Below are 60,948 nucleotides of genomic sequence, written 5' to 3'. Positions count from 1 at the left end.
TTTTTAAGTTCCTTCTACGCCCAGCACGGGTCTCAAACCCAACCCCACGTCGCCGAGCGGCGTGCTCCACGGACCGAGCCCGCCAGGCTCGTGTTCAGTGACAGAAATTCTAGAGAAATGAAGATAACCCTTGGTGAACACACAGGAGAGGGCCCCGCGGGGCAGGGTCCGCAACAGCGGCGTCCTCGCCTTCAGACGTCCTCCCGGGGACCGTTTTCCTTCTATCACGAAACCTCCGCGGGGACACGCGCCACCCTGGGCGTGTCCCGGAGCCCGAACCTGGAAACCACAAGGGAGATAAGAAGAACCTTTTGCCGGCTGGAGATAAGCCTCCGGGTCATCTGTCCCCTCGGGGGCTTGGGTCCCTGTGTTTGCCAAGGGCTCCCTGGGCCACCAGCGTGCGGCGCTTCAGGGCCAGACTGCGGCCGGCAATGCCCTCCCCGGGCCCGGAGCCCCCCGGGCTGGCCGCCACCGGTCAGAACCCTCGCGTGTTTTCCGGCGGATCGGGCCGGGGCCCCAGGCCTGATGCGTCTGCGTTCCCAGCAGCGGAGGTCGCCGAAGGGCCAGGCTGGACGTGGTGAGAAGAGCTGCGACCTCCTTCCAGTTTTACTCTCGGGCATTTTATTACGAGAGATTCCACACACGCCCACCCGCACCCCTCCCACCGCATCCCACGCGAACGCCCGCCGAGCTCGCTCTGCTGGTTCCGGCCACGCGGCCACGGCTGCTGCCGTCTTGCTCTGCCTTTTTTTTTTTGAGATTTTATTGATTTATTTGACAGACAGAGATCACAAGTAGGCAGAGAGGCAGAGAGAGAGAGAGGGAAGCAGGCTCCCCGCTGAGCAGAGAGCCCAATGAGGGGCTTGATGCCAGGACCCCAGGATCATGACCTGAGCCCAAGGCTCAATGCACTGAGCCACCCAGGCGCCCCTATTCTGCGTTTTGTTTTAGCATCACATGCAGGTACGGACCCGCTTCAGCGGGAACTAGAGCCGCCGCGTGTGGCTGAAGTTCACACGCCGCCGGCTGCTGCGGACCCAGACACAGAAGGTGGGCTTCCCTCCATGTGGGAGCTCCCCAGGGCCCCTGGGACGAGTGCCCCAATTTAGTGGCTTAAAACCACAGGGATTGATTCTCGACAGTTCCGGGCTCGGAAGTCCTAAAACCCCGGCGCGGGCAGGGCTGGTGTCCCGGGAGCCCCAGGGAGCCCCAGGTCCTGCCCTTTCCTGGCCCGCGGTCCCCTCCGTCCTCCCCACCAGCAGTGCGGGGTCTGCCCGTCTCTGAAACCCCTGCCCTCTGCCTCCCTCTCATGAGGGAGAGCTGGGCCCCCCGGGAACCCAGGGGCACCCCCAGCTTGGGTCCTGACCTGCCCCCACCTCAAAGTCCCTTTAACCATGTGACGTGATTCACCCACACACTCTGGACCTAGAACATGGACGTTTTGGGGGGCTGTTAGACAACTATACTCTGCAAATCCTTTTTCAAAAATCAGAGTGAGACCCCCCCCCAGCCTCCCTGGCACCCCCAGATACCTAATGTGGCCATAGTGATTCACCAGGACACGAGACATGGGCTCTTTCCCTCCTTGACCTGTTCCCACCACATCTCCTCTGTCCCATCCCTGCAGTTCAGCTCTCACCGCTTCCAAGAAGTCCTCCCTGATACCCCTCTTTCCTATCCTGCAGTCTAGGGGGTCCCTCCCCTCTCACAGGCTCCTATTCCCAGCAAGGCCCATCCCGCAGGTCTGGTCTCTCTCTCTCTGTCCCCAGCAAGCCCAGCCAGCGCAGGCTGCCTTGAGCACCTGACCCGGAAACTTCCCTCCACCCCGCAGTCCTCCGAGAGTGGAGGTGACCTTCCTCACAGACCCAGCATTTACGGGGGCACCCAGAATAGACAGAGAAAGGAGGACATGACATTGGTGGGACACAGGGCAATGACTTGGGACGTCCGTGGTTGCCATGACGGGGGGAGTTCCTGGCACCGAGGAGTGGGGGCCAGAGATGTGCTTACCCCCACCCCCGTGTCCAGGAGGGCCCCCAGATGTGACCGGCCTGACCGTGCATCGTGGGAGTCCATTGCCACCAGAGAACCTGAACGTTGTGTTCAGTCCCTGAGATCCAACTGCGAGCAAACCTTTTGATGCCAGATGACACCTGGAAAGACGCTTAGACCCGGCCTTGGGGTTTCCCATCCTGGTGGGGGCGGGCGCCTGGGTCCCCTCCCTGCCCCCACAGCCACCAAAGCCAATGAACATGTTCCTCATGCCATCTGTCCCCACCTCCCCGACAGCAGGCAGAGGGGGCCATCCCCCAGACCCATAGCCCGCCCTCCTCAAGAAGACAAGGGACACTGTTCCCACATCCCTGCCAGGTGCTGAGAGCCCTCGGATGCCCTCCCCGCCATCCCCCACCCCGCCAGCGACTCTGCCTCACCTGACCCCACAAGCGCCCCTTTTACTCTTCAACCTCTGTTTCTTTGCAGGTTGCTCAACGTGTTTGTTTTACCAGGAAGCTACACCTTGCCGCTTCCCCCCCACAGTGATCCCAAATTAAAGAGCACATTGGCCAGCAACAGCGCAAAGCCCGCCGATGAAGAGGGGGGACCCTTCCAATCCAAGTCTTGGGTCTCTCAAGGCTCCTGCTGGTTCCCTGTAGCTGAGGAGGGCTCCAGACTCCGCCCCTGCGGGGGAGGTGCTCTGGTGGACATCTCACTGTTCCAGGTGCTTCCTGGGCAGTGGACCACAGACGGTCTTGAACCCACAGGTGCTGAGGGTCAGCTGTGGTCTCTGTCACTTTCTGGCCGCAGGCATGGGGGGCAAACACCCTATGACCCAGTGACCAGTGGCCAGTCTGGATTCTGGACTCTTGGCCCAGAGTTGCTTGTCTGTGTGAAACACTGGGGAACCCACAAGAGGCATTGAACCCAAAAAAGAAACAAATGAAAAACCCAACCAGATTTCAAAGTGCAGAAGCTCTTCCAGCCTCAAGAGGACAGGGCCTGAGTCATAACAAGACACCAGTCCCACAGATAGTGACGGACACGGCCGCCCCTGCCAGTGTGGGTGGGCGGGAGGGCGCCTTTGCAACGAAAGCGTGCCCCTCTGCGCAACGACTGGAAACAATTGGAAATCGAAGCGAGAATTCACTTGTTTTCTTTTTTTTTTTTAAGATTTTATTTATTTATTTGAGAGAGAGCATGAGTGAGGAGAAGGTCAGAGAGAGAAGCAGACTCCGCATGGAGCTGGGAGCCCGATGTGGGACTCGATCCCGGGACTCCAGGATCATGACCTAAGCTGAAGGCAGTCGTCCAACCAACTGAGCCACCCAGGCGTCCCAAGAATCCACTTGTTTTTAAATTTCACCACAGGCTGCAACGCTACACAAAGTCACGGATTAAATATTCTTTCCCAGAACAATTCCTTGGCGCTGGCCCAACACACGCAATTCTTAGAGTTTTGGTGGCATTCTCGTAATGCGTGTTCGGAAGCTGCAAATAAGACATTTCTACGTGGAATTACTGTATGAATATAAATACTGCATTTCCTCCTGGCAAGGAATTAATAAGACACACGGATTCAGCAGACCTGCTTTGCAGACTAAGCTCCTGTGGGTTTTGCAATCATTCAAGGTCTCTTTGGGGAAAGCTTGTGTCTCTAACCCAAATGGACAGAGCAGATTGAAATAAAAATGAGATAAAAACGAGAGGCATGAATTGTGAAGACAAAGAAACATACAAGGGTTGCTTCGGTTCCGCCTAACTCTCCAGACCCCCCCTTTGTGCCTGAAAAGCAAAATCAGGAAAGGAAGCAGGACCTGCAAGCTCTGTGCTCCACTGGGACCACCGGGAACCGCTCCCACCTCTGGTTCTGGACTCTTTCTTGCCTGGGCTGGTGGTGCTCACCCAGGAGGGGGTGTCTGTGGACCAGGGAGGGGTCTGCGCTGACCTGGGAGAGGTCTGTGTTGACTGGGGAGGGGTCTACCGCTGAGCCAGGAGGGGTCTGCGCTGACGGGAAGGGGTCCTTGTTCACTGGCCGGGGGTCTGCACTGACCGGGGAGAGATCTGCGTTCACCCAGGAGGAGCCTACATTGACCAGGGAGGGCTCTGCGTTCACCGGGGAAAGGTCTGCACTAACCCAGGAGGGGTCTGCGTTGGGTTCCGCATTCACCGGGGAGAAGTCTGCGTCCACCAGGAAGGGGTCTGCGTTGACCGGGGAGGAGTCCGCGCTGACCGGCGAGGGGTCTACACTGACCCGGGAGAGGTCTGCGTTCACCGGGAGGGGTCCGTGTTGACCCGGGGGGGTCTGCGTTGACCCGGGAGGGGTCCGCACTGACTGAGGAGGGGTCCGCGTTGACCGGGGAGGGGTCCGCGTTGACCGGGGAGGGGTCCGCGTTGACGGGGGAGGGGTCCGCGTTGACGGGGGAGGGGTCCGCGTTGACGGGGGAGGGGTCCGCGTTGACCGGGGAGGGGTCCGCGTTGACGGGGGAGGGGTCCGCGTTGACCGGGGAGGGGTCCGCGTTGACGGGGGAAGGGTCCGCGTTGACCGGGGAGGGGTCCGCGTTGACGGGGGAGGGGTCCGCGTTGACCGGGGAGGGGTCCGCGTTGACGGGGGAGGGGTCCGCGTTGACCGGGGAGGGGTCCGCGTTGACGGGGGAGGGGTCCGCGTTGACCGGGGAGGGGTCCGCGTTGACGGGGGAGGGGTCCGCGTTGACCGGGGAGGGGTCCGCGTTGACGGGGGAGGGGTCCGCGTTGACCGGGGAGGGGTCCGCGTTGACGGGGGAGGGGTCTGCGTTTCTCTGGGAGCAGGTCTGTTGGCTGAGCTCGGAAGCGACACGCTCCATTTCATTAAACACTTGTGTCTTGAGCATGAAGGTTCTCTTCAGCCGCGGCGGTCCGGAACCGAGCAAGACCGAACCCAGAAACCCACCGCGGGACCGACCCTTCCGAGGTTACCACTGAAAGGCATTTCACCCCGTGGGGTGGGGGCTCTGGGACCCCCGCCCGCGAATACGAGGGCCTCTGTCACCCCGAGCCTCCCGGGAGAGGGGGCCCCGCTTGGGGCAGGGACACTAGCGAGGGCGACAAGGGCCACGGCGGAGACGTCGCCACTGCCAGCACCCGAAGACCCGTAAGGCGGCGCCCCCCGACCTCAGCCCCCGCTGATGGGGGCGGGGCACGTACGCGGCGCTGTGGACGCCACGGCGCCCCGCCTCCCGCGCCCGCAGAGAGTCTTCATTGGTGGAGGGGGCGGTCCCCGCGGCGGTCCCGCCCCCACCCCGGCCGTCCGCCAGTCAGACGCCGAGGGGGGCGGGCACGTCCGGAGCTGTTGGGGGCTCCGCGGCCCCGCCCCCTCGCGCGTCCGCGTTCCAGGCGGCGTGGAGGCGTGGCCCGGGCGCGGCGCCTATAAAGGCGGGCGGCGGCGGCGGCGCCATTTTGCGAACGGCGAGCAGCGGCGGCGGCGCGGAGACGCGCAGCGGAGGTTTCTGGTTTCGGACCCCAGCGGCCGGATGGTGAAATCCTCCCTGCAGCGGATCCTCAACAGCCACTGCTTCGCCAGAGAGAAGGAGGGGGACAAAGCCAGCACCGCCGTCCACGCCGCCCGCGCCATGCCGCTCCTCAGCCTGCACAGCCGCGGAGGCCGCAGCAGCGAGAGGTGAGCGCCCCGCCCCCGCCCGAAGCTTCCAGAAGCGCCGCCGCGCAGGCCCGCGGGGAGCCGGCCGCGGGGCGCCCGGAGCGCGGGGTCCGTCCCTGTGTCGGGGCCACATCGCAGCGGGGGTGGGCGCTCCGGGGTTCGGGGCCCGACGGGGCGGGGGGTGGGCGGGCGCGGCCTGACGTCGTGGCCCGCGGGGGGGTGGGGGACGCGCGGGGCGCCCCGTAGCCGCGCCTCCGCCGGGGTCCGGCCGGCCGCCCCCTCCCCTCGGCGGCGCGCCCGCGGCAGGTGCGGGTCCCCCCGGCGGGCGGCGGAGCGCCGAGGCCGCCGGGCCGCGGACGGGGCCGGGCTCCGAGCCGTGCAAAATGGAGGCGGCGTTGGGGCCTGTGGGCCCCGCGCGGCAAATGGCTGCTGGCGCCGCCGGGCGCGCGATTGTGAAAACCTCCCTCGGGGCCGCGGCCGCGTCCGCCGCCATGACGCAAGCCGGGCCCGCGGGAGCGTGCGGGAGGGGCGCCGGCGTCCGGGCCCGCGGGGGCGAGGAGGGGGCGCGGAGGGGGGAGCGCGCGCTCGCGGCGGGCACGGGCCGGGGGCAGACGGGCGCGGCCGCGGGGCTCCCGCGCGGGGCTGAGCGCCGCGTCCTGCCGTGGCAGGGCCTCCCCCGACTGCTGTAGTCACCTGGGTCCGGGGCCTCGGTGGTGCTCCTGATGTCCCTCACCCACCCCTGAAGATCCCAGGTGGGCGAGGGAATAGTCAGAGGGATCACAGTCTTCCGGCCGCCGCCGTCTCCTACTCCGTGAGTACCGCTCGGGGCGGGCCGGGCCGGGGCGGGGCGGGGCCGGCCTGCGCAGTGCCCGCGGCGGCGGTGCGGACCGGCGCTCCCTCCCGCAGGACGAGCGGCTGCGCGTGACGGAGGAGCTCGCGTCCCACGGCAAGACGAGGATTCTGAACGTGCAGACGCGGCTCTCGGGCTCCCGGCGCGTGGACTGGAGGGCGGTGCTGCGCGGCGGCTGCCTCTACGTGGAGATCCCGGGCGGCGCCCTGCCCGAGGGCAGCAAGGACAGGTGGGCCGCGGGGCGGGGCGGGGCGGGGGGACTCCCGGGCCCCCGGGTGGGGCGGCCCCGCTGACGCCGGCCCTTCAGCCTCGCAGTTCTCCTGGAGTTCGCGGAGGAGCAGCTGCGCGCCGCCCACGTCTTCATCTGCTTCCACAGGAACCGCGACGACAGAGGTGCGCGCTGGGGGTCGGGGCGCGGGCCGGGGCTCCGGGCGCGGGCCGCCCCGCCTGCGGCGCTGACTCGGTTTCCCCCGCAGCCGCCTTGCTCCGGACCTTCAGCTTTCTGGGCTTTGAGATTGTGAGACCGGGGCATCCCCTTGTCCCCAAGAGACCCGACGCTTGCTTCATGGCCTACACGTTCGAGCGAGAGTCTTCGGGCGAGGACGAGTAGCCGCACCCCGGCGCCCCTCGCGCGTCGCCCCTGCTTCGCGGTCCCTTTGCGTGTCGCGCTTCCGGGGCGCCGGAGCGGCCCGCCCCGTGCGCTGGGTTTGTGCGCATGTTGTGATTGTGCAAATAAACGCTCACTCCACATTCGCGGTGTACTTCTCGAGGTTGGATGTTGTGTTTGTGATCCTGAAGTATTTGCTTTAATTCTAAATAAAAGTTTATATTTTACTTTTCTACTGCTGGTCGGAGATGATTCCGGTTGTCTGTAGGAGCCTCTCGCTGGAAGGCGCTGGAGGTCCGAGGTCTCGATCCGGAGCAGCCGTGCCGCTCTGCCCCTCTGGCGCTCTGAAAACCTGAATAAAAGTGATGACGCCTCCCACACCTGTGTTGGCTCCGTGCTGTTCCCGCGGGCGCTGACCCCGCCCCGGTGCCCCGGGACCCGAGGGCTTGGGACGGGGTGTGGGGACAGGTGTACCGGTTCGGAACTGCGTGACCCCCTCGCGTGGAGAACCACCGCACCCCTCTGGGCGCAGCCCGGTTCCTGTGGGGTCTGATGCGTGGCCGGCCCGGGACCGGCTGCCTCGCCTCCCGTTTTCAGTCCTGCCAGCCCCAGGAGGCCCTGGGTGGCCACCGCCCCACCCCAGCTGGGTCTGCTGCTCCCCGGCCCTTATCTGGGACGGCCACTGCTCCCCGCTGGCAGAGTTCCTGCGGGCCCGGAACAGCCTCCCCTCGGGTTCTGTGGGTCTGTGTGGTGTGTGGCGGAGGTGCAGGCCTGCGCCTGGACTTGGGCGTCCACGTCCTCGCCTGGGTGGGCTCCGGGGACGCCGGCAGCCCCTGGGGAGGGCCTTGCAGGGCTGCTACTGTGGGGGGGTGGTCAGAGCGGGGATGTGGGGTCTGGGACCGTCCGAGGGTCAGCGGGGCGGAGGGGGTGCCTGAAGGCTTACGACGGGCAGGCCTGCTGCGCCACCTCCTGGCCGCATCTGAGCACGGCCCAGAGATGGACGCCCGAGCCTGGGCCGCGGCGGGAAGAGGGGGCATCTTTCATGGAGCAGGACAGGTTCCTGCAGGGATGGGAGTGTGTCTGGGGTTGGGGGGATGTTCAGCGACTGAAGATGGGGCCGGCCCTCAAAGGTCCGAAGGGACAGAGCCGGGCAGCACACCAGTCTGGGGGCCTTGCAAAGGGCTTTGGAGTTGGGGTGTTGAAGGGTACAGAGGAGTGTGAAGCAGATGAGTAGAGACGGGCGGAGTGATCCAGGGGAAGAAACCACGTGGGCAAGTCCTGGAGGTCGGGCGGACAGGCAGTGAGGCTGGAGGGACGGGCCAGAGGGAACATGGGGAGCCTTGGAAGGAGCCCCACTCTATTCTGAGGGTACTGAGGAGCCCTGGTTGTCCCTGGGAGTTAGCCGTGAGGGGGCCTGACTGGAGGCCCCAGAGGCAAGGGTGGTGGGACCCCTCAGGGGCCTTTTTCAGAGGCATAGACGGAGACCCTCTTCTCTCCCTTAGGTTCCCAGTCGAGACTTCCTTGCGGGTGTTCCGTGGTCCTGGGCGTTTAAACAGCTACTGCGGGTTAAGCCTGGCTCTGGGGAAGCTCCTGGGGGAGCTCAGAGCCTGGGGGGTGACACGGTCAGGTGGCAGGCCGTGAGATAAACCCTTCCAGGTGGTGGTCGGTGCTCTGGGGGCAGGCACGGGGAGGAGCGACTTGATTTGCTTAGAGAAGGTGGGATTCGGAGTCGGGCGGAGGGAACAGCCCAGCAGAAGCTTGGCAGCTGGACAGAATTTAATTTCACGGAGGAAGAGCGCGGAGGCCATGGTGGGTGGAGAGAGTGGGGGAGGCAGCAGGCATGGGACCCCGTGGGGACGCTTGGGCAGGTGAGTTCAGACTCCTCTGAGGCGGGCTGTGCTGGGGGGCTGGGCGTCTCGGGTTCTAGGAGCTTCCCCTCCCCCTGGAGACGCCAACCAGGTCTAGAGTCACAGTCACTGGCCATCCTCGGCACGAGGGGTGCTCCAGGGCGGGAGATGGAGGACAGCGTCCCCTCCTCACCGTCTCGGTGACCCTCAGACTCCAGCACTAGAGAGACAGCCTCGCCTCTGCTGGAAGCTGGGGGGAGGGGTCCCATACTCACACAGACCTTGGTGGACAGGGAGTGGCCACAGCCAGTAGAGGTGGGGGTTGTCCTGGCGTCAGAAAGCCTCTGGAGGCACTGGTCATTAGCCCCAGCCCCCGGCTTCCAGGGGAGGACTTGGGCCCAAGTCCCCGGCGTAGAAAGGGGGCTGTGTGTCCACGGTCCTGCACCCTTCTGGCTGTTTCTGGAAAGGGCGTCCCGCCTATCATGGAGGCGGTCCCCACTGGCCTTCTGGCGCCAGGCCTGGGAAGGGTGCCTACCTCTGGGGGAGGCCCTTGGGAGGCGTCAGTCCCACAGCAGCGCCAGGGCGTGGCCCAGGGAGGCCTCCGTGGCCTCAGCCAGGTATGCGCAGCACAGCGAGTCCTCCAGGCCGGGCGCCTCCCCCGCCGCGGCCCGCTCGGCCAGGTGCAGGGCCAGCAGCGCCCGGCGCACCTGCAGCCAGGGCCCGAGCGGGGCTCCTCGGCCGCGCAGCGCAGGCCCCGGGCCCCAGAGCAGTGCCTGCAGCGCAGCCCGCGCCTGGGCCGCCGAGGGCCGCGAGTGGGCCAGCCGCGCCGCCAGAGTCTCCAGGCCGGCTGCCAAGGGCGTGGCTGAGGGCGCCGCGGGGCCCAGGAGGGCACGGAGCAGGTGGCTCAGCTGCTGCGCGTGGGGGCCCGGGGGGCCCGGGGGCTGCGGGCGGACGCGGCCGAAGTCGGCCAGCAGCAGGCGAGGGGGCCCGGCCGCGGCACAGCCCCGGGGCGTCGCCAGCAGCAGGTTCTCGGGCCGCAGCTCGGCCAGGGCCGCGCCCCGAGCCTCCAGGTGCTCCAGCGCGGACGTGAGCTGCAGCAGCAGCAGGGCCGCGACCCAGGGGAGCTCCGCGGGCCGCAGCCGCCTGCCCACCTCGGACAGCCACTGGGTCAGCGTGCGCTCTGGCACCTCCGCCGCCAGCGCCACGGGGCCGCTCCAGGGTGCTCCGGGCAGTGCGTCCTCGGGTACCAGGCCGCACAGCCCCTGCAGGTTGAAGTGTGGGCCCAGCGAGGCCTGCAGCTCCAGGCCCCACGGGTGGGGCTCCGCGGCTCCCGGCTTGGGCACCTGAGGGGCAAAGGTGGGGGCGGCCGTCAGGGGCCTGGGCGCGGAGACCCCCGCCGGTGCTTCCCGCCGCCCCTGCTGCGTGTGCTCGGCCTCCAGAGGCGGGAGTTGGAACGTGTTAATTCGCTGTCTGTCGCCAGCATGGTTTTAGGGAAAGCTCCGCTAAGGACGATGGGGTCGAGGGGTCGGACTGCAGCCCCTCAGAGGTGTGAGGAGGCGGGCAGTGCGGGGGCCCAGGGCGGGCCGTCCCAGAGAAACACGACCCAGGCCGCGGTGTCATTGGACGTTCCAGTAGCCACATTCTACACCTGCTAACAACCGTGGACACGACAACCCCCATACTCGGTTTAGTCGGAGCCCAGATGTCCAGAAGGTTAGCAAGCAGCCGCCGTGAGCGTCCAGGCTACGGCAGAGCAGGTGTCTCGCTCGGCGGCTCTGTCCCATCCTGAGATCCATCTCGGGGGGGGGGGGGCGGGACTGGCTCAAGGCCTCCGAAGCCCCAGCGGCCAGAAGCCCTAGTGCAGGACAGCAAGGCTCTTTCTAGAAGGTCAGAGGAGCACCAGCTCTGGGAATTACATTAGACTCGCCGGGAGGGGTGGGGGCTTCCACGCAGGAGTCAGGGTCCAGCGGCCGTCCCTGACCCGCGCGGCCAGCCGCGCTGCCCTCCCTCGCGCTCAGGGTGTGAGGGGGACGGGCCCCCCCAGCACAGCCTCACTGCTGAGCATCCTCTGAAAGTCTGCGTCTGACACGAGTGGCTTCACGGGGATCTAGGTTTTTTCCTCCCTGAATGGCCCGTATAAACGGAAGATCTTATGACAAGGGCGGTGACAGTCACGTAGCAAAGCGTGTGTGGGGATTCGGTGGGTAAGGGCGCCTTGGGCTCCGTAGGACGGCTCAGGGCGCGCAGAGGGGCTCGACATGCTGATGGTGGCAGAGACTAGGACTTATTATACGGTCCCAGACGACACCCAACGTGGGCGACCAGGGACGGCTCCGAGGAGCAGGGGCACGGGCGGGGCTCACCTTGGCAGCCAGCATGTGCCACGCCTCGTCGCCCACCCGCACCAGGCGGTAGTAGAGGGCGTCCCCGCTGTCCACACATGGCGAGCTGTCCAGGAGGCGGAAGCCGTGGCCGGGGTGACAGGGGCCCGGGCGGCCCCCCAGCAGCCGAGCCCGGAGCTGGGCGTGCACGGTACGGAGGCCTTCCAGCTGCCGGGCCTCCAGGAAGGCGCGCACAGCCTCGGGGCGATGCAGGTCGGGCCAGCCGAGGCCCAGCGGGCTGTGGAGCGAGCGAATGTGTGGCTGCGTAGGGGGACCAGGGGCCCATGCTTGGTCGTTGCCGGCCTGGCTCTCGTCCACACTGTGGGACCCCAGATAGGGCCTCCGAGGCTGCCCTGCGGGAGTGGGGCCGGAGCTGGGGACCCTGTGGGTGGGCAGGGACTGGGTCCTGGCCAAGGTCTTCTTGGGCAGAGGTGGGGGCAGGGGCTGTGGGTCAGTCAAGGGGGGCCTGGATGTCCGGGGGCGGCAGGCCTTGGATGGCAGCAGCTGGGCACGGGCCTCGCCTGATGGTGGGGAGCAAGGAAGGGGTGAGGACACATGGGCTTGGGCCCCTCAGCCCCCACTGCCCCGTCTGCAGGATGGGAAGAGTGGCCCCGTGGGGTACGGGTGCCCCCGCAGTTCACAGAGGAGCGACGTGTCCGTGGCCAAGACACGTCCAGCCCACACCAGGCGACCCTGTGTCCCTGTGGGGCTCCGGCCGGGTGACCCCACCTCTGGGAGCTTCCTCATGTGGATGAGAGGGGCTCCCAGCTGCTTCCTCCCTCAGCAGAGTTTTGTGGGGACCGCGAGTGAGCTAAGCCGCCCTCGGGCAGGGGCCTCCCTAAGCCCTTGGCTCGGCCGCCCGCCCTGCCGCCCGGTCCTCCAGCCAGGCCCCCCGGGGGCTCACCAAGGTTGCTGTAGGTGGGCGGAGTCGGCCAGGTCGGGGCGTCAGGCCCAGGGGTCTCGGTGGGTGACTCAGGGTCGCTCATGCTGCAGTGGGGGGGTCAGAGTTGGGGACCCGCGGGGGTGGGCCGGTGCGGGGTGCTGATGGTGTGCGTGGGGGAGCAGGGAGCTAGGCGCGGGGGCAGCCTCGGTCGTCTTGTCCGGACTGGCCTGCCGGTGGCCCTGGGGTGGTGTGTCGCCCTCCCTGGGCTCCTTTCCTCATGGGCAGGGCAGGACCATCCCCTCTCAACCGTGCAGGGCCGTGAGAAGGACCCTGTGCTTTTGGACATGGCCTGAATAGAAGGTCCAACTGTGGGGGCCGGGCCAGGGATGGGGGTCAGCTGGGGGCCTACGCAACACCAGGTCTCCTTCCCAGAGCTCAGCAGCCCGGCACGCCCCACCCAGACCCCTGTCACCCCGACCTCCACGAGGTGCTGCTTCTGCCCACCCCCCACCCCAGCACCCCTCCGGGAGCCCCTACCTGCAGGACCCGAGGGACGGGGGGCGGGGGCAGCCTTGGGGTCAAACTCCAGGGCGGGCGCTCGGCCCCGTCCAGGCTGACTGGTGGCCCGCAGCGCCCGGAAGCCCCGTGCAACTGTAGACCGCAGGGAGGGGCGCCCTCTGCTTAACTTCCCCAGGCCGTGCTCCCCGGCTGCCCGCAGGGGACGCCTCCCTCCAAGGTGGGAAGGATCCTCTAGGCAGAGGACGTGGCCTGGGCCACGCGTGGGGGGCCGGGGAGGGGGCGACACGGGGACGGTCCCTGCGCTGAGGCTCAGACGACGTAGGACGGCAGTGGGGAGCCAGACACGCTGGGGAACCCGGGCAACGCTGGGGCAGCAAGAAACGCCCCCAGGCCGGCTCTTTCCTCCCTGGTTTTCACTTCCCCTTCTGCGGGGTCATCGTCACTGGAGCTGCCCCGCCCCCCCCTCCCCCGCCCTCTGCCCGCCCAGCCCGGGACGGGGGCAGGGCTGGCGGGAGCAAGCGTCCGTCTGAGCTCTGGACGGTTCGTCTACGACGGCCACACAGAAAAGCACGGTCGGTGGAAACCCGGGGGTCCAGATGCTGGAACTCAGCCATGTTTGGGCTGGAGGTTTGCCGCCGGGCCGCGGCGTGAAGGGCGCCCAGCTCCCCGCGGCCTCCCCACCCCCTCCGTGAAGGGAAAGCAGAGCCATACACTGCGGGCAGAGTTGCGATGGCACAGTCCGAGCTGGGCTTCTGTCCCCGCCCCTGTGGTTTGGCTCAGGGGCCGTGAGCGCAGAGAGGGTAGAGGGTAGGGAATTCTCGTGGGGCTCCACGGCCGGGCCGGGCACAGTGATGGGTCCTCAGGGCAGTGCTGGGTGCCCAGGGCCCTGTTTGCGGGGGAAGCAGGTGCAGCCACGTGTGACCAGGTTCCACACGGGTCCCCAGCCCCGTTTTGGGCAACAGCAACAGACTGAGCTCAAGGCCTTTTCAGCGTGAGGTTCCCTGACTCGATCCTGTGTTCTCCCTTCTCCCCACGCTCAGCTGCCTGAGCTGACAGATTGACCGTCTCCATCTGTCACCGGTGGGCGCCCCGTGACCCCGAGCCCCTTGGGAACCTCACGACAAGAGGAGGGGGGAGGGACGGATTTCGCAACTCCGGGGTGGTCAGTGTGGGACCAGAGGTGCCCGCGCTGCCCACACCCTTCTGAGGTCCTTTCCCAACAGGACACCCGTGGGCACCTCAGCCAGCTGCTGGCTGTGACCTGCCCCTGGGGGAGCGCGTGCCGGGCACCCACCCGAGCACGGAATGTACGGTGAGGCCGTCCAGATACGAGCATCCCACGTGAGACTGAAGAGGCGCAGTGGGCTGTCCGGCCCGGGGCCCCCAGCGCCGCGGGTAAGTGACCGGTCTGTCCCTAGAACCCGGCCTGGCGGGGTCCTGCGGGGCAGGGGGGCTGTTTTATTTGAGACGGATTCTTGCTCGTGGCGGAGTGGGGCCGGGAGTTCATTTACTTGGCGGAATGCTGATCTGGAAGACCGAGTGCCCGGCTTGCCCTTCCGTTTTGTGCCCGAGGGCAGGGCCTCGCTCCCCCCAGCCTGGTCCCCGCCCTGCGTGGTGGCGTGGCCAAGCTGGGTCTGGGGTGGGGGCAGTGAGTGGGCGGCGGGCTGGGACCAGGGTGACCTCTCCGGGGACTTCTGCTCCCAGGACGGGGCAGGGTGGCGGGCTTGCCTGGGGGCCGGCTGCCTGCCTCGGGCGGGCCTCTCCTCCGAGGGCTCCCGGGGGGGGGGGAGGGGGGGGGCTTCTCAGGCGGGGAGGGCAGACCGCCCAGCACCCCGCCGTGCCCCGCTGGGTGAGCATCCCCTGAGGCTCAGGACTGGGGACCTTTGGCCTTGGCTCAGCACCGTCAGCGAGGGAGACGCCCCGGGGCTGCCCCGCCTGGGGGACCAGCCCTGCTGACCCATTCCACACGTCTGATCTCCAGACGGTCGACTCAGAGACCCCAGCTGTTGTAAGCCTCTCGGTTCCGTTCCCTGTGCTCGGCTCGGGGACTCCTGGGGAGCTGGAGGGGCCTGGAAGAGAGGGGAGCCACGCGGAAAGTGGGTCTGCGCCGGGCAGATGGCCTTAGAGATGTGCGGTGTGTGGGCGCGGCCGGAGAAACTCGCTCACCGTTCCAGCTCCGTCTGGGAGGGGAAACCGAGGCAGGGAAGGTCAGCGCCCCCCTCCCGGGCCCAGGCATGCTGACTGGACCCCTGTCCTGTATTTTGGGGGGGACCCACAGAGACCCTGTGAGTGGCCCGTCCTCTGTTTGGGTTCCTTTCCGCTGGGCCTTGGAAGGAGGACCCCTCCGCCCCACCCCAAGAACGAGACGGACTCAGGACCGTCTTGGGTCTTGGACCTGGTTTGAACCAGGGAGCTGGGCTTCGCTGCGGAGGGGTGGTTTGTCCTGCCGCTGCTGTGGGAGGAGACGGAAGGGGGGCTCCGGGACTCCAGGGCCAGCGTCCTCGCCCAGCAGCTTCCTGGAAGTCAGGCGTGGAGCGCCGCCTACAGCCTGATGTGTCCCCGTCCTGCAGTGCGAGAAAGGACACCTCTTCCCAGCGTCAGATGGGAACCCGGAGGCCTGGAGAGAGGCCCTGAGCGGCTCGTGAGAGGCCGCCCGTGGGCATCTCACCCGGGTCAGAGTCTGCTGACTGGTCTGACCCGGCGTACCTCCTTCCAGAAAGGGTCAATAAAGTGCTTGGTTTAAAAGCCTGCTCTGGGGGCGCCTGGGTGGCTCAGTGGGTTGAGCCTCTGTCTTCAGCTCAGGTCATGAGCCAGGGTCCTGGGATCGAGCCCCGCATCGGGCTCTCTGCTCGGCGGGGAGCCTGCTTCCTCCTCTCTCTCCGTCTGCCTCTCTGCCTACTTGTGATGTCTCTCTCTGTGCCTATTTGTGATCTCTGTCTGTCAAATAAATAAATAAAATCTTAAAAATAAAGCACCTGCTCTATAAAAAAAAAAAACACACAAAAAACCCCCTATTTTTATTTGAGAGAGTGAGTGCATGTCCCTGCGTGAGGGGGCAGGAGGCTCCGGCAGAGAGAGCGTCCCAAGCCAGCTTGCGCTGAGCAGGGAACCTGACGTGGGGTGCGATCCCAGGACCCCGGGATCACGGCCTGAGCCGAAACCAAGAGCAGACACCTGACCCGTCCAGGCGCCCCTAAAAGCTGCGGGCTCAGTCAGAAGAGTACGTGACTCTTGATCTCTGGGTGTGAGTTTGAGCCCCACGTTGGGGGGCGAGCAGAGTTAAATAATAAACAAATAAACAGACGAGTCTTTTTTTTTAAGCTGCCTGCTTTTTCTCCCAGCCCCCCAAAGCAGGGAGACTGCTAGGACCCCCCCAAGCCTGGAGGGAGGAAGCACAGCAGGGAGCGCCCCACCTTCCCTCAGCCGGGGACTCTGGGCAAATTCTCTCCATCCTTGACCCTGCCTTTGCCCACTGGAAAAGTTGGATCCTAAGAGGACGCAGCCCTCAGGGCTCTGACCTGCCAGAAGGAGTCAACATGGGCTCTGGGGAGCGGCCCCCGGAGCAGCATGGGCGCTCCCGAAGCAAGACCCGAAGCCATCACTGTGAGCCGTTCTGTCTCCCAAGCGCGCCGTGACACAGGCCCGGCTTTGGAGCTGGAACCAGACGGTTCCCCCCGAGGACCCCGGCAGCCACGCCTTCCTGCCCCCACTCCTCCCGTGAGCGTTGAAAGAAAAAAAAAAAAAACCCAAAGTCTGTTATTAAATCAGCTTCATTTTTATTGGGTTCCAACCAAACACAGCAAGAGGGGGCTGGGGGCTTGGGGGGTTCCGGGTTCATGTTGGGGTGGGAGGTGGGGGATCCCAGGGCACCGCCGGTGTGCGTGTCCTGACGCTGCTGAGAACACACCCGCCCATCGCTGATGATGCTAAAGGCACTTGGATGTCATTTTGAGGGGCCCTTGGGGTTGTTATGGCAACCAAGGTCAGGAGGATGTGAAGGGAGAAAACCAGTCGGTTCTGCCCCACTCAGGCGGAGTTCGGGGGCACAGGACACCCCCTTCAGCCATCGCTGCGTCCCGCCACGAGTGGGGTTGAGGCAGGAGGGAGCAGGACCAAGGCCTACCGTGTCCAGCCACACAGCCCGGGAGGAGGGCCAGTATCCCCTCCAGGTTCTGTCTGGATCCTGTGCTCAAAACCCCCAGTCTTGGCCCAGCTTTCTCTCTGGCTCATCTCAGAAAGATCTTGAAGGATCTGGGATCCAGGACAACCATCAAGCCGGTCCGGGCACGTGGCCTCAGATATGTGCAGCCGTGGATTTGACCTCAGACCTACATTACAGACGAGGACCCCAGGGTCCAGGGGTTCTCAGCCATCAGCTATAATTGTACTCCTGGAAGGGAACAGACCTGGTTTCGAGCCTTCCTACGAGGTCCTGAAGAACACTGTCCTAACCTTGGGGGGAGGCCAAGCTCCTTACTAGTCAAGGGGTCCCACAGTGTTTTCTGTGCCCCTTCCTCAAACGGTGCCCTGTCAATCTGGCCCAGGTGGAGGGTGGGGGCAGTAATCCACCTGGCAGAGGCAGGGTCATGGATGGACCCCGTTCCTGGGGTTCCTGAAGATTTTTGTAAAACATCAGCTCCTGTTGCTTACCCCCAGTGATGGGGAACTCACTATCTGAAGAGTAACATGGCAGTAAGCTTAGGGGAGTTCTTCCTTAACCCGAGCTTCCGTCTGCCTGTGGCTCCCTTACCCTTTAGCCCTAGCTCTGCTCCAAAGTGGCAGAGACTGCACTTAACGGGGACCCTCAGAACCTCACACACTCTCTGGCCTCATTCCCCGCAGGTGCAGCCGGTCACAGCGCTGGGCCAGGCCTGGTAGGGCTGCACTGGGGCCCCTCTGAGGCTGGCTGAGGGGGGTAGTGTGGACTCAGGACTGAAGGTCACTCCAGCTGGCCTGCTGGAGGGGGACACCCCAGAAGCCATGTTCCCCAGCCAGGGGCCAGGACGGCCGCCCCTCCTGTGTGGCATGGGCAGAGGAGGCAAGTGGCCGCTGTTGTGGGTGGCAGAGGAAGCGGGGGAGATGGCTTCTCCTAGTGGGCAGCCCACCCTGCTGGGCTGGTGGGTCCCGGACCAGGGGAGAGTCTGGGGGCAGGGGCCCAGACTAGCCTGTTTCGTGCTGGGCCCCCAGCGGAAGCACTGCCTGTTCTGGAAGACCTCAGTGTAGCCCTGACACTCCCCCAGAGACAGCCAGTCGAGAGGGAGCTGAGTGTGAGCTGAGTGTGTCTCAGCTATGATCTGTGCACATCCCAGGTGTGAGCGGCCTGTCCCAGCGTGAGTCGTGCTCTCGGGAGAGCCCTGGGTCCCCATGGCGAGCTCTGCAGCCTGGGGCACGCGTTCAGCGTCAGCTGGGTCTAAGCTGGGTGTGTCTTGAGTGTGAACTGGATGTCGCGTGTGAGCCGAGCGTGGCCTGGCTGTGAGCTGTGTCCCGGGTGTGAGCCGAGTGCATTCCCAGTGTAAGCTGGGGTTGTCCCGTGCGTGAGCTGGGTGTCTCAGGTGTGGTACGCGTGTGGCCCGAGCGTGAGCTGGGTGTGTCCTGAGTGTGAGCAGGGTATGTCCCGGGTGTGAGTTGCGCTCTCACAAGAGCCCTGTGTGCTCGAGGCGAGCTCGGCAGCCTGGGGCGCCTGTTGAGGGTCGGCTGGGTTCTGTTTTGGAGCTGTGTGTCCAAGAGCGTGTCCTGGGTGTGAACACCTGTGTCTCCGTGTGCGGAGTGGAGCATCCGGGCATGCCTCCCCGGGGGGCTGGGCGGCCCCCCACGTCCGGGATGTAGGCCATCGTCCCTCGGGGTGCCAGCCGTGTCAGGGGGCCCCCAGCCAGGGGTAGGGGGGTGTGAACCATCTGCAGAGAGGGCCGTGGGGGTCTCCGAGCTCCCACCCAGCTCAGGAGGGACAGGAAGACGGGGGAAACCTTTAGAAAATGCTCGAGAAACTATGCAAAAGATGAGTCCTGATGAAAAGACAGTCCTGTGGTCGGGTCCCTACAAAAAAGGGGGTCAGTCGCGCGGGGCGCTGGCGGCGGGCGGCCTCCGGGAAATGCATAGGTGCTCGTGGGACGGGCCGGCGCGCGCGGGGCGTCAGATCATCTTCATGGTGAACTTGCGGGAGCCGCCCTGGCCCGCCGCGGCCGCCGGCCCGTCCACCTTGCGGAAGGAGTACTCCACCGAGAAGTGGTTCTTGTGCTGCCCGCGGCCGCGGCTCCACACGAAGAGCAGCAGGAAGCAGAAGAGAACGACGCCCAGGAAGGTGATGCAGCCCATGGCGGTGGACACGAGGATGGTGGTGAGGTCCAGCGGGAAGCGCGCGGCCGCCTGCGTCTCGTTGCGGCCCTCGCCCGGGGTCCGGTTGGCGGCCGGCTCGGGCTGCACGCTCAGCGTGGCGAAGTAGGTGTCGTTGCCGCCCGCGTTGCTGGCCACGCACGTGTAGGTGCCGCTGTCCTGCGGCCGCGCGCCCCGGATCTCCAGCGTGCCCCCGGGCAGCAGGCGCGCGCGGCCCGCGCTGTCGGCCGTCACGGCGCGGTGGCGCGGCGTCACCCAGGCCACGGTGGGCGCCGGCTCGCCCTCGGCGCGGCACTGGAAGCGCACGTCGTCGCCCGCCGCCGCCGTGACGCGCTGCAGCCGCCGCTCGCGGATCTTGGGCTTGCGGCACACGAAGTACTCGAAGAGCGCCGAGTCGGGCAGGCTGCGCAGCGCGTCGCCGCGGACCTCGGCCGGGGTGGCGCAGGCCGGCAGCCGCCCGTCGAAGTTGAGGGTCTTCCGGCGCTGCACGATCCAGAGCAGGCGACAGTCGCAGGCCAGCGGGTTCCCGTCCACGCGCAGCGTCTCCAGCGTGTTGACCGAGTGGAAGGTGTTCTCCTCCAGCGTGGACAGCAGGTTGTTGGAGAGGTTGAGCAGGCGGATCTGCCGCAGCCCCAGGAAGGCCTGCGGCTCCACGACGGCCAGCAGGGCGCCGGCCAGGTGCAGCTCGCGCAGGCGCACCAGGTCGCGGAAGGAGCCGCGCGGCACCGTGCTGATGGGGTTGTGCGACAGGTTGAGGCAGGTGAGGTGGGCCTGGTGGCGGAGCGCGGCGGCCGGCACGGCGGTGATGTTGGTGTGCGTGACGGACAGCGAGGTCAGGTTGAGCCCCTGCAGGCTGCCCGCGCCCACCTCCGCCAGCAGCGGCCAGTAGTCGATCTCCAGGTGCAGCAGGCCCGGGAGCCTGCGGAAGTTCTGGTCCTCCAGGGCGGCGATGGCCAGGTGCCGCAGCCGCAGGGCGCCCAGCCCCCGCAGGTGGCCCAGCGACTCTCCGGACAGCGCCGTGAGGTTGCAGCGCTCCAGGGTCAGCTCCTCGAGCGCCAGCAGCCCCGCGAAGGCGCGGCGCGAGATGAACACCAGGTGGTTGTCGCCCACCTCCAGCCGGCGGAGGCTGCGCAGGTCCTGGAAGGTGTAGTCCAGGAGGATGACCAGCTTGTTCTCGCTCAGGTCCAGCAGCGTGAGGTTGTCCAGGCGCGTGAAGACCCCGGGCGGGATGAGCTTCAGCAGGTTCCCGCGCAGGCGCAGGACGCGCAGGCGCGGCAGGTTGGCGAAGGCGCCCGGCTCCACGTGCGCGATCACGTTCTCGCTCAGGTCCAGCTCCTCCAGCAGCGGCAGCGCGGCCAGGTCGCCGGGGTTCAGGCAGCGGATGCGGTTGCGGCTGAGCCCCAGCAGGCGCGTCTCGGCCGGGATGCCGTCGGGCACGGCGGTGAGCCGGCGCCGGGGACAGGCCACCGCGCGCGTCTGCGCCGAGCACTCGCAGCGGGCCGGGCAGCCGGCGGCCGGCGGGGGCGCCGCGGGCAGGAGCAGGAGCTGCAGGCCCAGGACGCACAGCCAGCAGGTCATGGTGCGGAGCGTGGGCCTAGGGCCGCGCCAGCATCCTCGTGGGCACCTGAGGGCGGGGCAGGCATCAGCACGCGGGGCCCACCGCCCCGACCCCGCCGCGCGCGAGACGCGTCCCTCCGCGGAGGGCCCCGCACGGCGGAGAACTGGCCGCGCGGCCACGCGAAAGCCGGTCCACCCGCGATCGCGGCGGCCGCGCTCCTAATGGCCAGAAAACGGAAACTGCCCAAACGCGCATGGGCAGAGGCGCGGACACGCACAGCGGGTCCCCCACGCGCGGAGCGTCCCTCGGCCACCAGCCGGAGCGAGGCCCCCACGCGCGGCCCTGAGCCCACGGTGCGCAGGGAACCAGACACAGGAGGCCACACGGGATGTGTGAGTCCACCCGTGTGACACGGCCAGACCGGGCTCCTCCCCAGGCGGGAAGGGGGCACCTGGGGGCCGGGGGTTGGGGGACGGGATGGCTGATGGGGACGCGGCTGCTTGGAATGTTCTGGAACTAGCTCGTGCTGATGGTTACAGAACTTTGTGAATACACTGGAAGTCACCAAAATGTACCCTTTAAAAGGGCAAATTTTATGTTATGTCCATTTTATCTCAATAAAAACATTACAAGAGAAAGCACTTACTGAACTGGAGAAGAGCTTCACAACATAGTGTACAATTTTGGGGTACCCCCCCCACAGCTTACTGAGTGCCTTCTGTATACAGGCTCCTCGTCTGCTGAAGGGCCAGGCAGCTGGAGGGCCCGCCCTCCTGGGGTTTGTGGACATCTTCCCCGGTGGGGTGGCAGGTGGTCTCCTACTCTCCCTGGCTACCCCCAGGGGCCTTCCCGGGGCCCCGCCCATGCTGTGCTCCCTCTTCCCTGTATTTGTGTCTACACTGGTCCAACCACCGCAGGAAATTAGGACGTAGCTTAAAACCCGGGTCATGGCTGCGACCTCCCAGGGGACTGTAACCTCTCCAAGGCCTTTGTCTTCATCACTTGGATTTCCCGAGAGCCCAGGAGTGTGCGTGAGACCCGGCACCTGCTGGGGGAACCCCAGTGCTCCATCCACACCGACAGCAAGTCCGGGGGCCACACCCGGTCGCTCTGGAAGGAAGGGTGGGCGGTGAAAGGCGCTGCCGCCGAGGACCAGCAGAGGCGACATCTGAGCTGAGACCCGGCAGAGGGCTGGCTGGCGTCCCTCCAAGAGCCGTGTTTGAGTCTTAGCCCCTGACACCTGTGAAGGGGACCTCGTTTGGAAACGGTCCTGCAGATGTGATCAGTTATGATGTGGTTCTATTGGGATGGGGCAGCCCTACAGCCAGGGACGGGTGTCCTTGTAACCAGAGGGACAGGGACACTCACATCGATGCCAGAGGCCACATGAAGAAGAGGCAGGGGCTGATCTGGTGTGTCTGTAAGCCAGGAAGGCCAAGCGTTGTGCGGAGCCACAGAAAGCTGGAAGAGGAAGAGGGGGTCCTCCCCGGAGCCTTCGGAGGGGGCTGGGTCCTGTAACACCCCGATGTCAGACTTCGGCCTCCAGAACGGGGAGAGGGTAGGTCTCTGTTGTTTTAAGTCTCTCCGCGTGTGGCATTTTTGTCGTGATGGCCACAGGCAGCCCAGAGAGACCCAGTAAATGATCGGGAAGTGCCCTGGTGTCTGGGGAAGGGAGTGCCAGGCTGGGGGAACTGCCGGTGCAAAGGCCCTGGGGCAGGATGGGGCCGGGCCGTGGGGGAGGGAGCCCGCTGACGTGTGGCGTGGAGCCTGCTGGCCCCACCGCCCTGTGCTCCTCCCTCTACCCTGCTCGGCTGCAGCCAGACCCTGGGGGTCGAGGTGGGGCTTGGCGGGGAGGGTCCAGCCAGATGGCCGCTGGATGGGGCTGCCCACTAGCAGCTATTTTTGGCCTCGCAGCAGCTGCATCTCCCCAAGCATCCCCCACAAGGGGCTGCCTGTTTCCACACTGTTCCCACAGGACTGGCCGGGCAGGGACTCGGGCTCCAGGTCCTCCATCTGCTGGACATCTGGGAGGCCGGCTCCCGCCTGCCCAGACTCCGCGGGGAATGAACACGCCCAGAGCCCCAGTCCCCGCCGGCTGCATGCCGAGCACCAATCCCATGGAACCGGGGCTGGGCGGGGAGGGTCTGCACTTTGCAGGCATAATCCAGGTAAGACGAGGTCACCCTGGGCTCAGATGGCCCTCACCCCATGACTGGTATTCCGATACAAAGGGAAGACAAGGACACAGATGCACAGAGCAGAGGCTTCCGGACAGTGGGTCGGAGGGTATGGCTTGGAGCCACGGGACACCGAGGACCACAGGGAACCCCGGAGAGCTGGAAGATGCCAGGAAGCATCCCCGCCACCCCTAGAGACTTGCGAGGGAGCCCAGCACTGCGGACAGACCCCTTGAGTTTGCTGCAGGGTCACTGGAGATAGCGAGAAAAAGAAACTGGACCTAACCTCTGCGTCCATCACTAGGGGATTGGTCAAATTATGGTCTGTGTCTGCTGCGGCATCGAGGAGGTTCCCGCGCACCAACAGAGGAAGACAGCTGAGATCTAGCTAAACGGAGGAAACATGGAACTAACCAGTATTCATCAACAGGGGATCAAACAAGTGGCCGTCCGTGGCTACCGTGGAACCGGGGAGTCGTCAACACACCCGCCGGGGAAGACAGCCGAGAGGCACTTAGACGGGGGTTAAAAAAATCTGGGTTGTCAGCGACAGAATGCACAAATAAAATGAAAAGAAACACCAAACTGAATTCTAGGGGCCCCCCACCCATGCCTGGGATTTCACGTACGCCACGGAACAGCCCGGGAGTGGTGGGGACGGAGCTGCTCACAGCACGAGGAAACCAGGCATCGGTGCTCTCAGCTCGTGGCCTCCAGCAGGGGACCAGGAGGGAGGCCTGGGAGGCAGCGGAGCCGGCCGGCTGTGCCCTCCCACCGCGGCTGTCCTTAATTCTGACCTGGACATTGCAGGGACACAGTCTCTCCCTAAGGCAAACTTCCTGCTGAGGCTGTTTTTCTAGGTCATTCTGCCCATGTTGTTGCCCAGCACGTGGGGAGGCTGGGTCCCAGGAGAGGACAGGAGCGCCGGAACGGAGGGTCCCCCGCTCAGCTGTCCATCTCCCATGTCTGGCAACTTCCTACCTTAAACTTGCCCCGACTCTGAGCTTCCTCCAGGTCCCTGCCCCAGCCTGTGCTGCTCCCTGTGGTCGAGGGGTAACTGTCCTCGCCCTGGGAGCTAGGGGCAGGACCTCAACAGCCTGATTCAGGGGAACCTGGGGCCCCTCTGGCTTTGCCCCAAGGAGGGAATGGGTGGTATGATTCAGTGCCAAATACAGAGTCCTTGTGGGGACAGAGTTGTCTGGTCTGTTCTTTCTGCAGCAGAGAACCGCACCCCCGTCTGGCATATAACGAGGCCCCCAGGCTCGGCACAACCTGCCCCGCCCTCCCCCCGCCCTCCCCTCCTCCCTCTCTCCCCGGTGCCCACTCTGTTCCAGCCACCTGGGCCTCCTGGCCGTTCCTCCCACACACGAGGCCTGGTCCTGCCCCAGGGCCTTTGCACGTGGTGTCCCCTCTGCCTGGAACACCTTCCCTGCATGGCTCCTCCCTGACTTTATTTGGGTCTGGTCTCTTGTCACTTCCTGGTGACTCTGTACTACAGTCCTCGTCCTAGTCTTTCTCGATAAAGTAAGCTCTGTACCCTGCGTGGGTTTCGAGCCCACGACCCCAAGATCAAGACTCTCGCTCCACTGAGACCCTTGCTTGTCACTGGTCTCCCGTCTGCCGGACCGTGAACGCCGCCGCCACCACCTTCAACACGGCAAACACCGCGGAGCCTCGGCTCTGGGCCGGCCCCGGCGCGGGGTCTCTGCCGGGACCCCACCACATGGGGGCACCTCGCCGTCGCCCTCCCTTCCCAGTCGGGGACACTGAATAGCACAGCACCTCGGGGTGGCGGGAGACCATCTCGGGGGGCAGCGGGCACGCGTCCGGTCGTAATCCGGAGCAGCTGCTGCTGCCGGGCTCTTTAAAAACAATGATTTGATCGAGGGCGGCTGACAGCAGCCGTGCGTGGGTTTCAGGGGAATCTTGAAACGGTTTTTATTGTGCATGACGCTGGGCCTGCTTCTGTCACCTCAGAGACACGGCCATGCAGCTGCCCCGCGGTTCCCGCTTCTGTCCACTAGTCAGTCAACAAACAGCTCCCCGGTGCTGAGCCAGAGCTGGTGAGACGCGGAGCCTGGGGACAAAGAGCCTCGCCCGGGCTCCGGGGCCGGGGGGGAGCTTCCTGAACACCCCCGGCTCCGGTCCGGAGAAAGACGCCCGGGGAGGGACGGTGGGGCCGCGGAGGGGTTCGCAGGCTCCGGTTTACCCAGGGCGGGGGCCGCTCTACCCGAGACCCGCGGAGGGGGAGCGGCTGAGCCCGTGGTGGCAGGAAGGGCGGGGGGGTGGGGGGCGCCCGCAGACACCCTGGGGTGAGGCCCTGCGGTTCGGGCAATACGCGAACACGGACGTTGCTCGTTTCTTCAGCTGTTTCTACGTCGGAAAGAATTCTTACCCAAGAGCTGGCCCAGAACACGGATGAGGACAAAACTGGGAAGTAAGGACTCAGCGGCCGGAGAGGGGCCCGGTGGGGGCCGGCAGGACCCTGGGGGCACCTCACCCGCGTCCCTCACCTGTTACCGGGCGGCCAAGCCACGGCGAAGCCCCGGATGGGAGCACCGCTGGCCCTCGGCCGTGGGGCCCTCCAGCTGTGACCCAGTGTGTCCCTGACCGTCCCTCAGGCGTGGCCACCATTGGTCCACGGGGCTAGGGGTAAGGCGAGCCCGGGGTGTGGCGAGCCCGGGAGGGACCCTCATGGGCCTGTGTCCTGACCCTGGGCCCCGCAGTGGGGTTCCCATCCAGCTGGAGGTCTGGGCTCCCGTCCTGCTTCTGGGGGTTCTCAGGGCCCTGTGCCCACTGCTCTGCAGGGCAGAGGCGGGCGGGAAGGGCGGAGGGCACAGCATGGACAAAGGCCCTGTGGTGGGCTGTGGCCGAGAGGGAAAGGAGGGCCCTGTTCTTACCCTTTCTCTGCCCCTTGCCTTCTTCCCAGGGCTGGGGTCTTGGGGGACACGCGCTCCAGACCCTCCCTCCCTGACCTGGGGCCGGGCGCCCACCAGGGCCTCTCCTCCTGTCCCTGTCAGCTGACGACTCTCGGTTTTCTGTCTTGGGCGGCACATCTCCCCCGAGCTCCAGTCCTGGGGACCCTGCCGCATCCCCGACCTCTCCTGGGGGGGCTGCTGCAGTGCCCCCCACCCCGCCCCAGCCCCGGCAATGGGGAGCCGTCCCCACTCCACACCCCCGTCCCGCACACGCTGGAATCATGGCAACCCCCCCCCCAGCCAGTGCACTGGCAGATGCCCTCAGCTGCACCTCCAGACCCCGGCCTCTCCTGGCACCGCCAGGCCGCCGCGCAGGGCAGACCGCTCCCACCGAGAACCCCCCTCCTTCCTTCCTGTGGCCTCCGTGTCCCACCTGCAGAACGGCCCTGGGGGAGGTCAGAGGGGACCTGCACCACAGACGTAGAGGTGGGGTCGTTCTCCGGGGGGCCGTTCCAGCCAGGGCGGGGGGCCGAGCCTCATCCCCGGCCCCCACCCAGGTGAGGCCAGGAGCGCCACCCGCCACGACCACCACAGGCGTCCCCGGACGGGGAAGTGGGGCACCCCGGGGTGAGAGCTCTGTCTGGAGGTCGAACGACACACGGCAGGCACACGGCGGAGCCCCCCCGCCACCCGGAATCAGCTCACCTCGGTCTGTGGTACACACGGGGACGCAGAAGCCCAGAGAGGGAAAGGGACCTGCCCAGGGCCACACAGCGGCTGACGAGCAGATAAAACTCAAGCCCAGGACGCCGTCTCCTCGTCTCCACCGGCTCTCCCAGGGCCAGGGGACCCCATCCCCCGCGGAACCCTGAAGTCTGCGTGCTCTGCAGACCCGTGTGTCAGCCGGGCAGGGCCGCGAGGCCCCCAGCACGCCGCGCCCTCCTCCCACCCCCCAGGAAGCCTTGGGGTCGGCAGCGCGGGGAGCCGGGCATGCGCGCTGCCCCAGATGAAGGTCCCCGAGGGCACTGTGCTGGGTGCTGGACGCTCAGCCTGGGGCCACTCAGACCCCCTCACAGAACCAGGCCTCCTCCCCGCCGCCCCCCCGCGTGCCCCAGATGGACAAGCCAGCACCGGGGACTGGGTACACAGCCTCGTCTGCCTCCCGTAAGCCAAATCCCACGGGGGCGGCCCGGCCTCAGCGTCCAGGTGGGCGGATGACCTGTGTTTCCCGGACGGCGCCCCACTGCTGTGACAGGCTGTCCGCGGTGGGCGGGGCGGCAGTGGTCACCGGGGACCCGGGCCGGGGCGCGGAGGCTCCCTGCCACCCACTCACACGCCGGGTGTCCCGTTTTTCTCCTGAGACCTACCATGTGCCACGCCCCGACGGGTGCCCGGCCCCACGGGCACATTTTCCCCATTTCAAGTTTTTATTTGGTTCAGTGCCTTTTAGTGCATTCCCAGTGTTGGGCAACCATCACCTCTGATTCCAGAACATTCCATCCGTCCAAAGGAAACCTTGTCCCCGTCGGCTATCACTCCCCGGCCCCCACGAGCCCTCTTCCCGGGCGTGGAGGAGTCTGGTCTGGGCGTGTCACACGCGTGGACTCACAGCCCGTGTGGCCTCCTGTGTCTGGTTCCCTCCCCGGGCGTCGTGTTGGGTGAGAGCGGACAACGGTCACGAAAGTGAACACACGACATCGAGGGCTTGGGAAAAGTGGGGGTCTGTGGCGGTCTGACGCTTCGTCCAGCATGGCCTGGGGGGGCTCTCTGAGCCCAGATCTGCACGGGAGGCGGGGGTCGGCCAGGCGACAGTCCGGGAAATGGTGTTCTGAGTGGAGGGACCGTGGGAGCCCAGTCGCTGGCGTGGGGACAAGCCCGGTGCCTGAGGCGCAGCCCTGAGGGGCTGGCGTGTGTCTGCGTCTGGGGGCTGGGAGCCGGAGTCGGCCGGGGTGGAAGCCCACAGGGCAGGGACCCCGCCGAGGGGCTGGGAGCCCAGGCTGAGCGCAGCGGCCGTCAGGAGGGGCTCGGGGCAGGACCAGGGGGCGTCTGTGTTCGTCTGAAGGTGCGTCCGCCTGGTGTGGCCTGACCCCGTCGCCCCGGAGCCCTGCAGCCCCCGAGTCCGGACCGTCCTGCCTACCCCACAAGGCTGTGACAGCGGGCTGTACCCTGTCCCGCTCTGCCCCCGCGGCGCGCTGGGAGCTGGGAGCTGGGTTGCTCTGGGGCCCGGCCTACCCCGCAGACACAGCGAAGGACCCGCCAGCCTCTGGGGCGGGACAACCCCCCTTCCCGTCAGCGCCCGCAGGCTGCCCCGCGTCCCTCCCTGCACCCCCCTCCCCAGGCTGACCGCAGGGGGAGGGGCAGATGCTTTGTAGAGAAGGATCCTTCCAGAAGAGTCTGCCCTGGGTGCTGGCTGGGGTGGGAGCCTCGAGTCCTCGCTCGGCGGGGGCCTGCCCGCACTCTCTCACTCACTCCACGAGCGCTTCATGGGCACCTGCGGGCTACGAGCTATTCTCGCTCTCGAGGGCAAGGGCTTCGAACAAAAGAGACAAAATCCCCGCCTTTCCGTCTACAGGTGATAAACAGAAGAAAGAGGTAACAGAGAGGCCTCACGCAGACGGTGCTGTGAAGATCAACGGGGGGGCGGGGTGTGCAGGCAGCGGGTCGGCAGACGCCCCAAAGACGCGGGGAACAGGCGCCTGTCGCGCTCTGTGGCCAAGAGGAGGCAGTTTGCCAACAAAACCAAGGGTGGTGGTGAGCGGACCTCAGACGGGGAGACCGTCCTGGGATCCCGGGGTGCCCGACGTCCTCTCGAGAGGGCGGCAGAGGGCGGGGGTCCCTGAGACAGGCAGACCCTGGGCTGAGGGCGGGGAGGACAGAGGGGGGCTGCGGGGCAGGGAAGGGCAGGAGCCGGGTCTCCCTGGACCCTGGGGGGACCAGCCCTGCCCGTGCCGGGGTTTTAGGACGTCTGAGCCCAACGTGTCAGAGAATCCGAGTGAGTGGTTTTAAGCCCACGCTGGTTTGTGACGGCGACCCCAGGAGACTCCGGCAGCCTGGAGGAGGTGGGCTGGGGCCACTGCAGACCTGCGAGCCTGCTTCCTGGGGCCGGGAAGAGCGGGGGGGCCGGACTCCCCATGGAGGAGGCCATCAGCACCAGCTTAAGTGTAGGGACACACCTGGGGACGGGCCCCGGAATCTGTCCATCACGGCAGCCCCTGGGGAAAGGGCCCCCCTACTCCCCTCCACCCGAAACTGTCCAGGGCTAATCTGTCATAAACTCTCCACTCAAGGAGGAGGCAGAGTGTGGCCGGGGTCCTCAGGCCCGTCCCCTAGGGCAGACGCAGCCTGGCCAGGCCCCCCTGCACCTCCCATCCACCTGCTGTTCTGGCGAGCTTTATCCCAGGCCAGGGGATGCTGAAGATTGCCTTGGGCAAGGCCCGGTCAGGCCCCCTGGAGGCAGCAGCTGAACCCATGGGAGTGGGGTGGGGGAGGTGAGAGATGGTGGAAGCTTGACAGTGGGACCCCATCGCCCCCCGCCATAACCCGTCTCCCTGTCACAATAGGGACAGGAGGGAGCAAGGGGAACTGAGTTTCGCAGGAACTAGAAATATCCCCCATTTCCCATTCCCAGACTTGGGGGGCCCAGCTGCAGCGGCACCGGCCCTCCGAGGCCTGTGTTTGGGAACACACTGCCGACCCCCCCCCACCCCATTTGGTGCATCCTTTGTCCTAGATCCAGGCCCTCCTGGGGCTTTCATCCATGACAATTCATTAAGCCCTAATTAGCCTCCGTCTGCTGTTAGTCCCTTAACTCTTAGGGGGGCTGGGGGCCTCCCGACCCACTTTCCTTGCCAGCCTACACACGGGCGCTGCCAACTGCCCTCTCTGGGAGAAGTTTCTTGATCTAGAACCGCTCTTCAAATGCCCACCATACACTGAGGCTGCTCACCCGCTGGCCCAGCCCTGAGGGTGGGAATAATGAAGCCCATTTGGAGAAAAAGAGACTGAGGGTCCAAGAGGTCCAGCTCACCTAGCATCACGAAGCTTAAGGGTCAACATTTGAACGTGGGGCTGATGCTAGCTCCTTTCATTAAATTCCAGGGCACTACTGGAGGGCAGAGGGTGCCCTCCTGCAGCCCAGGATTGACGCGTGGTGGTGGGCGGCTCACTGGGGCCCACCCGGCACAAGCTTTCCTTGGAGAGCCCCTGGGGAGGCTGTCTACCTGGTGACTAGGTGGTGACTCAGGGGAGCCCAGGAATGACAGCACGGGGGAGAGCAATCAAGCGGCTGCCTCACGTTGCTTTCTGGGCCCACTCAGCGAGGCACCTGCAGATCCCGGGCCTCCACTGGGGCGGCGATGAGCAGCCGCCCCCATTCTGTAGAAGAGCACACTGAGGCCGAGCGGGCACAGGGCAGGGCTGCCGCCAGGGCAACAGGGGCACCGAGCACCAGACCAGGGCCCGGCGTGCATCCACGCACCGTCACATCGGCCTCGGCCCCGGAGGCCTGCGAGCGTCTCTCCAACGCCCCCCGTCACCAGTTGGGACGCAGAATGGAAGGAAAGCCAGGGTGAGATCACCGGGTTTAGCCCTTTCGAATCCCCGTCCCGGAGCTGGGCAGCCCCTTGCTGTCACCCTATGTCATCCGGGTGCAGTGCAGGAGCAGGGTCTGTGGGGGAAGCCTAAGGGGTCTGCCCGTGGGCTCTTCCCATCTGGATGCTGCCTCAGCTGGCTGCTTTGGCTGAGAGGGGCCCAGAGCCCGCCTGGGTTGAGACTCCTGACAAAGACGACCCCTCCTTGCTCACCGCCTTGTCCACACTGAGAACTCGTGTCCTCCACCTTCTGTCACTTGCATGCCACACCCTTCCCAGCCTCCACACTTCCTCCAGGGAGCCCTCCCGGATTGCTCCAGGTCTCACCGCTCTGGGGCCCAGAGGTCCCCCATCAAGTCCCAAATGGTCCCTCGGCCTGCTGCCACATCACACAAGACACCCTCCCTCCCACCCTCTGCCGGCTGCAAGAGGTTCTCAACCACCTCAGGACACACACGGGATCACAAGGGTCTGCTTGTTAATAATGCAAGGTCTGGGGCCCAAACCTCAGAACTAGGGGGCCGGGGTACCTGTGTCTTTAGTGCCCAGAGCACATGTTAAAAAAACCACTCATTAAGGCGCTCTCCAAAGTCAGCACCGGCTCTTTTCTTGGGCCCAGACCAAGGCACAAGCCGCTGTCTGCTCCCCCCCCACAACTTGTTGAATGGAGCTCAGTGGTCCCACTGACCTGCTCCAGAGGCCCAGGGGGCACTCAGGCCCAGCCTGAGGGGTTGGAGAGAAGCTTCCTATCACGTCTTTGGTGTCGCTTGGACACAGGCCCACAGTGCAGAGGGCTCAGCCCCATGTCCCCAAATACCTCCCCACCAGGCTGAGCAGTCCCCAGCCCCCAGGATGGAGCCTGTCCTGGTGCGGACCCCAAAGGCCCCCTTCTCCTTCCCGGCATTTCAGCACCTCCGGGCTGGATCAGACCCAGAGGCAGGAATGAAGTCTTTATTCTCATGGTCCCCCAACCCCCCTCCCCCAGACCCAGTCGGTGCTCCCTTCTTCCCCCATGGAAGGGGGCGCATCCTTCCCGCCGTCCCCACTGCCCCACAGAGCTGCCCAACCCGCTCCCCGCTCCCCAGTGCCCCAGGGGACGGGAGGGGGACCCCAGCGTGGGGAGTGGCCCCCAAAGTTTCCAGGGGGAGCGCTGGGGGCCTGGCGGAGAGCCATGCCCCCAGGAGGGGTGCGCGGGGCGAGCGCCCCGGGGGGAGGAGAGGGGCGCGGGTGGGGGCTGCGGGGCGCGGGCGGAGCGGGGTCGCCGGCCCCCGCGGCCACTCACCTGGGCGGCTCCGCCGCGGACACGGCGCGGGCTGCGGCGCGGGGGCCGCCCGGAGCCGACACGAGCTACCGCCGCCGCCTCCTCCCGGGCCGCCGTGCGCGCCCCCGCCGCGCGCGCCCGGCCGCCCTCCCCGGCTCTCGGGGCGGGGGCGCGCGGGGCTGCGCCGGGCCGTGCGCGCCGCCCGCTCGCGGGGTGCGCGGCGCCGGGGCCGCAGGTGTGCGGGGCGCGCGGGGCCACGTGCGCGCAGGTGCGGGGCCGCGCGCCAGGGCGGCGGGCAGGGCCCGGAGCAGGCCGGGGAGCGCGAGCCGTCTGTGCGCACCCGCCCGCGTGGGCGCCGGTCTGAGGGCCCGCGGGGCCGGGGCTCTGCGGGGCTGCGGACGCCGCGGTGCGGGAAAGGCCGGGGCGCCCTGGCTGCGCGCTCCGGGACCTGCTCCCTGCCCCTGCCTCGTCCTCAGGCCCGGCCTCCGCGCCTGGCTCTTGGACGCCTGCCCCAGCGCCTTCTGCCCCAGCCAGCTCCCCGCGGGGCCCAGAGGAAACGGGCCGCTGGGCTCCGAACCACCGTCGCTCCTCATTGCCCTCAGGGTCTTGTCTAAAGTCAGCGTGTTTCTGGCTCTGCCGCATCCCCTTCCTCCCAGCCTCCCCCGCACTGTCCCCAGGGAGGGCCCTGCTCTTCGCAAGCCCGGCTGGCCCGCCTCAGGGCTCTGCACCTGCTGTTGCCTCTGCCCGGAGTGCGTCTCCCGTCATCCTTCCTTGGCCGTTTGTCATCACTCGTGTGTGTGAGGGTCAGGGCCCGTGGCCCGCCGCGCCCAGTGAATGTTGGGTCTCCTTTTAAACACGGTGACTAGTTTGGGGGCCCGTGGCTGCCCCTCTGCCTGGGAAGCTCACGTTCGGAGAGGGCCCACCCCATCTGCTGAGAATCCCAGAATGTCCCGGCGCAGCGAGCAGGCTCCCGACCGACTTCCGAGCCCCGGGCTGGGATGCCCCGGCTCCTGCACGGAAGCAGGACCGGGCAGCAGTGGGACTCGGAGTGGGTCCCCTAACCTGCAAGACGGGCCTGCCCCGCACCGGCCAGGGGTGAGCCCGGACCCACGGAGGGGACGCACACTGTGGAGTCCGGCAGGGCAGGGGGACGTTACTACAGCTGGGGGCCCCGCGGGCGAGGATGGGGTAGGGCACCCCTCCCCCATTGTGCTAACACCACCAGTGCTCAGCTCGGTCGAAACTCCGGCCCTCCGCGGCTTGCTGTGCTCATGGGCCCCTTGCCATTTCACAGAGGAGCACACTGAGGCTGCGAGATGCCCTTGCCCCCAGGGAGGGGCCGGCAGAGCTGCCTGGCGCGTGTGTAACCTTGTACTCTCCCACCCCCGACTTCCAGGCCTGCCGCATCTTCCCGACGGCTTGGCGTCCGCTCAGCCACCTGTGACTCAAGCAGGCTCTGTTCCCAGACTGTCGCGTTGGCTGGAGGCCCAGAAACTGCATCTCAGGAAGCTGCAGGCCAGGCCCCCCACAGGCCGGGGGGTCGGGGTGGCCCCTCCCTGGCCGCAGAGAGGTCCAGAAGGAGGATGCGGGCGGCCCTCCCTCGTGGCTCCCCGCCCCTGGGCCCAGCCTAGAACGCTGTGCAGAGACGTTGTCATGAGGGACCTGCTGTGTGACCAAAGGGTGGTCACTTCCCTTCTCTGAGCTTCTGTGTCTCTCTTTTGATACCGGCCTCTGCCGATACCTGCTCCTCGGGGCCCTTGGAGGAAAGCGTCATTGAGTGCCTACTGTGTACCAGGCCAGGTGCTGGAGGGAGAAAGGAGGGGCTCCCTGCGGCTGGCGGGGGAAGCAGGCCCATGAAACAATCATGAAGCAGGCGGAAAGCTCAGCAGAGACAGGCAGGGCCCAACCCGGGCGGGGCGCAGGGAGGCTTCCCCGAGGAGGGGTGCTGAGGTGAGTCCTGCAGGCCGAGAGGCAGCCCGGAGCTGTGGCCCGGGTTCAAATCCAGATGCAGCCGCTGCTCCCTGGTCCTGGGTCCACGGGCGGCTCCCCTGCAGCTTCCGTTAGCACATTCGCGATGCAGGAGTCAGACGCGACCCATGTGCTCGGCCTGCAGACTCCGCTGCCGATGACAGAGGGGACACCGGGGGGATGGCCGCTCTGCCCAGCCTGCGGTCGAGGCTCCGAGGCCGGCGGAAGGGCAGGGGGAGGCCTCCTACCAGTGCAGCTCAGGACCCGTGCAGGGCTGTTCCCTCTGTGTACTGAGCCCTTCCCCGGTCGCCCCCTCCTCTGTCCCTCCTGACTCCTGTCTCTACTCCTCCCCGCTCCGGGTGTCTCCCCCGTTGGGACACTGTGTGATTTACTGACTTAGTCTCTTTGTCGTGTGTTCCTCCTTCTTTACTGCTGTGGCTCACAGGAGGGCACACACAGGAGGCGTCCCCTAGATAGTGTTTGCTCGCAGAGGTGACGTTTCTGAGCCGGCAAGTGGTACCCTGAAGTTCCTCTACGCATCTACCCCACCCCAAAACCACGGCTTGTCTTCTCCTTTCTGTCCTTGGCCAGCACCTTCCCACTCCCTGTCCCCAGGGAGCCCCTGGAGCACACAGTGGGTGCTCAGCAAACAGCTAGCGTGAGCCCCTTGGCCAGTGCTGCTCCGTGAGTCCAGCGGGATGAGGGAGGCCAGCCAGCGTCCCCAGCAGGATGCCGCGGGGGGGGGGGCGACGGGGGATGAGGGGACCCGGAAAGGGGGTGTGGCTGAGTTGGGTGGAGCCTGGGGGGGCGTAGTACCTGGTTGCCAAGGTTACGACCACCTGTGCTGGGGATGTTGTCACCGAGATGCAGCACCCAGGAGGAGAGCCCAGCTCCGGATGCAGAGGCCGTGGGAGGGGGTGGGGGGCAGGGAGGTGGCCGCCTGCCCCGGGGGTTTCAGAGCCCTGGTGCGCCCCATGAGGGGCTGTGCCTGGGTCTCGGGCTCTGCCGTCTTGAGCTCTTGCCCCCGAGAAAGGCAGCAGGAGCCCTTAGGGAGCAGCCGTTATCTCTAAAATTAAAAGCCCTTCTCCTCTGGCCTCTCTCTGCTGCGTGCCCGCGGAGGGAGGCCACAGGGGCAGGTGGCCGGGGACCCGCAGGTGTGGCCCCGCACAGCGGCCTCCCCGTGTGACTGGGAGGGGAGTCATCGGTTCCTGAGGGGCAGACGTACAGCGACAGAGACCGTCCCTGGGGCCCCTGCCGTGGGACTGAACCTCTCGTCGGCATCCACTTTGTCTCCCCACGTGTCCTGCGGGGCCCTTGGACCCACACTGGTCGGTCAGAGGAATGCGCCCTGGACAGCAGCGTCTGGACGCAGCCAGTGTAGGCGGGTGCTGTGACAGCCCTGCGGTCAGCAGTCTCCCTGCCTCGGGGGCCTCCCCTTAGCTGTGCCCCCAAGGAGCTGACCAACCCAGCTTGGGTCCAGGGACCCCCAAAACACTCCACGCAGGGACCCTACTAAAGGCCGGGACCCGGTCCTGCTCCCTGGGGAACTCCAGGCCTGCCTGGGCCTCCCTCCCACGGGTCCTGTGAGTAAGAAACTCCTCGGTCTCGATCCCTCTGGGGTCCCTGGTCAGGCAGGCTCGCCGTCCAGGCCCCCGGGGCTGTGTTTAAGACCCGTAGATTTAACAAAGTCACAACAAGGGGACCGTTCGATTGCAACAAAAGATGAGTGTGAAGAGGCCCTAGGGGCGCCCAGCTGGCTCAGTCGCGAGAACGTGCGGCTCTGGACGTGGGCTGTGAGTTCAATCCCCACGTTGGATGTGGTGATTCCTTAAAGAAATAAAATCCTAAAAAAAGAAAAAAAGAGGCATCCAGACTTCTTCTGAGGGGACGCTGGGAGCCATAGAAGGTTCTAGGCAGGGAACATGACGATTGGCTTTGTGTGGCCACATGGGAGGCGTCTAAGCACAGAAGCCGCAAGCTTTGACAAGTGTCCCCTGAGCAGGCAACACCTTCCACAGAGCGAGACTCAAACTCAGCCTCCACCACTAAAAACACATCTGCTCCGATTCACAGAGCAGGTAACAGTTTGTTACCGAAATTTTATGTTTTTCTTTTTTAAGCAGGCTCCGCCCCCCGTGTGGGGCTCCTGCTCGTGACCTGGAGATCAAGCCGCAGGCTCCTCGGACTGAGCCGGCCAGCGGCCCTGGAAATTTCTGAACACGAGCGAAGGCTGAGGGCGTCCTGCAGCGAGCCCCTGCGCCCCCCCTCATGGGCCGCGGCCCTTGGGCTTCGTGGAGACCCCTCAGTTCTCCCAGCAGACGTGGAGGCGGGGGTCCCGGACGTGTGTGATTCTGTCCGTATCTGAAATATAAGGACTTAAAAACACGAAACCAAATCCAACAACTCCATTATCATCCTTTAAAAAATTCACAGTCATTGTTGAATGTTCTCCAATGTCCGGCCGGCGCCCAGCTACCCTGACTGTCCTTTTTTTTTTTTTTTTTTTTAAGATTTTATTTATTTATTTGACAGAGAGAGATCACAAGTAGGCTGAGAGGCAGGCAGAGAGAGAGGGGGAAGCAGGCTCCCTGTTGAGCAGAGAGCCCGATGCATGCCTCGATCCCAGGACCATGAGATCATGACCTGAGCCGAAGGCAGCGGCTTAACCCACTGAGCCACCCAGGCGCCCTCCCCTGACTGTCTTGTGAGACGCTTTTACTTTGTCCAAGTTGGGTCCAAATTTGGTCGGTTCATTGCCGTCGGTTGATGCATCTCTATTAAGGGACAGGGTCTCTCCACGTCTGACCCTCCCTGTTTCCGTCTCCCCGCGGGCAGCCTAGTTGTTGAGGAAACCAGTTCCCCCGGAGTCTGGGGCCCATTCACCCCGCTCTTGCCGCGGCCCCCAGAGAACCTGGCATCTTACCCCCGTGTCGCAGCGTTCAGAGACAAATGCAGTCCCTGCCTCGCAGAGCCTCCGGGTGAGTGGAATCCGCTCTGTAGGTGCCCACGGTGGCTGAGCATCAAGGGGGCCGTTTTGGGAGGACGGGCAGCGTCTCCCGTGGAGCCACAGCCTGAAGGAAGTGGGGGGTGAGGTTTGTGAGCGTGTGGGAGGAAGCATGCTCAGGAGCTCAAACAGCACACGCAAAGGTCCTGAGGCAGGAGCGAGAGCAACGCACTGGAGAGTCAGCAGGGAGGCTGCGGAGACTCCAGTGCAGTGGAGGGAACGTGGCAGAGGGGACACGGGCAGTGTTCCCTATGCCTCTGTTTCCTGAGCGGTGGGGTTGGTGTTTCCGGTTCCTTAAGGAATTCAGGGGAGGTTCGGAAGGGAGGCCTCTCAATGCTTGCGATGGGATGTGTGGGGTGGGGGGGGATCAAGGGTGACCCCGAGGTGTGTGGACTGAACAAGTGGGGGGACTGTGGGGCTAGAGCCCGGGGCCAGGACGGCTGGGGAGGTGGCAGCAGGGGAGAAAGAAGGAGGAGCGCCAGCTTGGGGTGTGTGACTTTGGGAGGCCTCGCGGGTCCCCTAGTGGGTGTGGCCCTGCTGTTGGCGGGAGGGCTGGGGGCTCGGATTCTCAGCAACAGGGTGGGGGCCTCCCAGGATGCCAGGAAGGTTTCCTGCCTCTGGGTCTACTGGCCCCGGTGAGGCCTGACCCCAGCGGCCAGCGCAGAGTGGGCGGGCACTGGCAGGGGCGGATGGGGCCCCAGAGCGCCGACGGGTCCTGGCGGAGGGGGACAGGCAGGCAGAGGCCCGGCTGCACGGCCTCCCCGAGAGCCAGAGCTGGCCCCGCGAGGCAGAAAGTCAGCCTGATCCGGAAACGCTTCGCGGCAAGTGTGGGTCCCCTGCCGTGGGGGTCCCCGCAGAGCTCCCCAGCGAGGGCCCTCCTGCAACGAGAGCTTGCCCTGTGGGTTCGCCTCCGTCACCGAATGCCGCTCGGCCTGGACACGCAAGGGCTCCGGGGAAAGTGGGGGGTGGGTCTGTTCCACGTGGTCTGGGCTCCAGTAGAAGCTGGTCAGACGAGAACCACGTGACCAGTCCAGGGAACCCCGTTTCCCGGGAGGCCGCCGCTTGTCCCTAACTGACAGGTGGAGGCATCCTAGCGCGAGGGGAACGGGATATCCAGAGATCCTGGAGTCACGAGGATGTCCACCCCGGGACGGACTGGACATCGTTCCTGTGGGGTCCGCAGGAAGCCCGCGCTCCCGGGAGCCAGGAAGGGACCCGCGTCCTCAGGGCCGGCTGTGCCGGCTCCCGCCGCGATGGCTCAGTGGGGCCCCTCCCGGGACAGAGCCGGCCCTCCTGAGGGTGACAGGGACCCTCACTGGTCTGGAAGCCACTGCCTGAAGGCCGTAGGAGGCTCTGCATCCGTCCCCCAGGACTCAGCCCGGGTCGTACCTGGAAACAACCAGCTCCGTTGGGACAACTTGGAAAGGAAGAAGGGTATCCGCGTTTGTAGCCCTGCTTGGCCCCCACGGAAGCTGGAGGGCAGGGAGGTCTGGCCAGAAGAGGGAGGCCTTCCTTAGAACCCCACACTGCATACGGAGACCCCCTACGTCCTGGCCTCCATGCCCCCCGGGACAATCCCACAGATGCACGTTCCCAGAGAGGGACTCCTCTCCCGCCCCCTCGGGGGACAGCCCAAGACTGAAGGGGACTCCCCATCGCCTGCAGCCCTAGCTGGAGCCGCGAGTCCCGACCAGCCCATCTGACCACGTCCCTGAAGCCCCGTCAGAAGGAGCCCCGTGCCTGCCTCCCGACGGGGTCCTCCGGGAACAACCAGAGTACGTCCCCTCTTCTATGTCAGAGCAGCGTCCCGAGGGCCTGGGTCGTTCCGGGAGGACTTCGTGGCACTGACCCAGGTTCGATCTCACCGGCAGGGATCCCTGGGTCGTGGCTTTCACCCTCTGCTGGAACCCGGGGACTTCTGCGTCTGGACGGGGGCGCAGACCCGGGCAGGCGCCGTCCACCCCGTTCTGCGCATGTGCACCCGCTGGGGACGGCAGGAGGACCTCAGACGGGCCCCGGGTGGGCCCGCCAGCCTGGGCAGCAAGGCCTGGCCCTCGGGGACCACAGGGCATGGGGCCTCTGGGAGGACACGAAGGGGCGTGTCTTCAAGCCGGGGGGCCCCTTCCCTGACTTCCGCCCTGGCCTGCCGCATCGTCGCGGGAGGGGGAGAGCAGAACCGCATTACCTCGCCCAACCTCTGTCTCGTTGGTGGAGAAACCACCTTGCGGCCCCCAGACCCAAGGTGCTGGAACGTCCAGGCCCGGCAAAGGCCAGCACCCGTGAAGCCTGAACCCCGCCCGCAACAGACCCGTCCCTGAAGCGTGGCCTCCGGGGCTGCTCGGTCTCCCTCAGGACCCCATCCTGCCCGTTCTTGAAGCCGACGGGGAGGACCGGGGGATTCGGCACCCCTGGGGCCCCGCGGAGCTGCTGCCCCTCCACCCTGGCACTGTCAGCCCAGACACCCAGCGTCTCGGGACGTCTGCCGGCGGCTCAGGTGGCCCGTGGCAGCGTGGCTCAGCAGTGACCTCACGGTCCTGCCACAGGACCACAGGGCTCCAGGGACAGGCCCCACCCGCCAGGCCGTGCTCTCACCAGAGAACTCAGGGAGCCCCCCAGCCTGTGGGTGACCCGCTCCGCCGTCCCCCCCCCCAACAAGGACCCGCCTGGGACAACGTCCGAGCCTGGGAAGTCGGCACTTCGGGGGTTCCTCGGGCTGGGAGGCTTTTCTAGGGTCTGGACTCCGGGGTCCGGGCACTAGCCAAAGCCCCGGAGGAGGTTTTAAGAGGCCCAGACCCCGACCCGCTTGGACAAAAGGGCAGACGATGAAGTGCCTGGGGCCACAGTCCCCATGGGGGATGCCTGACCGTGAAGAACCCCTTGCCTCACTCCTATCCCAAGGGCAAGTGGTGGCCGGGGGGTAGTTGGCCGAGGACCGGGGTGGCGCGGGGCCGACCGACCGACCGCTGCGGTCTCACAGAAGCAGGACCTCCGCCAGCCTCTAGCCGTGGGCGCCCCGCACCAGCCCCTCCGCCCGGACGTCGGGCCCGTCCCTGGACCGAGCCTTGGGACCAGGGAGGCTCTGAAGAGTGGACGTACACCAGCCTCGCGGCAGGTGCCCCCTTTCCTCGGCCCCTCGCTGCCGTCCGAAAGGCAAGGGGACTTCCGTGGCCAAGAGCTCCCTCTGCGCTCCCCCCGAAAGACCGCCATCTCCTGCGAGCGGAACCAGCAGGGGTAGCGGACCCGTCATTGTCGCCGCGGCCCGTGGAGGAGGTCGAGGGAGGCCTCCAGGTCCGTGGGGAGGCCGCCGAACCCAGCCCCACCGCCTCTCCCCGGGGGCACCGTGTTGCCGGGTTCCCGGGCCTTTCTTTTTTTTTTAAAGATTTTATTTATTTATTTGACAGAGAGACATCACAAGCAGGCAGAGAGGCAGGCAGAGAGAGAGAGAGAGGGAAGCAGGCTCCCTGCCGAGCAGAGAGCCCGATGCGGGACTGGATCCCAGGACCCTGAGATCATGACCTGAGCCGAAGGCAGCGGCTCAACCCACGGAGCCACCCAGGCGCCCCTCCCGGGCCTTTCTTGCTGCACCCACCGCCTCTCCCTGGTGACCACGCACCCCGTCCTGATGTCTGCTCCCCAGAGCTCCCCAGAGCCTCAAGTCCCGCACAAAACCATCTCTTGGTGCCTGGGCCCGGTTAACCTCTAGCTGCCGGAGGATGGCAACCCCGAAGGGGACCCCCAAACACGGCGAGCCGAGATGTCGGCTGCTCCCTGCTGTCTCTCCAGGGCTCCGAAAACCTGGACAGTGCGGGGACCTCTGGGATCCCAGGCAGGTCACCGTCCTGCTCGCTCTGAGGTTGTCACAGAAGAGGGACTGTCGCCCAGCCCTTGAGGGGAACATCAGAGGCGGCGGCCAGGCAGGTTCTAAGAGGACGACTGGAGGCCAGCAAAGGGGGGACCAGAGGCTGGTCCCGGTGGCCCCCCACAAAGCCCCAGGAAGCCGGGTCAAACCAGACAGGCCCGAGACCAAGAAGGCAGAGGCCCTGACCCACGGAGAGAGGAAAGATGCAAAACCTGCCCCCGAAGTCCCCCCGTGTAACAAATGTTCCCCCCTCGTTGGGGTCTGGCCACAGATAGACCCCCACCCCCACTGTCCCTGGAGACCCCCACCCTCACGTCTGGGAGCACACGCGCTTCCATGAACCCCCCCTGCTCAGCTCAAACTCTGCGTTCGTCCTTGAACATTACGGGAGGAGACAGACTGGCAGCCTCCAGGGACACCTCTGGGATGGACCAGGTGGAGGCCCCAGGGCCGGGGTCTCCCCAGGGCGCCAGGCCACAGCTCCTGGTCTAACGGGGAGGCTGTGCGGCAGCTGCTCTTGCAGGCGGTGAGGCTCCTGGGGGGGTGCTCGTCGCCGGAAGCAGCCGTTCCGGGGGGGCCAGCCCCGAGCTCAAGCCACAACCCCGTGGATGTGAGAGCCCCTCAGACTCGTCCCGTGGGCCAAAGCCGCTTATACCCAGGCCCCCGGCTGAGCCCTGTGCGGGTTCACAGGCAGGAGGCCTGGACAGGCACAGGGACACCCGGACACCGCAGGGCCTCCGGGCTCTGCAGCAGATGGTCCCACGCCGCTCGGCTGCGTCTGGGTGCTTCCGCGGGGCCGTGGCGGTCGAAGGCAGGTCCTTCCTTGGCCGTTGGGGTCGGGAAGGCACCCACAGCGCGAGAGGGAGGAGATGGCTCCCCGCGAGCTGCTGGGGCCAGGGCGGGCCGGGCGGGGGGCTACCTCCTTTCCCTGTGCGCCCGCCCCCGACTCGCGGGTCACCCACCCTGCTTTGGGCCACGGTGACAGGCGGTCCGCCTCGGCGGCGGGTCGGGGAGAGGATGCTGGGGGCCGTCCAGCCCCAGAGCCTCAGCATCCTCATCTGGAAGCAGGGTGCTGACAGGGTCTGGGGAGGCATGTGCCAGCCCGGGGCGCGTGAGCCGTTGCACGGGGCTTCCGGGGCGCGGAGGAGCAGGGCTGACCGGCCGCAACCTCGGGATCCCGTCCACCTTCGGAAGCCGGCAGAATCTGCCGTGCGGTGGGGTCCCGGGGCTCTCCGGCTGCTCCGGCCTCCAGCTGGGGCCCGCCCCTCCCTCCGCGTGGCCGCGGGCTGCTGGCACCGCCTCCCAGAGCGGGGCCTCGGCGGACAACACCCGAGCCTCTCGGCCAGTACCCGGAACCGCGGGCCGTGGCGACCGTGTGCACGGGCGGCAGGGCCGGCCCCTGGTCCGGCGGCCGCAGGATGCTTCGGCCGGTGCGGGCGCGGCCCGGGAGCTCGAAGGGCGGGATCTGGGCAGGAGTGAGGGGGCGCCTCCCCGGGGCATGGCCACAGGCTGGCCGGCTGGCGGGGCGGCCGGGGGTTTATACCCCAGCAGGGAAGGCGGGAGGACGGGATCCGGGGTCACCTGCCGGGCTGCCTTGCCCTCATTTCTCCCCCTCCCTGCTCCGCCTGTGCTGTCTCCCCACGTCCACCCCTGCCTCTCCCCGCGTCTGGTCTTCTCCTACCCTGGCTCCTCGTGAACTATTAAGATTTCAACATGCTGTTAAACGTCCACTGTCTCGTGAGACGTCAGAACACCACCAGGAGGCCCACACGCCCTCGAGCGCCGCCTTCGCTTCCAGGTCAGCACAACCCTTCCAGATCTTCTCTAGACTTTCAAAAGCACAGAAGCACGAGGCCTTCTCAGCCACTCTCGTCCTGAGGAAACGGGGTCAGAGCAAAGGAGTCGGCGTGCCCAGCTGTGTCACACTGTCCCTGAGTCTGGGGAGCGTGTCACTAGGTCACAAACACCGCCGGGCTCAGCGGCCTCGGACTGATTTTCCCCGGGACGCTGCGGGTTGGCTGCGAATCCCTTTGCTGCTGTCGCCTGGCTTACGGTGGGGGGCCTCCCCCTGCTGCGGGGGCACCGGGGCTGGGGGTAGGAGAGCCTCTCAGGGCCGCGGGCAGCGGGCCCAGCTTCCTTCCACCGTGGCGCACGTCGCCGGGGAAGGTGGGCGCTGCAAGGCTCCTTCCGCCACGTCCTGATAGTCCAAGCAGGTGCCCGGGTTCTGGGGGTGCAGACGCCCCCTTTCGCTGGTGACAGCGGCGGAGAGCGAGAGGCTCTGTCTCATCGGCCCCCACGTGCAGAGCTTCCTCTTTGCACAGTCACTTTCCAGTTGGTCGGAGGAAGCCGAGTTTATGCCGCAGACCCCGGGTGACGGGCAGCGAGGGTATTTCCGGTCTTCCACAAACCAGGTCAGGCGGACTCTCTAGGGCAGATGCGGCCCATTTTACCCCCCTGCTGGGGACTTCTGCCCGAGCCCCCAGGGGTGAAGTCTCCCTCTTTCCAGGGCCCCAGAGCATCGTGTTCTCGTTCTCAGACTTGACACAAAGCCTCGCGCTCTTCAGCCCTCCCCACACAGCCGTGGCCGGGTACCTGGCCTCAGTCACGGCGTGATGCCTTTCCTTGAACTTGAGGACTGGGGCCTCAGAGAGGTGGGACCCATCCTCTAAACCACACGGCCACAGAGGGAGGGGACTTGAGCCCTGCGCTCTGCGGCCACAGAGGGCCGCTTCGGCTGCGGGACACGGAGGGTGGGGAGCGGTCTGGAGCACGGGGGTACAGCAACGGGACAGGAAGCCAGGCTGCCCCCGGGGCTCGAACGTCTCGCTGACCTCCAAGACCTGCACACTCCCCCCACCTCGGGGTCAAGGCTTCTGGTGACCCCAAGGACCGCTGGGCGGGCTCGGTGTGTGAGCAAGCGGACGCCCCGGTGCCTGGGGGCTCGGCCCCTCCCCCACATGGCCTCACCGACCCTGTCAAACAGGCACCAGGGAGTGGCTCCCCCGCGCTGAGCGTGGGCAGGCCGGACGCCGATTCTAGGTCACAGCCTGCCGCCCGCGCGAGCCCTGCATCTGTCCCCGTCATCCCCCCCCACCCGCCCTGCTGCGGAGAGTTTGGCTCTGGGCAGAGGCCTCCGATAAAGGAGCTGGTGGAGGCGGGGCGGCAGGGAAGCGGGTGGGGGGATGAGGAGCGAGCACGGGGCTCGGCCACGTGGCGGACAACGAATTCTCAGCAGCAGCAGCAGCGGCGGACGCGGCCCACAGCCACGGAACCCAGGTCCCCGCGATAAGCTGAAGCCGGCTTCGACGCCCCACGGTAGCTCGTGCGTCCAGCCAGGCCCCGTTCTGAGCCCGTCTGACCCCCCCATCCTGAGCCCCTCCGGCCCCCGGTCCCGACGGCCGCCAGCCTCTGGTACGTGCCTCGCCGGCCGTGAAGGGGTTATGGGGCCTCAGATCCTCCCAGCCCTCCTGGGTGACCAATCGGGCAAAGGAAGCTCGAGCAGGGACGGTGCCCTGGGGAGTCCGAACAAGTTCACGGAGTTTAGAAAACAAGGGTCAGGGAAATGAGCCCCTTGGAGGACAGGACACGAACGGGCACTCCTGAGAGCGGTCTGGAGCCGTCCGGGGAGGGCGGTGGTCTAGAGAGGCCCTCAGGGGGCTGCTGGGACGGGACCAAAGGGAAGACAGAAGCTGCGGGGCCAAGCCGAGACGAACATCTCCCTGCTTTGCTCTCGTGTGGACCTAGGAGGCCCTGGTTTCCGGGGACCCTGCTGGCCAGCGTCGGGGTGCACTGAAAGGACAAAGCAGGGATGGGCCACTGGGGCCTTCCCACGGACACGTGCGGCCCCACCCACAGGCTAGCCCTGGGGGTCCACACCTGCCACGGGGCTCGGGGGCTCCAGCCTCACACGGCCCCTCCCCCGGCGCACACAGCCTGGACCCAGCACCCAGCAAACCCGTGGGCTGTACCCAACCCCCGGAGGAAGGGCCTGCCAGAAAGCCCAGGCTGAGAGCAAGGTTCTGGGGCTCCGGGACACTTGGGGTCTGCGGTTTTATTACGAAAACAGAAACATAACCTATATAAAAAGGAGAGCTCCGTCCTGCGGGGGCACGCGCGGCAGGGGAGGGCAGCTCCGAGTCCCCGCTAGGCGTCCTGCTGCTGGATGAAGGGATTGGGGATGGCCTCCATGCCGTCCTGCGGGCAGATGAGCACCACGGAGGTGCCCCTGCACACCACCAGGCCCAGCTGGCGGGTGTCCTCTGTGAGCTTGTACTGGTCATCAGGGTCTGTGGAGAGAGAGGGACAGTGGCAGTGAGACGGCCCCCATGTGGCTTCTAGACCGCGGGACGGGGATGGGGGAGAACTGCGGGACAGACAGGGTGGGGAGGGCGTGTGGCCCGAAGGAGCCAAATCAAAGGGAAGAGGCTGGGTGGAGCGACAGGCCGAGTGCCTCGCCCTCCCCCCAAAGCCCAGCCCCGCTGCCCTCGTCTCTGAGAGGGCCTGGACCACGAGGGCCAGGAGGAGCTCTGGCGACAGCGGTCCACGCCTGCCCTCTTTCTGCAAGCAAACACGGCACGGGGGGGAATTCCGGGGCAGGCCGCTAAGTGGGGACCCTGGCAGCTAAGCCAGCAGGGACCACGTTAGGAGCAGCTGGGAAAACAATTGGGCTGGGACTCCCGGGTCCTGGAAAATCCTGGAAGGCCCGTGCGGGTACCGCTCGCCCCAGGTTCACGGGCAGGTAGGGCTGGGATGAAAGGCCTCAGGGGAGTGACGGCAGCTGACAACCGTGGTCTCTGCTGCAGGACGCTGGGGGAGCGCCGGACGGTCCCACGTGCCGGAGACCGGGTCTCTGGGGCTCAGCTCTCCCTGACCAGATCGTGCAGGAGTAACCTCTGTGCTGGCCTGATCCCTCCAGGAACCCACGTGGGGGCTGCTCTGGGGCTGAGTCAAGACGGCACCGGCCCCACCACGGGGAGGCCGCCCCGGAGGAGCAGGCTCCCGGGGCCTCGCGGCCCGGCGTGCACCCCAGCACCGGCCTGCTTTCCTGCCAGGCCCACGCGGTGCGGCTCTCACAGAGGAAGACCTCGTCTGGCCACGGAGGCCGGGCCAGGATCCCCATGGGGGGTGGCCCCAGAGGGGAGGGGAGAAACTGAGGGCAAAGCAAGAGACCTGGGGCACCGGCTGTGCAGCCACAACTGCGCTTCCCCCACAAAGAGGGGCCCCTGTGACTCTGTCACCAGAGTAAGACAGGCCGTCCCCGAGGGGCAGGACCGCCGCCCTCCTGGACCTCAGGCAGGCTGAGCTGCATGTCATGTCGGGAGATGGGCGGACGCCGGCCGACCGCCCTTCGCTGCCGCGTGGGATTGGAGACTTGGGGGGAACAGGGAGCAGGGCCCTCTGCTAGCAGTGGAGCGTCCACCAGGGGCAGCAGGAGACGGGGGAGCCCGGCCATGCGGTTCACAAGCTCCGTGTCCGCGGTGCGGGGGCAGCTGGGGGGGGGGTCTGGGGCAGGACGAGCCCGGCAAGGAGCCCCCGCGCCCCGCGGCCGTGCCCACCTCTCATGTACTCCACGGTGCCGTCCAGCACGAGGTTGAGCAGCGGGTCGAACCCCTTCAGGATGCCACTGGCTTGTAGGAACCACCGAGAAGAGAAACAGAGAGGCGTCAGGGAAGCGGCTGTTCTGGGACCGGTGCAGTCGGGCTACCCCATGTGCCGATGTGGGGGGCAGCCTCTCCAGGGACGGGAGAGACGGGACACTGGCTCGGGGGTGAGGGTGAGGGCGGGCTCCAGGCCGGAGGCCAGGAGGTCGAGCCCAACCCCCCCACAGAACGGGGCGTCAAACGTCTTCGCAAAGGGCCTGTGGGGCAGTTTCAGCAGTGTGGGCCCGTGGTCTGGGCCCGCGGTCTCCACAGCAACCACCCGCTTGGCCTTCCGGGGTGAAGCAGCCCCGGGACACGCAGACGCTCGGGAGTGGCTGCACCACGCGGAGACTCCCCTTACGGAGACAGAAACGTGTGACAAGCGTCTCATTGTCTTCAAACGTCGGGGTTGCTGGAGACCGTTCCCACCTCACCGACCACGGCCAGCGCACGGAAGGAGCGGAGACACGACCAGCGCCGCCGTGTGCCGCGGGAGACGAGGGCCCCGCTGTCTGGTCTGAAAGCCCCCCACCCCGCCGCGCAGGCCTCCCCTTCCCAGGCACAGTGGGAGAAGCGGGCGTGCCCCCACGTCAGTACGGGGACAGAGCTGTGGAGTCTGCCGTGAGCACGGCTGGTGTGACCCGCAGCCACACGGGAGTAGGGCCGGGTCTGCAAAGTACAGCCCGCGGGCCAAAGGCGGCCACTGTGCTTCCCAAAGTAGCCAGGCTGGCTCACAGCCGCGTCCACCTGCTGACGAACGGTCCGTGGCTGCTTTCCTGCTCCAGGGCAGGAGTGACTGCAGTGACAGAGACACTCGGGCCCTTTATGGAACATGTCTGCCAGCCTCCGACTTCCTGGGTTGGATCCCCGGCTCTGTGGCTCCCTCTCCCTGCTGGCCCCCAATCCCCACCCTGCAAAACAAAGGTCACGAGGACACCTGCCCGACGGGGCTATGAGCAGCGGGCACTGCGCCCACTCCTGTGGGTCTGCCTCAGTGGGGCGCGAGCCCATGTCTCCCACCCCAGTGACGACCCTGTGTCACCCCTCCCCTCGAGTGTGGGAGGGGACCCACGAATACGATGGGATGTCATTCCCGTGAGGCTGTTACAGGACTAGGGAAACGAACAAGTCTGCGGAAGTGACTGAGGTCCCCGAACCAGGGCACTTGCAGCTCCTGGAGAGACTCTGCTCAGCCTGACCCGATCAGATGCGCTGTGAAGGGACAGGGGTTTCGTAAAAGAAGAACCTGGAAGCATGGGAAGGATGTTCCTGCTGGGCCCAAGGGAACAAATGCCATGCTGGGGACAGCGTCCTGTGGCAAGGGCTGGCAGGCCACCTCGGGGAGCCACGTGTCCCCAGACAGCTGAGCAGGACATGGAGACCCCGTCCTGCTGGACGCCCTGGAACAGGACGTCGCTCCAGTGCTTGCTGGTGTCAGGAACCGAGCTACGCCTGCCTCCAGCCCTGCGATCCTCACCGAGGCCCGTCAGGTAGGCGGAGGGGAGAAAGGAGCCTCAGGGAAGGTGAGCTGTCCCGGGTCCCCCAGGCGGTGTGCCGAACTGCTAGGGCTCCCACCCCAGAGGCCAGGCTGCGGGGATACCCAGGCCGCGCTGCCCACATGCACGCGCAGCACCGGGCCGCCTTCCTGCCCTCGCCTCACTGCGTTTCAGGGGAAGATGCACAGGGCAGTGTGTCGGGGAACCTGGACAGGTGGTACCCGGCGCTTACACCGAAGGGGCGTGGCCCCCAGTGGTCAGGGATGCTTCCCACAGCAAGAACCTCGAGCTGAGAGCAGGAAAATGACTCTGGCGTTAACCCGGGGTTAATAAAGAGATGAGAGACCTGCGTCAAGCCCGTGCCCCTAACCTCACTGCAGCTCCGGCTCTCCCAGGAACACAACCTCCACCAGTCACTTTGGGACTCCCGGCCGGCTCCAGGGAGCTGGTCTTCCTGAGAGATCCCAACACCCCTGCAAGGAGGGCGAGGAGGGCCACTCCGTCTGTTCCCGCAGCCTCCTGCGCCCGAAGGCCTCCCCTTCCGCCCGCGGCGGGGCTCCCTCAGGTCTACACAGGGTGCTGGGGAAGAAGCCAGCAAGAGCTAGAAGCTCACAGGTTTCCATCTCCACCGGCAACAAGCCCGAGCTGCCCGCCCACTGCGCCGCACGCCCTTGGCAGCCCTGTGGTAGCGCAGGGCTCCAAGGAGCCACGAGGCTGTCCTCTCCCCGGGACCGCGGCGGCTGACGGCGCCCGAGCGGAGCCCGCGCTCAAGGCTGACCGCAGGGGCAGGTGGTCTCCGCGGGGAGATGCCCGGCTGGGCTGTCACATGGCCCCAGCGGCGCCCAGGGTTGCCGCTCAACATGCCCGAGCGCCCCGGGCAGGCCCCGCCAGCGAGAACGACCCGGCCCCAGAGACACGAGCGCGGAGCCCGGGCAGCGCGGGGTGCAGGGGCATCACGGCCCAGCTGGGGCAGCTGCCCGGGAGGGACTCACAGCGAGAGACGGGCGCACAGCGCGCAGCCGGGGATGCCCGTCCCGGCGGCACGTCCGCGGCTCGGGCTGTCCGGCCCCCGCCCGGGCCTTGGCTTCCCCGCGCGCGGAACGCGAGGCGCAGCGCCGACGCCGGCGGGGTTCGGAGTCCCGCCCGACTTCTCCGGGCCCAGCGCTCGAGGCGCGGCCGGCAGGGTCTCACCTTCGCGGCCTCCCTGAAACTTCACCCGAATCGTCTTGTCGATGTACTTAGACAAGTCCAAGATGCTCTCTTTCTTCTTCTTCTCTTTGTCCTGCAGGGAAAGCAGAGCGCGTGAAGCGTGCAGCGCGGCCGGGTCCCACGCCGCCCGCCCCGCCGGCCCCGCCGCGCGCTCACCGCCATCTTGCCGCACGGCGCCCCTCTGCGCAGGCGCCGCCGCGCGCCCTTTGACCCTGCCCCCTCGCGCAGGCGCGGAGCACAGACGGCGCAAGCGCGCCGGGCGCGCCGGGGCGTTGCTGGGAAACATCTGGCGACGCCTGCGGCTGGAACCGGCCGACATGGCGGCGGCGGCGGCGGCGCTGGCGCGGCTCGCGGTGGCCTTCCTCCTCCTCGTGGCCCAGGTGAGACTGCGCCGGCCCTGCCGGCCCCGCCGGCTGTGACACCCGGCCCCTGTGCCCCGGGCCGCGCGCGGGCACCGCCCGACCTGGCCAGGGGGTCGGCCTCGGGTTTGCGCGCCCCCCTCGCGAGTGGCCCGCGGTCCGGGAGCCGGGCCGTGACCTTGCGGGCCTGTCCCCGGCCGCTCGCTCCCCTCCGCCTCGGAGCCCTCCCCAGCTGTAGCGTCACTCAGCGCGTCTGGGTCTGGAGTTTGGGGTCCCCCTACCTCCCCAGGCCCCGCTCCGTTTCGAGGTGTCCAGCCGCCGCCGGGGACGCCCCTGCCTGGCTGCGTGGCCTTGGCCGGGCGGCTGCCAGTCTCCGAGCCTCAGTTTCCCCTTTCGCGCGGTGTTCGCGCGGTGTTCGCGCGGCTCCGCGCGGTTGCGGTAAGCACGGGGCGCGGTGCCTGGCCGTGTCGCGGAGCGGCCAGGAGACCCTCCCTGGAAGTGGGGTCGCGTCGCCGCCCCGGACTCTGTCCGGTGACCTTGGGCAAGGGAGGTACCCTCTTTGGGCGTCAGCTGCTCACCTGCGGCAGGAGGAGGAGAGTGCAGTGAGGCCGCGCCCGGTGGTGCCGGCGGGTGCTGTATGTGCTCCTTCCCCCGCACTTAACGTTAAGGGTCTCGGGCTGGCGGGGTCTTGCCGCCCGCGGGCTGATGGACGTCATCGTGAGCCCAAGTCCTCACCCGCTCTCCCCTGGGTCATGCAGCTCAGGGCGCCGTGTCCCTAACTGCCCTGGGAACGCAGCCATTCCCCTTGACCCGTGCACCCCAGCCCACTGCCCCTCCACAGCGGCCTCAGGTGGCCGGTGCTATCCCGCATCCCCAGTCCCCTCCCAGACTAGACCCAGCAGGAGCGAGGTCTTTGAAAGTGTGTCAGGTCCTGCGTCCCAAAGAGCGCCTTCCGAGGCGGCCAGCCTCTGTGCTTTGGCTGCCTGGGCAACTTCCCGTTTTTTCCTAGTTCGCTGAGGGCTCTCTGCTCTCTGGTCTTCCCCGTGTCCCTGGAATGCCCCTGCTCGTGCTTCTGGTCTCAGCTGAGTTGTTCTTCCTTCTCCCCACCCCCGAGAAGCTCTCTGGGCTGCCCCTTCCCCGGCTCTGGGCTAAGCCCCTGGCCCTGCCCCAACGCTGCTCCCTCAGGTTCCTCAGCAGTCTAAGTCCAGTCTAAGTCCGTCGGGGGCAGGGACATTTTGAATGGGAGCCGGAGGAGAAGTGGACACAGGGCAATGGGGGCCCCACGGAGGGAGTGACCCGGTTTGCTTGGGGAGGCTTTGTGGAAGCGGGGACCCCGCAGGGGTGTTCTGAAGGATGAGCAGGAGTTTGCCAGGTCTCGAAGGCAGAGGGAGGGGCCGCGGGGCTGAGCGGCTGGAACAGGGGTGAAGGTGTGAGAGCTGACGACTCATTTTGAGCAGGTGAGGAGTCCACCCTGTTTGGTAACGTGCTCACACCCCGAGAAAGATGACACCCCAGAGGAGGCCCTCGGGTGCCCTTGAGGGGAGCTGGGGTTGCCCCGTCAGCTGAAGGGCGCCGGGGAGGGGCAGCAGGAGTGGCTCCCAGGCCCAGGGTAAAGGGCAGGCGCCCGGCAGGTGGTGAAGGCTCGTGGAGCTCCTGGGCAGGCTGAGGGTTTTGGACTTTGTCCTGTGTGCGAGCAGCGTGTGATGAGAGCACTTGTGCCGGTTGTTCCGGGCAGAGCCCGGGTCTGTCTGTCTGCCCCGGGACAGGACCGATGGCACTGTGCTGGGTGGGTGTGGTTCTTTGTGCAAGTTTGGGTCCTGGCGCCTGAGGATGAGCCCAGCTTTCCACCGGCTGGGACGCTGCTTGGGGGCAGCCCCGAATTCATCTGCTACCACTTTGTGTCCCTGGGCGAGGGAGTCCCCAAATAGACGTGTGTCCCCCAGTGGCGACAAGCTGTGCACATAAGGGTGGTCGTGGGGTCTGCTGCTCAGCAGATCTGAAGTCGGGTCAGGGCTCTCCCCACCCCTTTCCTCCCTTCTCCACTCCTGTCCCCTCTGCCCTCCTCAGCCTGTCCCCTCTACCACCCGCACCCCCCACCCCCTGCACCTGTGCCCGCTCCTCCTCGGCCTCAGCGTCTCTTTCCACGCTTCTGGGCTCTTACGTCCCCACCCTGTTCTGGAACTGACCGAGTCTTAGAGGCACGACAGCTTCCGGCCTGGACTCATGAGCTCTTCTCAGACGCCTGCGGCTGCCTCCGTGGTCTCCCCGAAGCGTGGTTTCCCTAGAGGCTCCCGAGCTGGCTTAGAGACTGTGATGTCGGAAGGTGGTCTGTCTGGTAGTCCCAGCGATTTCCGGCTCTCCGGATTGGGGTGGGTGCTTCTGGAGAACGTCTGGATCCGCTCACCCCGCACGCTGGCATCTGACGTGCACGCGGGGTCGCTTCCTAACGGGCAGCCGGCCGTGCGGGCTGTGGGGAGCGAGGTCCGAGGGGTGCGCCTCTGTGCTTGCAGGTGACCTTTGTAAAGAGAAGCGGCTTCTGCGCGTCCCTGTTTTACACAAACAACACTTTTCCCCACAGTCTGGATCCCACAGAACGGGGGTCAGCAGACGTGTCCTGAAAGGGGCCAGACAGTGACTGTTTCTGGCGTCGTGGGCCACGTGGTCTCGGGCGCAACCTCGCAGCTCTGCGGGGGTCACAGAGAGCAGCCAGAGGCCCTGCGTACGGGAATGGGGCAGTTGTGCTCCGATACAACTTCACTTAGAAGTGCAGAAGGAGGGGCGCCGGGGATCCTCTGTTCCCCACCCTGGCCCGCGGTTCTGAGCCCGCGGTGACCCTCTGGAAGCCGTGTACGGACAGGTAGAGCGCTTCTGGCCGGGCGGACAGGTGCCCTTGGCGGGTGTGGTCTCGTGGGGAGAGTGGAGGGGCGGCTCCTGGTTCTGCCTCCAGTGGAGGGAATGAGGGGCCACGAGAGGTGCGCGGAGGTTGGCCAGCGCAGATGAGGGAGGGGTGCCGAGGTGCTCGGAGACCCCCGGTTGGCCTTAGGCAGCCCCCAGCTCCTCCCCTCACGAGCCTGGGTTCGGGGAGCTCAGCGCCCCCTCAGCACGGCCTCTCCGCACACCCCCAGCAGTGCACGAGGCAGCAGGCAGTGGGGTCAGGTCAGAGGTGCCCGCTGGAAGAGCCGGTAGTCGGGGTCCTTGGAGCGGACCCTGCCAGCTGCAGGGTCGGGACCCCCCGGGTCTCCACGCTGTCATCAGCTCAGCGTAACCAGGGCCGGGGTGAGAAGCCCCTGGAGTGGCCGGGGCCTCGCCGGGCTTCCACCGTGGGTCTGGCTGAGCGGAATCCCGTCAGTGGCCCAGGCCTGGTGTCGGGAGCCGCGATCCCGTGGAACTGCGGCCCAGTCCACTGCGCGCTCTGCCCCGACGGTGGGGCGTGTGGCTTGCGGTGTCGGCCAGACCCTATCAAGTGTCCGCGTCCAGACGAGCGGCTCTAGGTGTTTGGCCCCTTGGCACATTCTTGGGGGTCCAAGGAGGGAGTTTTCCATCTCAGTCTTGGGTGATCGCAGCCGACAGGGAGCACAAGCTCCAGAAGTGTGGGCCCTGTGAGCCCGAGGTGCCCGGAGCAGGCTTCTGGGCCAGGCGGACGGGGCCCCCCAAGGTGCGGTGGCTGGACTGACCCCCTCGGCTTCTAGCACCGGGCTTCTCTCCTAAGACCCCTCCTCCCTCAGCACGCCCCTGGGACCTGCTCACACTGGGGCAGATCCGCCGAGACCCGGGCCCCGAGTGCTGTGGGGGTCTCTGCTGACGAAGTGCTCCCAAGAGATGGAGCCTGTGCTTGTGGGGGACTCTGTGCCCCGGCCAGAGCCCAGGGAGGAGGTGGGAAAGGGCCCCCTGCGCACCGGCCTGCCAGCCGGCCGGCCGCAGTCCAGGGAGGGCTGCGGTGTTCCAGGCAGTAGATGTGGGTGGGCGGCACGTGGGGACACCTTTGTATGAAATTGCAGGTTTTCATGGAGAGTAAGCTGGTGTTCGACCGAAAAAAAGAGAGTCAAGCCCTCTGGCCCAGGCCCCCCGCCACGCCGCTGTCCTTGAGGGGCGTCCGGTGTCCGAGGACTCCGGGTGTCCCCCACGCCTGGCTTGTTGGGTCATCAGGACCCGCTGACGCGGCCCTCCCCGAACAGCCCGCTGTCCCGTGGGCTTGGAAGGGGGACCGTGGCGCTAGCGGCTCCTCTTCCTCCTCCTGGGAGGCCGGGGCAGGGTGGGGAGACCGGCTCTGCTGGCTCCGGGCCTGCGCGGAGAGCCGGCCGTGCCCCGTGGCGTCCGCATGACTCTCCGGGGCCGCAGAGTCCCCCAGGCCCAGGGCGGCCGGCCTGCAGACCGCCTGCTTCCTGCCGTGCCTCCGAGCGGGGCGGCCAGGCCCGACCTGGCTTCCGCTGGCCTGTGCCTGGCAGGGGCCAGTCATGTGACCGAGGCTGCGAGGTCCCCCCGGAAAGTAAGGTGTGGGACGAGGGCCCCGACCCGGCTGGCCTTCCCAGTCAGTGGCCAGTCGGTAGTTCCTCCAGGAGCCTGCGGGTGAGGGTGCCCCGCCGCCGCCGGCGGGTGTGCTGGAAGCTCCTCCCGGCCTTGCCCTGTCTCCCGGCCTCGAGCCGCCGCCCAGGGCCTGGGGATGGGTCTGTGCGCCCGCTGTGTCCCCCTCGTGACAGAGGCACGGGGTTTGCCTTCTTCCTGTCCCATCGATCCTGCGCGGGCCCCGGTGGGGTGGTGCTGTCCCTTCCGCAGGAGCCACAGGGAGAGGACCTGACAGGGCCACAGTCGGCACCCGGGTCTCCCTGGGGACACCCGTCCCCACCCTTGCTGCCCTGCCTGGTTTTCTCCAGCATCAGACGTTGGTGGTGTCCCGTCTGTCCTGTAGGAGGGAGGATACCAGCCGGAGCCCTGGGCGGGGGGCTGTCCTTGTTTGGCTCAGACCCTGCCACATCTGCCAAGCGCTATGACCCCTGCCTTGTCGCTCCAGGTGGCCTGTGAGTACGGCATGGTGCACGTGGTCTCCGAGACAGGGGGTCCCAAAGGCAAAGACTACTGCATACTCTACAACCCACAGTGGGCCCACCTGCCACATGACCTTGGCAAAGCGGTGAGTGCCCACTGAGGCCCTTCCTCAGGACGGTCTTCCCACTGGGGTCTTTCCTGGTGGGCCTGGCAGGCCCGGAGGTGCTGTGGGACGCCCCCTCCGGACTTGGGGTCGGGTCTGTCCTGCAGGAGGACAGAGGAAGGGCCTCAGCTGTGAAACCCCTGCGGGGGCTCTGGGCACACTCCCGGGGCTGCTGGGGTCTCAGGTGGCCCCGGAGCGGCCCCATAACCTTTCTGGGCCTCAGTGCCCTTGGTCAGCAACAAAAGATGTCCAGGTGCTCCCACTAGGGGCACTGGCCACGTCCCCACGCGCCAGAGGGGTCCCTAGAGCAGTGCGGGCGGGACCGGCAGCCCTGCGGTGGGTGCGCGATTCTCAGCCCGGGGCCGCCGCTCCCACCTGCCGGGCAGGCACGGAGGGTTTGCCGCAGTGTCCTCTGAGCACTCGCCCGTCCCTCCGTGTGCCTCGTGCTTGGGTGTGTGTGCGTGTGCGCTCGTGCGTGTGGGCGTGTGTGTGTGTGAATGCACAGGTCCGTGTGAACGTGTGTGCGTCCGCCCCCCCCCCCCCGTTCCTGGGGCGGCCGGTGTAAACGCGCCCCGCTCCCCAGTCTCTCCTGCAGCTGCGGGACTGGACGGCCTCCGTGCTCTGCTCCCCGCCCGACGTCCCCGCCAGGGGCTTCAGCAACCAGATCCCGCTGGTGGCGCGCGGCAACTGCACCTTCTACGAGAAAGTGCGGCTGGCGCAGGGCGGCGGGGCGCGCGGGCTGCTCATCGTCAGCAAGGAGGCGCTGGTAGGGCCCCGGGCTGTGCCGGATGGGACGTCTCGGAGGGGCGCGGCCCAGAGCGGCCCTGGGGTCCTGTAGGGCTGTCTTACAAGGCCTCAGGGCAGAGCGTGGGGGCGCCCTCTGAGGGCGGGTGGCATCCCAGGGCAGGGCGGCCCCTAAGCGACTTGACCTTGAGGCCCCGAAAGTGAAGCCTGAGCTTCTCCCCCTGCAGGGAGGGACAGTCACACACACAGTCCGCCTCCGCACCCTCCAAGAGGGCGGGCTCGGCGCACCCCGCGGTTGGGGGCAGCGCCTCGCCCCGGGTGGGCCTTGGTAAGCTGGCCTGTCCCTGCCGCATTCCCCGCCTTGGCCCCCAGGTCCCCCCAGGAGGCAACAAGACTCAGTATGACGAGATCGGCATTCCCGTGGCCCTGCTCAGCCACAAAGACATGCTGGACATCTTCAAGGTGGGGCCTCCTGTCTCCTTCCGGCCGCGCTGGCCGGGCGCGTGCGTGCCTGCTGGGTGGGGGGTTCGCGCTGCACACATCACCGGCTCCCCCGGAGAGGGCGGGAGTGGAGAACCGCCCCGAGGTCAGAGTGCCCGGGGCCCCAGGCCGCCCTGCCCCTGTCCCTGCCCGCAGTTTGCGGGGTGCCTTCAGGAACCGGCGAGCTTCCAGGCACAAGAACAGGAACGTTCTGTCTTTGTGGAAGCATCTGCACGTCCCCCCAAGCCCGCTAGATGCTCCCCACGCGACGTGCCCCTCCTGTGCACATGCGTGTCCCCGTTCAGGGCTCGTGTCCCCACACGCCCATGGGCCCCTTCCCCTCACCTCGTGGGAAGCTGATTTTTTTTGGGGTGGGAGTGGCGGGTGAAGGCATGGGGCTCGGGGCCCTCCGGGACAGGCCCCCTGGGGTGGGTGAGGGGACAGGGACGGCGGCCCCAGCCTTGAGCTCCGGTGCGTTCTCCGAGGCAGAGCTTCGGCCGAGCGGTGAGGGCAGCGCTGTACGCCCCCAATGAGCCCATGCTGGACTACAACATGGTCATCATCTTCGTCATGGCTGTGGGCACCGTGGCCCTCGGGGGCTACTGGGCTGGGAGCCGGGACGTGAAGAAGTGAGTGCCCGGGGAGGCCAGTGCCGGGGCCCGCGCTGGGCAGGTCTGTGGGTGGTCCCAGCGCCTTACGAGGGAATCCCGTCACTCGCCATCGAAGTGGCTGTCACAGCGTGGCTCCCGAGGTCCCTGGCGCCGGTGTGGCGCCCCAGGGAGGGCACGGCAGGGACACACAGTGGGTGTGGAGAGGGAGCCCCTCGGCATCTGGGTGCTGTGCCGGCCGGAGGGCGTCCCCTGGACACGTCTGTGCCTCCCCCAGAAGGTACATGAAACACAAGCGGGACGACGGGCCCGAGAAGCAGGAGGACGAGGCCGTGGACGTGACCCCTGTGATGATCTGTGTCTTCGTGGTCATGTGCTGCTCCATGCTGGTGCTGCTCTATCACTTCTACGACCAGCTCGGTGCGCCCCCGCCCCTGGTGCCCGGGAGACCGAGGCCCAGGCCCCCAGCCCACGGGGAGGAGCCCCGCTGCTTGGTTGTGGGGTGGAGGGAGCCCGAAGGAGGGGCCTTGGGGCCAGGACTGTGCCTCCCATTCACCCTGTGAATTCAGGACCCCGCGGGGCCCTTCCTGCGGGTGGGTGTGGGGTGGCTGTGCCCAAGGCCCCCCCACCCCACCCCTGGCGGCCCCGCCCCTCACTGGCGGCCCCGCCCACAGTCTATGTGATCATCGGGATCTTCTGCCTGTCCTCGTCCACCGGCCTCTACAGCTGTCTGTCACCGCTGGTCCAGAGGCTGCCCTTTGGCAGGTGCAGGTAAGCCCCGGGGGGCAGCCCCTGCTGGGCCCTGTGCCCCCGCCCCGGTGCCTGGGCCTAGCCCCGTTGGTGTCCCGCCTCCTGGCCCCTGGATCTCCAAGCCCTACTTGGACCGTGTGGAGGACCCCCTCCCTCCCCCGTGGCCGTGGGCAGACCTCCCATGCCCACCCTGTGCTGGCTGGGGCTCCTGGCCTCAGAGCAGGGCAGAGCGGAAGGGGGGAGTTCTCCGGCCTCCCCCTCCCTGCCACCCCGTTGCAGCTCAGACCCTGTGGGGACAGCGTGGATGCATGTTGGTCCCAGGCAGGGCAGGACCGTAGGGGCGCAAGCGCTGCTGTTCCAGACCTGGAAGGGGGTCCGGTCTGGTTCTGATGGGCCCGGCGGCCATTGCCAAAAGGTGCTCAGAAAGCTCAGCTTGTGGGGTGAGGCCTTTCCAGGCTGCTGTCCCAAGGTCAGAGGCCAGGGGCCTGCAGCGGTGGGGCCGTGGGCTCCTGGGGGGGCAGGGCGCGGGCCGAGGTCTGTCCCCTACCCTGCTGCGTCCTGCTCTACCCTTGGGGACCTTGCTCCTGGAGCTGCCGTAAGGCGTGATGAGGGATGTTCGTAGGGAACGTGCAGCGGCCGAGGGGGTGAGGCGGGGGTGAGCGGAGCCCCCGGGTGCTGGGCGGTGGCGAGGACCCAGCTGTCCTTGACGGCCCGCCCGCCCCCAGGGTCCCCGACAACAGCCTGCCCTACTTCCACAAGCGTCCTCCGGTCAGCCTGCTGCTCCTGGCGCTGCTCTGCCTGGCCGTCAGCGTGGTGTGGGGAGTCTTCCGGAACGAGGACCAGTGAGTGCCACCCCGTCTGCCGCCTGTCCTCAGACGCCCCTGGGCCTCGCCTCCCCGAGCCGCGAGCGTGGGCCGTGTGGCAGCCAGCGTGGCGGCCGCATCCGGTGTCGCTGCGTCTGTCCTGCTGCCGCGGGAACGGCAGCGATTGAGATCTGGGTCCGAGATGCCGCCAGCCCTCCTGGCCCCGGGCGCCCCGAGCGCGTGTTCTCCAGGGCACTGGGGGGTGTAGGGAGGCCTGGAGCCTGCGGGCCCCCTCCCCACTGCCTCCGACACCGTCTGGCGCTGCTCTGAGCTCCGGGAGGCGGTGAACCGCTCTTGGCCGCGCTGCCGCTTGGAGCCGTGACAGATGTAATTGGCAGAAGGAAAACGTGAAAATATTTTGAGTCCTTTGTACACAAAGAGAACACGAGCTCTCACAGTTAGATCGAAGCCAGACTTGCTTCGTTCTAGAAAGTCAGAACAGGCCCCGTTGCCACCGCGTCTGGGCACCCACCGGCCGCCGGCGAACCTTCTCTATATTCTTCGCCGCCGCCCTGGTCGCTGTAGCCGGGAGAGGCTTCCATCCGGCTCCATGACGACCTCGGCACAGACAGGGCAGTGGGGGCGAGCCAGCCGTGGCTGGCGTGGCCCCATGGTGGCAGCTCCCTGTTGGTGCTGGGGCCACACGTGTACCTCTGTGTCCCCTCCGCCTCCCAGTCCCCGAGCCCCCATTTCCCAGGCCGAGAGGCTGGTGTGGAACGTGGCGACTTTTCTAGGTTGTGGGAAAAGTACTTTTGAAGAGAGATTCAAGTTGCTGCACTATCCCTGTGCCCGCCCCTGATGTGAGTGTGGACGCTGTCCCCAGAGGGGGACAGATCCCAGGGCGTGTGTGGTGTCAGGGCCACTCCCCACCCATGCCCAGCACAGCCCGCGGCCCTGCCCGTCCCTCCAGGGCCGGCGGCCAAGTTGTCGCAGCGTGACGGGCCGGCTGAGCACGGACAGCTCGGGCAACTCGCCGCCTCAGCAGCTGAGGAAGGAGCGACGGGGGGGACGCCTCCGGCACAGCCCCTGCCGCAGCGGTGACACCACTCTGCCTTCCAGGTGGGCCTGGGTCCTCCAGGACGCGCTGGGCGTCGCCTTCTGCCTCTACATGTTGAAAACCATCCGCCTCCCCACTTTTAAGGTGAGAGCCCGGGGACGTGGGGCCTCTGGGTGGGTGCGGCGGGACGGCGGTGTCCTGAGAGCCTCCGTGCCCACCGCGGACCTCGAGCGGCCCCAGGCCTGCCCTCACCCGCCTGTGCTCGGCGTCCCTGGCCCTCCGTGGGCAGTGTGGTCTTCGGGCCTCGGTCCCTCCTGCCGCCTCCCCAGTGACAGGACTCAGGGATCCGCCGCAGCCCCGCCTCCCAGTGTGACAGCCATGGCAGTGACCACAGAGCCATGAGGACCCCTGGAACCCTGCCCCGGGCGGGGCTGCAGGCCGGGGCTCCTCCAGGGGTGACCGCTGTGCTGGGGGCAGCTTGCTCCGGGCGGAGGCGCACGTACGGGCAAGCGAGCGTGGTGGGCAGCCTTGCACGGGGCCCCGGGCCGTCATCCCCGAAGGGCAGCACACGGCACCCTGTGAGGAAGGCTCGGCATCCCACCCCCTCGGTGACCAACCACACGGCGTGTCCTTCGAGCCTCACGCCTCCTGGCTTTTCCGTCCCTCAGAAGCCTTGCCAGCCTGACCTCGTGGTGCCGGGGACAGGCCTGGGTTTGCTCAGACGGTCCCCTCGTGGCTTTGTCCCAGGGGGCGCTTCTGAGCCTCGCGGTGGGGGGCGTGTCCGGGGGGAGTGGGGGGGGGCGCGTCCTGGGGGTCCGTGCCCCTGCCGCCACGCCGCGCGCCCATCAGGACGTCGCCCCCAGGCCTGCACGCTGCTGCTGCTGGTGCTGTTTGTCTACGACGTCTTCTTCGTGTTCGTCACGCCCTTCCTGACCAAGGTGGGCGCCCCCGCCCGAGCCCTGCTGCCGCGCCCCCGCCCCCGCGCTCCCCCCTCTGACGCGGGCCCCTCTTTGTTAGAGCGGGAACAGCATCATGGTGGAGGTGGCCACCGGGCCCTCGGACTCGGCCACCCACGAGAAGGTGCGTAGCGGGCCCGCGGCACTGCCGAGAGGAGAGAGGGGGGCTGGGGCGGGTCCTGGAGACGGCCGCCTCCTTGCCCCCCCAGCTCCCCATGGTCCTGAAGGTGCCCAGACTGAACGCCTCGCCGCTGGCCCTGTGTGACCGGCCCTTCTCCCTGCTGGGCTTCGGGGACATCCTGGTGCCAGGTACTGGGGCGCGCCACGCCGCGGTGGGCGTCCTCGGGAGTGTCGGGCCGTGGGCGGGCGGGGGCGGGTGTGGGCGGTGAGGAGCGGGCGGGGGCGGCCCCTCGGGCTCCCAGGCTGCACGAGGCCGGCGGCCGTGGCCCGGATGCGGCCTGTGGCTGCACCGGTGGCGGGGGAGGCGCGCCCGGCCCACGCGCCGTGTGTCCGCAGGGCTGCTGGTGGCGTACTGCCGCAGGTTCGACGTCCAGGCGCAGTCGTCCCGGGCCTACTTCGCGGCCTGCACCGTGGGTAAGTGCCCTCGCGCCGGCCCCTCGCGTCCGCACTCTCGAGGACGTGTTTCCTTCGTGGTGTCCTCTTGTCCTGGTGCCCTGCTTGTCTCTTCGGTTACCAAAGCCAGTGACGCGGAGGCGACCTTTTCTGGGGAGCCCCGGGTGCTCCTAACGTTTTCCAACCAGTTGGCTTGCCGGCCTCTGGTCATCCCTCCGGAGGCCTCGCGGTAGCCCTGGTCGGTGCACACGCGTCCCTCCCCCCGCCAGGTGGAGGCGCTGCGGCCCCGCCTCGTGCCCAGAGGCCACGTGCACGGGACCGAGCACAGCCCTGCGGGGGAGGCCCTGGCACGACCCAGGCTGACCTTGCGGGCGCACGTCGGGGTTGTCCCCATCTGCCCCTTCCTGGCCCAGCCCACGTAGCCGCGGGCGCAGCTGCTCGTCTGCTCGCTGTCCCTGAACCTGCCCCCAGGCCTTGCATCCGGGCGGTGGTTGTCAGACCGCTGGCTGCCGGGGGACGTCGTGGCTTCTTGTCGCTGGACCTGCGCCCCGCGATGGGCAGCAGACGCCGCTGTTCCCCTGAGTTTGGCTGCTCTTGGGCCGCTGCTTTCGGATGCGGGGGAAGTGATGAACAGAGCCCCGGGGCGCCAGGCGAGGGTCAGGCCAGAGCCAAGGGCAGGACGAGGGGCCCAAGACCGGGCCATAAAGGGTTGTTTCCTCGTCACTCCTTCCTGAAGTCCCCCAGGGCG

The 60,948-nt window shown here is 66.9% G+C and overlaps 5 protein-coding genes and 1 long non-coding RNA gene across 9 annotated transcripts in view; 3 read left to right on the top strand and 3 right to left on the bottom strand.

Moving 5' to 3' along the window:
* Window positions 1-5,439: 5,439 nt before the first annotated feature.
* OAZ1 (ornithine decarboxylase antizyme 1) lies at window positions 5,440-7,464 on the top strand. Its single transcript, XM_044254631.1, is given in 6 exon segments — window positions 5,440-5,650; window positions 6,298-6,349; window positions 6,351-6,440; window positions 6,536-6,708; window positions 6,787-6,872; window positions 6,956-7,464. Coding segments are annotated over 6 exon segments (681 nt in total). The 5' UTR covers window positions 5,440-5,504; the 3' UTR covers window positions 7,090-7,464.
* Window positions 7,465-9,493: 2,029 nt separating this feature from the next.
* Window positions 9,494-12,795, bottom strand: PEAK3 (PEAK family member 3). Its single transcript, XM_044254628.1, has 4 exons — window positions 12,735-12,795; window positions 12,219-12,301; window positions 11,297-11,835; window positions 9,494-10,276 (listed from the first exon to the last, which is right to left on the bottom strand). The coding sequence occupies exons 2-4, from the start codon at window positions 12,298-12,300 to the stop codon at window positions 9,494-9,496; spliced, it is 1,404 nt and encodes a 467-aa protein (XP_044110563.1). The 5' UTR covers window position 12,301; window positions 12,735-12,795.
* Window positions 12,796-13,221: 426 nt separating this feature from the next.
* LOC122909929 lies at window positions 13,222-17,125 on the top strand. Its single transcript, XR_006385196.1, has 3 exons — window positions 13,222-13,288; window positions 13,940-14,111; window positions 16,058-17,125. It is a non-coding gene; the product is annotated as an uncharacterized LOC122909929 (long non-coding RNA).
* A 1,720-nt stretch (window positions 17,126-18,845) lies between these two features.
* Window positions 18,846-20,624, bottom strand: LINGO3 (leucine rich repeat and Ig domain containing 3). The gene has a single exon (XM_044254625.1). It carries the CDS (start codon window positions 20,622-20,624, stop codon window positions 18,846-18,848), a length of 1,779 nt encoding a protein of 592 aa, XP_044110560.1.
* A 23,789-nt stretch (window positions 20,625-44,413) lies between these two features.
* Window positions 44,414-48,943, bottom strand: LSM7 (LSM7 homolog, U6 small nuclear RNA and mRNA degradation associated). The gene is made up of 4 exons (XM_044254643.1): window positions 48,881-48,943; window positions 48,707-48,797; window positions 45,936-46,007; window positions 44,414-44,666 (listed from the first exon to the last, which is right to left on the bottom strand). The coding sequence occupies exons 1-4, from the start codon at window positions 48,884-48,886 to the stop codon at window positions 44,524-44,526; spliced, it is 312 nt and encodes a 103-aa protein (XP_044110578.1). The 5' UTR covers window positions 48,887-48,943; the 3' UTR covers window positions 44,414-44,523.
* A 4,888-nt stretch (window positions 48,944-53,831) lies between these two features.
* Window positions 53,832-60,948, top strand: part of SPPL2B (signal peptide peptidase like 2B) — a 10,331-nt gene continuing 3,214 nt past the window's right edge. For 2 of the 4 annotated variants that reach the window (XR_006385195.1, XR_006385194.1), the window contains exons 1-12: window positions 53,837-54,211; window positions 54,813-54,995; window positions 55,346-55,435; window positions 55,943-56,082; window positions 56,339-56,481; window positions 56,736-56,832; window positions 57,537-57,653; window positions 58,734-58,815; window positions 59,535-59,609; window positions 59,689-59,751; window positions 59,837-59,936; window positions 60,144-60,221. Coding sequence is in view for 2 of the 4 variants with exons in the window: in XM_044254626.1 (XP_044110561.1) it covers window positions 54,068-54,211; window positions 54,813-54,995; window positions 55,346-55,435; window positions 55,943-56,082; window positions 56,339-56,481; window positions 56,736-56,832; window positions 57,537-57,653; window positions 58,734-58,815; window positions 59,535-59,609; window positions 59,689-59,751; window positions 59,837-59,936; window positions 60,144-60,221 (1,312 nt within the window). In the remaining 2 variants the exon portion in view is untranslated. Of the gene's footprint in view, window positions 54,212-54,812; window positions 54,996-55,345; window positions 55,436-55,942; window positions 56,083-56,338; window positions 56,482-56,735; window positions 56,833-57,536; window positions 57,654-58,733; window positions 58,816-59,534; window positions 59,610-59,688; window positions 59,752-59,836; window positions 59,937-60,143; window positions 60,222-60,948 lie in introns of all 4 variants that reach the window. The other 2 variants (XM_044254626.1, XM_044254627.1) reach the window with 2 other exon arrangements.

Source organism: Neovison vison, chromosome 6 (genome assembly GCF_020171115.1).
Source record: "Neovison vison isolate M4711 chromosome 6, ASM_NN_V1, whole genome shotgun sequence".
Taxonomy (NCBI): Eukaryota; Metazoa; Chordata; class Mammalia; order Carnivora; family Mustelidae; genus Neogale; species Neogale vison.
This window is presented reverse-complemented; position numbering and strand designations above follow the sequence as displayed.

Excerpts from the sequence above, each read along its gene's own strand:
- LSM7 (XM_044254643.1), bottom strand. Across the intron at positions 46,008-48,706 it reads GTTTCAGGGAGGCCGCGAAG|CCAGTGGCATCCTGAAGGGG; the intron begins GTGAGACCCTGC and ends GGTTCCTACAAG. Across the intron at positions 44,667-45,935 it reads CACCGTGGAGTACATGAGAG|ACCCTGATGACCAGTACAAG; the intron begins GTGGGCACGGCC and ends CTCTCTCCACAG.
- PEAK3 (XM_044254628.1), bottom strand. The coding sequence starts at position 12,300 with ATGAGCGACCCTGAGTCACCCACCGAGACCCCTGGGCCTGACGCCCCG. Across the intron at positions 11,836-12,218 it reads GCCCACCTACAGCAACCTTG|GCGAGGCCCGTGCCCAGCTG; the intron begins GTGAGCCCCCGG and ends CCCCACCATCAG. Across the intron at positions 10,277-11,296 it reads GGCACATGCTGGCTGCCAAG|GTGCCCAAGCCGGGAGCCGC; the intron begins GTGAGCCCCGCC and ends TTTGCCCCTCAG.
- LINGO3 (XM_044254625.1), bottom strand. The coding sequence starts at position 20,624 with ATGACCTGCTGGCTGTGCGTCCTGGGCCTGCAGCTCCTGCTCCTGCCC.